This window comes from Triturus cristatus, chromosome 7 (genome assembly GCF_964204655.1).
Source record: "Triturus cristatus chromosome 7, aTriCri1.1, whole genome shotgun sequence".
NCBI lineage: Eukaryota > Metazoa > Chordata > Amphibia > Caudata > Salamandridae > Triturus > Triturus cristatus.
In genome coordinates this window covers 609,412,847-609,484,935 of record NC_140590.1, presented here as the reverse complement: position 1 = coordinate 609,484,935, position 72,089 = coordinate 609,412,847, and positions in this window count along the sequence as shown.

Genomic DNA, 72,089 nt, shown 5'->3' with positions numbered 1-72,089 from the left:
AAACTGAAACTGAAATGAGCCTCTTGGCTCATTTCAGTTTCGGTTTCACTGAAATGACGTAAGCACGACGTGCACGCCGATCGTCATTTCAGGAAAACCAGGGGGGCCTCGGGAGCTGGGGAAGCTCTTCCCCAGCTCCCGAGGCTCTTTTAGCATAAAGGGAATCCCTCTGGTGCCCGCACCAGAGGGTTTTCCCACGCAATGTTTCATGACGAGCTGGACTCGTCATGAGCACACGACCACTGTGTGCCATGACGAGTCCAGCTCGTCATGAGCCTTGAAGGGGCTAAACTTTGAACCACCAAGTCACAGGTTGAAGAAATTCAGGGCGCAATCATGCACTGCACAGAATACAATGTATGAGTGCCATGGTGTCAGAGCATGAAGGCCCATATGAACAAAAAACATTCATAATCAATTGGGCAAACAAACTAAAGTACATGATCTGAAAAAGGTATGTATAACATTACAACCCATGTCCATGCAGAGCAAACCAAAAAGACGCATCACATAAAGTTAATGTGCCGCAAGTCGTTAGATGACAACATGTCCCTGTAATCACACAATCTGTACATGGCACATGGTTTCTATTTACATGTCACACAATGGACAAGTAATGTAAGTACCTCAACATCATGTCATGATGCTCAGTATCTTGCAAGCAATACCAAGTGATTGCAGTGTGAAGTGTGTGGATGTATCACATGTAACATCCAAACGTCTAACACCAAGCTTGTGGAGTGCACTTCAACCACCACCACTGCTGCCTGCAACACTCTACCTGCCTCAGTGGTTACCAACACAACCACACAATCAGAGGAGGCCAGGGAGAGGTTACGAGTGCGTCGAGTGCCAACGCCACAGGTCCGGGTCAGCAGAGCAGGTGGGAGGACAACTGGGAGATAAATACAGGAGGACACTTGGACCGAAGCCCTGGCCACCATCGCCAGAGTCCTTGGGGCTTAGGAGCAGACCCAGGGACAGATGGGCCAGGTTGTGGAAGAAGTGCGTGATATCTGCCTGCTGCTGAAGTCCATGGACACACATATGGGCCAACTTGTGGACCTCATGGGCCAGGTGGGTGTTCTGAGGGACAGACATGCGGCCCAAATGACAGCTCAACCCCCCTCCAGTGGCCCACATGCTGATACTCCCACCACCTCAGCTGTGGCCACAGAGAGGGGTGAGCTGCAACAAAATGACTCCTTAGACACCTCTGAGCCCACAGCAGAGGGCCCCTGCCAAACGCACAAGGGGCCATCTGAGAAACACCAGGGGAGGATCATGTTGCAATGCACCATCCTAACGCTAGTCGCCGAGCCAGCCTAGATCGCACCTCTGTTTCCCTTGACATTGACTTTTTTGACTATCCCTACCCACATTGCCATGTTGATGGTAGGGGTCTGTTGGACTGTGTGACTACATCAATGTGGTGACTACTCTATTTGTCTCATTTACCATCACTGACAACTCATAAATTCACTTAGCACCATTTTGTAAATAATCACTTCTGTGTCACAAATACGTATTGTAAATAAACACTCTTTACACACATATGTCTCTGTGTCACCTCCATGTTTATCACAGTATGTACAATGTTAACTCAGAATCCACTGTACCAAAAGCTCTGATTGTGACTAGGCATTGAGAGGGTGAAGGGACCTGGAAAGACACAAGAGGATGACATTTACTTGTCAGGTGATGCCATTACAGGTAGAACACACCACTAGTCATCAACGTACACAAACCAGCACACATAACAATGAGCAACAACATCAACATAGACATGAGGTACCTGGATAAAAATAGCCTGTGCCACACACATCAGCCATTATCACAGAGCCAACAACAGCCAGCAGTCAAAAAGGTCTTCTATGCCTTGCCACTACCATCAAAGACAACAGACAATGTCACTGTTGTACAATGTCACTCACACTCAAGGGAAGTAGTTTATGATGAGCTGTTGATGCAGGTCAACCCTTTCCTCTTCTACACTATCGTCATCACTGGGCATGTGTGGGTTTGCAGGGGGTCATCTGCTACTCATCATCATCTGGGAGCCGGGGGATCTCTGTGTGCAAGGCCAGGTTGTGCAGCAGGCAACTATGATCTGACACACCTTTTGGGGAGAGTGGAGTAGTGCACCTCCGCTCTTGTCCAGACACCGGTATCTAGACTGCAGAAGCCCAGAGTCACCTAGGTGTGAGATTCAGAGAGCAATTTAGTAATATAAACAGTAGCTGAGGACAGCATGTCACACACGCAGCACACTGCTTGACTCTTTGTACTCACCAACAAGCCACGCCTGCTCCGGATGCAGATTTGCCATCAATTGTGGGATGATGCAGTTACGCAGTATGTAGGAGTCATGTGCAGACCTGGAGAATGTTGCACAGACATGGGAGATAATCATATCCGCTTGGCATACCACTTGCACATTTATGGAATGGAAATGTTTCCCGTTCAGGTAGATGTGCTCACGTGCCTGTGGTGGAACTAGGCCAACATGTGTGCAGTCAATGGCGCCAACAACATTAGGTATGTGTCCAAGGTCTTTGAACTCTCCCTTCACACCTGCCAATTCATGTCTCCTTGGGAAGTGGATGTAGCAGTCCTTGTATGTCATCATAGTGGAGAGGACATCACGTAGCACCATGTTGAACATAGCTTGAGACATCCCACTGGCGATGGCTACGGTGTACTGAAACGAACCAGTTGCAAAGAAATGCAGGGCGCCATCACCATAACTGGTGGAGTCAAAGCAGTCAGATTGGTTCTTTGAGGCCTCAGATGGGGCTCCAACTGACCACATAGGTCTTGAAGGGTAAGGCGATCCAGACAGAATTTCCTTATGATGTTCTCATCCTCCATGTTCGCCAGCACTGGGAAAGGATGATGCACATTTGGTCGTCTACTACATATTATGAAAGGGGACATGTCAATTTAATTCCCCTATGAGATGTGTCAAACATCTTACATCTTGACTGACGCAGCGCCAACAATGACTGGACTGTAACAACAGCTTAATGCACAAGTCACATGCAGAGGCACCTTGATCTCATGTAGTTGTACATGTGATCAGTATGTATATACTAACTACTTCTAAAACAGATTTTGACTATTTGAAAGTAAATGGTCCACTCATACATCTTGTGTCACCAGCCCTGGGTGTAAGAGACACAGCACATGTTGGAAACAGCCACACTGCTGACTTCTAAGTAGTTGCTGTACCTGCCACACCTTCTTGCATAAGTCACACAGAGCACCACTTTTCTACGCAATGAGCACAGTGTGTGTAAGCTGATCAACTATCAAAATGAACAAAGCAATGTACACAGTGAAATAGGCACATTATGTGGTCAGGCCATCATTACTGTGTTGATTAGCCATCTCACACATTGACATGTGCACAAATATGAGACTCCATTACACACCAAATATGTGTACATGCACACAAATATCATAGATGAAATGTGAGTAAGTACATGCCAAAGCATGTAATCATGTGCACTGATATGGCATGTGTAGGCATCAGTGAGTTGCATATCACACTAGCATTTCATTTTGCAAACAGGTGCTATGATACATTGTGAAGGTCTAGTGTTCAATGATGAAAATTGGCTATTGCCATTGCTAGAGCATAATGTGTCCTTTGGTGTGGTATGCGTGCTCCACTACTGTGGGCCTAGTCATTGGGTACAATTGTAAGATGCAGGATTGCGGTAGCGACCGACTGGCCCCGTGGTGTGCCACCGCTAATGCCCATGCCATTGCACCCAATGGGATCCGCGATGGCGGTACTGAATTACACATTTGAAACCCACGGTTGACATGCTCCGCTACCGCAGGCCAGTTCATTGGTTACAATTATAAGATGCAGGATTGCGGTAGAGACCGCCTGGACCCCACGGTGTGACACCGCCTGTGCAAATGCCATTGCAGCCAATGGGAACCACGATCGCGGTGGTGAATTACACATTTGAAACCTGCGGTAGGTGTGCTCTGCTACTGCAGAGTCTTTCATTGGTTACAATTGAAAGATGCCAAATAGCGGTAGCAACCACCTGGCCCCCACGGTGTGCCACTGCCAATGCCCATGCCATTGCAGCCAATGGGTACCGCAATCGCGGTAGTGAATTAGAAATTTGAAACTCGTGGTATGCGTGCACCGCCACTGCGGTCCCAGTTATTGGTTACAATTGAAAAATGCTAAGCAGGAACACCAATTGCAGCAGCTGAGTACCACTGTAGCAACCCCAGGGGCCTCTATATGTATGTGAGAGAGCCACACATTTCAATTGCATTCAGACACTGCTGCCTGCCATTCTTCACCACCAACTGCTGCTGTTCCTACACTCTGGACCCAGTGATGGCAAGTACTAAATAACAACAACCTAGGAAGGAGCACAGTGTCGCCTACCTAATAATAAATGTGAGCACACAGCATCTCTAAGTAGTCTGAGATGGGTCTCTCAGCTGGGGAACACAAAATAACACGGCATGTAACATGGTCAATGAAACATTTTTGTGCATACAGGCAAGAGTGGGTACACAATGGGTAGAAAACAATACTTTATTAAAGCCAATAAATCTTTTTTATATCTAGGGTCCAATATCAAAGGGATAGGACTCTGTTTTATTTTTAATATGAATTAAATTTGAACAGTACCTAGAGACATTTATACAGATTCAAACCAAAGCAATGATCAAGAAGTGTATACAAATATATAATTGTCATGCTGTAGGGTCTCTGCTCAACATTTATATATTGGTGTGCTATGTTTTTTCATGCTCCTGTACTGACACACAGTGGTACATAAAACAGTGGCACTGAAACTTCCTCTTCTTGTCTCCCATGCCTGCAGCTTAAGGTCCACCAGCGTAAGGCCATATGGAGGGCCATTGCACGCAAGGTGCGGGCTCTGGGTGTCTCCAACCAATGGCACACACACTGTCACAAGAGGTGGGATGACATCTGCTGGCTGAGCAAAAACATGGCAGAGATGACGCTGGGGGTGCTCCCTCGGAGAGGCAGGTTGGCATGCAGGAGCATGACACCACTAATGGCCCGCATCTTGGCAGTGACACAGCCAGACCTGGACGGACGCTTGAGGGCCCATCAGCAGCAAGTTGGGGGTGAGTATTCAGCTAAGTGTGACTTTGGGTGTGAGTGACTGCATGAATCCCAACAGTGAGCCAGTGGGAAGCTCTGTGATGCCTCTAGTGTGATGCAATGGCTTCTAAGTGGCTTCTGTGTTTAGTGCAGCTGTTATGCATTTGTACAACATGTGGTTTCTCATGTTTTTAAAACCTTGGCCCTTGTCATGGACAAATGAGCTGTGGCCTTGCGACATATGCTGCAGTATGAGTGTCATAGACATCCCCTGGCAGTGAGCAGCAGTGAGCATCATTTTAGTGTGCATCATTTTAGTGTGCATTTATAGATGTGTGCTTTGCACAACATAAAATTGGTGAGAACTACACAGATGAAACCAATGTGCAACTGTAGTTGTGCTTCAAAGCACAATATGGTGGATATCAGGAGCTTGTGGCCATTGCAAAATGACATTTGGGAGTTTGTATCTGTGGTGTTCCCTTAAAGTGACTCCATATGTAACAGAGACAACATGTTTAGATGTATATCTATCTCACCTACAGGCACGTAGGTACGCTTACAGAGAATAGTATGTTAGGGTACAAGGAGGCACGGGCCATCTATTTGGCTGTGTCAACGCCACATTGGGCATTACTATCAACTCTGCATGTTTATGTTTACATGCATCTTCTGATGATTGTAAAAATGTTGCATATGCTGACTGTACATGGAGGAGGCCAACATGGGAGTATAATTTTCAAGTTTTGTGCTTTGCTTGCATATGATGTTTGTGAGTATGGCACTATACGAAACCTATGTTTCTGTCTTTTGCAGCATCTACCGAGGGCATGGAAGGATGGGGTACTGACACCAGTGGGGAGGCTTCTGGCACGACTGCTACACATGAGCTCACTGATGTGAGCAGCGCCTGGAAGGGGGACAGGAGTGCCCTGCATGATTCCAGCCCGGAAACACCAACCTCCACATCTTCAGACTCCAGCGGCGACTTTTCAATGTTGGCGGACATAGAAAGTTCTAAAACTGCCTCTTCTTCCACCACAAACCATCCAGCGCCCACCCTCCTAGATAGTCCCCCAAGTGCTGTCAGTACCCGCAGCCCTAGGAAGGGTAGAGTTTCCTTCCCCCAGGCACCGCTGCCCCTGCCCCTGCCCCTGTATCTCCTGCTGCTCTCAGTGTGGAGGCAGTGGAACTTTTGCGCCAGCTGTGTGTGGCTCAGACTGCTCTCCTAAGTGCCTTCCAGGATCATAACAAGAAGTTGGCACAGGTAGTTGCCTTCATGGAGGGGATTCATTCTGACGTGGGTGGCCTACACCAAACTGTCCAGTCTTTGTCCTCCACAGTGACGGCAACCATTCAGCAGTCACAGGCCCCCAGTCCAGCTCCTGTCCCTACAGCAACCTCCCTGCCAGTAGAACCACCTGACGATAGTGCCCACACAACAGAGCCCTCAGGCACCAAGTCCTCCACACGTAGCACACAACAGCAGCACTCCTAGTGGACCAGACCACAGACACAATCCCCACAACACAAAACAGACACACAGGAGTGAAAAGCCAAAAGCCCATCATGTGACACTCATGGGCATCAGGCCAAAAAGTAGGCATCAACATCACATTCATCAAAATCACCCCCATCCAAGGGCACTCCCATCCCCACACCTGCTCCCAAAGACAAACAAACACTTGCCCTGTCTGCTGTGAACCTGGTGCCTGCAACGACTAAGCACAAACACATTTCTAAGGCAGATTCACCCACAATGTCAACTTCCACCCACAGAGCAAAGTGGGGGGTTCACCTGGACAACCTAGACAACAGGGGATGCAGGGGAAGAGGCAAGGCCACCCCAAGCGTACACCCAGATCCAGCAAATCCCCAAAGGGAGAGCCACCTGCACCTGATACACATTTGGTGGAGATTTAGGCTGTTGTGCCCACCCCACGTCCTACTCCGGCAAAGATACTTGTGGGCTATCGAAACCCAAAGAAGTTAAGACCCAGCCCTCAACATCCACCCTCACACTCTGTGTCTCCTGGCAGCATGTCTCCATGTGCAACCACTCCACCCGATCCAGGCAGCCCTCAGGCTCCCACAGCCACTGATGCCTCTACCTCAGCCGGTTCTCTCTCTCCCATGTCCAGTCCTCCAACTGACGCCGACAATCAGCCACATCCCAGCTCAACTTCAAGCCAAAGTTCAAGCCAAGTGCCCCTCCCCACTCCATTTATCACACAGCGGTGCCTGAACTGCCCATTTGTAACCCTTGAGCTGTGGTGATTCCCATGGCATTGGACGGTGTTACCCATTTCCTGTTTGTTACATTTGATGCCCAATCGCTGTGCAGTTTCTCATGCACACATGTGCATACTTTTAATTTGATCTGGCCAATAGCCTTGCTGTTTTGTATTCTTGATGCCCATTACCTTTGCAGTTTCTCATGCACACATGTGTGAACTGGAACTATGGACTGGCCAGTGGCCTTGCTGTTTTGTACCTTTGATGCCCATTTCCTGTACAGTTTTTCATGCACACATGTGCATACTTTTAATTTGTACTGGCAATGGCCTTGCTGTTTGTTCCATTTGATGCCCATTTCCTGTGCAGTTTCTCATGCACACATGTGCATGCGTTTAATTTGTACTGGCCAATTGCCTCGCTGTTTTGTACTTTTGATGCCCATTTCCTGTGCAGTTTCTCATGCACACATGTGCATACTTTTAATTTGTACTGGCCAATGGCCTTGCTGTTTTGTACTTTTGATGCCTATCTGGGTATTATGTAATAAAGACAGTTATTCCTGTTGTCTGTGTTGTCAATGCCCTTGCTAAATAAAAGTTTTTATGAATGGGTATCAGTTCCTGTGACACATGCCCTGTATGCCACTTTCACATTGGCATTTACTTGTTTTACTTTTTCCAGAGGTAACATGCACTTTTTTTCTTCTTCAGTCTGAAACTTGAGGGTGCAATGATGGTTGTTTTTGATGATCTACTCTTCTCCTAATCATTCTGTGCTCAGGTTTGCTAAATTATACACATGTCATGTTAGGATGCAACACCAGAACAGAGGTGAATGTTATCCACAGGATTACTTGGGGGATGGCCTGGGTCCGTCATATCTGGGGTCTCTTTCTTGATGTGTGCACAGCAGTGTTGATGTGTAGTCATCTTGTGTGGACCTGTCTTCATAGTCACATGGGTACATTTGAATGTGTGCACTTGAGTAGTCATATTGTGTGATTGGCCTGTCATTGCCAGTAGTGTTGATGTGTATGTGCCCCTACACATGCCAACTACACACATGTATAACCCAGGTAATGTGTGCCTGCCAGATTATGATAATGTGAGCCTTAGAGGTTTGCTTTGTGTTCTACCACTTTGCTGTTTTGCACATTGCTCGCACTGCCTCTTTTAAAATTGCTCGCACTGCTGCTTTTAAAAAATTGTTTGCACTGCTGCTTTTAAATATTGCTCGCACTGCTGTTTTTAACAAAAATTGCCTTTTAAAGATCTGATGCATTGAAAATGACTCGGTGACTGATTATTAGGCCTGGGCAAAAATTTAGTTCCATTCGCGGAAATTGCGATAATTTGACATTTTCGCGTTCCGCGGAGGTCGCGAAAATGTCAAAATTTTCGCTTTCCGCAGCTTGGCGATAATTTGTTTCTTGCTCGCACTGTAAAATAATACATTCTCGCGCGCTCGCGATCGCCTTACCTGAATCCCTGCGTTCGCCAACAAGTTTTCTTGATCCGGTCGCGTTCTCCATGAGATGTTGGATTGTTTTAGCCATTTGCGCTGTCTCGCGACAGTTCGCTCCCGCAGTGACGTCATGCGTCGCGCGATCATGTCTTTCTTCTCGCGATCATGCACCACGAGACAACTCAAAACAAGATAGCCGCGCCCGCGAGCAACCACATTGGTAAGTTGGTGATCCGCAACCATGCAGAAAATCTCGCGAACATGCGGGGAAAAATATTCCGCATCTTCGCGATATTTCCGCTTGTTTGCAATAATTTTAAACATTTTCGCGATAATTGGATTTCGCAAATTCCGCCCACCCCTACTGATTATTAATAGATGTTTTGTTGTTAGGATTTTTGATGTGTGTGCTCCCCTCACCTCATTCTGCTGGTCCTGCCCCGATACTGCGAGTGTGTGTCAGTATCATTAGGGCTTCTGGACACCTAGAGGCACCATTTTGGAAGTGCGCGCTCTAGTTGTCAGGCCTGTAGGCGCATAAATATGCACACTGCGCAGATGAGCAGTGGAGATGCGCAGTGGGTGCGCTGCTGGCGCGCCGAAGGCACGCCTAAGGCAAGCCCGTCTGCGCCTGTCAGCGTCCCGGAAGCGGCCAGCGCTAGGCATGCTGCCCGTTTTACCTTTCCACATGAGGGCCCGCTATGTTACAGTTGTATCGAGCTGCAGCTGCTTAGGCTTGGCCTCTGTAAACCAGATACTAGATGGGATGTGTGCCTTCATCAGCTGATAGGTTGTCAGGGGTGCAAGTTCCACCTTGGCCCAGACCTGGGGGGTAGGGCAATCAAGTGGCGCTCCCTCTGCTGTTAAAGTGGGGCCTACCATCAGAGCTGGGCTGATAAACAGCCGCTCGCTGGTGAAACACCACCAGGATATATTTGACCTTATCCTGCACAAGCACTTTGACCTTCTGTTCATCACAGAGACCTGGCTGAATGGATCCTCCAATCCAATAGTTCAGATGGCCATCCCAGAAGCATTTAAAATCTCCTGGACTGACCGCCATAATGGCAAAGGGGGTGGTGTTGCCATTGTGTACAGGGATACTTGGGAGTTCATTCGGGGAGAGAATATAATGCTGGGGGAGGGTGAATTTTTGGACTTCACCATTGTCTTTTCGGCTCAATCCACGCTGGGGGGGGACGCTAGTTTACAGGCCCCCTGGCTCTGCAGCGCCCTTTCTTAGTGGATTTGAAGACGTTATTGTCCCCCGTGCCCTGCGTTTTTAGCAATATCTCTTTCTGGGGGATCTTAACATCCACCTGGACCAAACGGAATTGGGGAATACCCGCGACTTATTGGACTCTTGGAACTTGGCACAGTTCACCCAGTGGGTTAGCTTACCCACCCATAGTGGTGGCCATATCTTAGACCCCATTTGTTCCAATTTTCCTATCACTATCGAAGACCCGCTCCCGGTCCCTTGGTCAGACCATTGTTTATCCTGTTTTACGTGGGCTGGGGCTGTGGAAGGATGGTTAAGGGATCACCCGTCCAGACTTAGCCCTGCCACTGCAAAAATCGATCCGGAAGCCTTTTGCCTCATCTTGAAATAATCAAGACCCGCCCTCCCCGCTGACTTGAGAGGGGCTTTGGCCAGCTTCACTGATTGGATCTTGCAGGCAGTGGACAGTCTCTCACCACCCTCGCGCCGCATCCGATGCAGGGATTCTCTCTCTAAACCCTGGTTCTCAACTGACTTGAAAGCACTTAAGCAACACTATAAAAAGCTGGAACGCTGCTGGTGTATGGACTACTGTCCAGGGAATAAGAAGACACTCAGGGAAGCACAGAAAATATACTACACGGCCATTAGAGAGGCCAAAGGCCTATAATATGCCGAGCGGATTGAGTCAACCAGCAACAATTCAAGGGAAATCTTTTCCATTGTCCAGAGCTTCATGGTCCCTAAGGCAGAGACCACTAAACTTCCTACATCAGATGCCTGGTGTGAAAAGCTTTCTAATTTCTTTATCAACAAGATTCGGGCCATCCAGGCAACGTTCACAAGCCAGAGTTCGCCTAGACTGGACGTTGTTTCCTCAGATGAGGCACTAGTTCCTGCTTCTACGCTGAAAGCCTTCTTCTCCGTCAACTTGTCAGAGTCACTTAAAATTTTGAAATCCATGAAATCCGGGTCACCATCGGACCCGTGCGCGGCTAGGCTCCTGGCCTCCATCGCAGAATCAGTCAACCTTGAGGTTAATACACTCGTAAATCTCTCCCTCCAAGAGGCAGTTGCTCCGTCGGAGTGGAAACAGGCGAAGATCCTCCTGCTTCTAAAAAAAAACATTGCTTGACCCTGGGGACCCAGGGAATTATCGCCCTATTTCTCTGCTGCCCTGTGTGGTGAAAATCTGTGAGAAGGCAGTTAACAAACAGCTCACTGATTTTGTGGAAGGTGCTAGCCTACTCCATCCAGCGCAATCTGGTTTTACAGCTGCCTACAGTACTGAGTCCGCCTTAGTCGAAGTGTCTGAAGCAATTCGAGACTGTTTGGACTCTGGTGGAAGTGCAGCCCTCATAATGCTGGACGTGTCGGCGGCATTTGATATCGTTACCCAGTCGCTGCTTTTGGCCAGGTTGGCGGACATAGGTATCTCTGGCCTGGCTTGGAGGTGGCTGCAATCCTTCCTCGAGGGGCGTTTGCAACAGGTCTGGCTCCCACCTTTCTCATCTCCACCTCAATCTGTGACCACTGGAGTGCCACAGGGGTCCTCTCTGAGCCCCCTGCTAATATCTATGTCACTCCTCTGTTCCAGTTAGCGGAAGAGCAGGGTACCAATATCGTTGCTTACGCCAATGATACCCAACTTCTGTTCACCTGGGGTAAATCGGGGTTCTCCACTTTGAAGGCGAAAGAGTGTGTGACAGCTGTTTTCCAATGGCTCTGTGCTGCTCAGCTCAAGTGTAATGGGGATAAGTCTGAAATCCTTCTTTACAGAAAGTTTCCCCCACAGTTCAGGGAATCTCTCTGGCCGTCCGACTATCCTATGCCATCTTCATCTGGATTACCAGTAAAATATCTGGGTCTTTGGTTCAACGAGCAGTTGTCCTTCTCGGCCCACATTAAAAAATTGGCTGGGAGCTGCTTTGGGATATTAAAGTCACTTAAGAAAATTCTTCCACTGTTGCTAAGGACAGCTAAGGAAACAGTGACCAGGGCACTGATCCTTTCTCGAGTAGACTATGCCAATGGTTTGTATGTGGGCCATCCTGATTACACTCTTAAAAAGCTGCAGGTGGTCCAGAATGCAGCAGCTAGGCTGGTGCTCAATATTCCCATTATTAAGAGCGTCAAGCAACATCTGCGTATGCTGCACTGGCTACCTGTTATGAAACGCTTTAAGTTCAAGGCCCTGGTCATAGCGCATCGTGCTTTGTATGCTGTAGGACCTGTATACCTCAGGAAACATTTTGCTTTCTACACGCCTGCCAGACACCTGAGGTCGGCATCTCAGCTGCTTGCTCAGATACCCCGTGTGGGCCTTCAAAGAATGGGGGGCAAATCTCTTGCCGTTAGGGCAGCCACGGCTTGGAATTCCTTGCCTTTTTCTTTACGCAGCATCTAGGATCTGGGACAATTTAAGAAACAGCTCAAAACTTTTCTGTTTTAATCGCTTTTCCACAAGCACCTCATAGGCTCGCGCCAGGATACTCCCAGGAGTAGCTGCAAGCATTACAAAAATCCAATAACATAACATTACATTGTCAGACTTGTGCTTCAGATTGTGGGCACATGTAGGAGTTGTAGGTTGAGCACTGTGTCGGTGTGTCCTTGCACTCCTGGGGGACACCTACTTGTTGTCGCTGTCAGTTGTGAGTATGCAGTGTGTCACTGCAAAGTCTGTGTTGGTTTTTGTTGATCTGCTATGTGTCTTGTTTAAGTTTGTGCTCACTATGCTGACCTGCTCAGCCACACTGACATTATTTGTGAGTTTTCTCATGCATTGCTGTCACTTGAGACATTTTTCGGTCGAGTATAGTATGTGGTATGAGGAGTCATACCATCCCCTATGGGTGCTTCTGATGCGTACACATTGTGAGTTACTCCTCTATGTGTTTGTGGACTGTACACTCCTCACCTGTCCAATACTGATGTACACACCACTTCAATTTCATGTCTTCCACCCCATGCCTTGCCAGTGTGTGACCTTCCCTACCACTTCATAGTGTGACACTGTACTGTGGGAGGACGATCTGTGTACAGGACCAATGTGCCACTCAGCACAGTTTAACAATTAGTTATGTGTTATTTTCTTCTACTTGTTTGCAGTCATGGTTGCTTGTGTGCAGTGCATATGTTTGAGCAGCATAGTCCTCTAGTCATGTTGTTATCTGGATTTCCCTGAGTTGTGCATCTGTGGGTGATGGCTAAGCTGTATGTCTGTTTGCGGAGGAACTGCTACCCTTCCTGAGTGTGATCTGTGTGCTGTGATGATGTGTGTTGTGGGAGTTCATGGTGGGGAACTCAGATATGTGTGCTACTGGTTTGGTTGGTGTGCACACACTGCTTAGTGTGCATGCAGTGCTGTCAGTGTATGTTGCCTTGTACTTGCCTGGTGTACATCCTCCTGATGTCCAGCTGAGATTGCTATGTGATGGATTGGTATGTGCATCTGTTGTGTTTTTGTTGTAGATGGTTGCAGTGTTTGGCCTGTGTTGGCTCTTTCTGCTGACAGGTGTAAAGTGTGTGTGATGCTCTATTTGCATGACATTGTGTGTGAGTAGTTTGTGCATTGTGATACATTCAGATTTGTGTTGTGTTTGTAGTGTGCATTTCTTGTGTGTATGTCACATGCAGCAATGTGGATTCTTGTTCATGAGCTTGTTTTGAGTACACAATAGTGGTATGTCCTCCTACATTTGACCTGTCACTTGTCAGGATTGTGCATGTGCATGCTTGTGGTATACTATGACAGCATGCTCACTTGATAGCTGGTGTGGTGTATATGTCTGTGGTAGCTGATTTGTCCCATTGATCCCAGTTATTGTTCAGGATTGGGATTTGATGATGCAATTCTTGTGTGTGTTGGGGTATGGTGTCTGTGTATTTGTCCAGAGTGACAATGTTGTGTGTTCCTGTTCAGTCTAGGGTCACATTGCATATCCACATGGCTGGGCTTTTTGGACTTCTGTGGATGTTGTTTGTGAGATTTGTGTTTGGCTATTGGTTTTGGGTCAGCATTGGTTCAGACATCCCTGAGTGTGAGTCTGACATTTGTAGATGCATACCAGTGTGTGATTGGTTGTCTGGAACCTCACAGGACCGTATTTGCACCTTTATGTGTGTTTCTCACAGGTGTTGAGTGTTGCAGGTGTGAGATGGGTAGATGAGGTGTATGTGTGAAGGTCCTACTTGGGTTTGACAGTCAGGGAGTGTGCCAATGAGCCTTGTGTCTTGTGCTGGTGGCATACACATGTCAAGTAAGTTGACACAGATGTGTGGCTGGTCACTGTATGGCTTTTGACACTTCCTATCATTCCTGTGCCTATGCATAGCTTGCATTGCTGTATCCCAGAGATATTGCACAGTTGTCACTTTATTTTCATTGCAATCACTGTGCCACCCATGTCTGATTTGAGGGCCTAAGGGTAGTGTGATATGTTCCTCCTCTTGCATGTGATGCACAAATGCTATGTGGCTTGCTTCATGGTTTTCCAGCACTGTGCACTCCACTTTGGCCTAGCGCATTTATTGCCCTACATTTCTGCTGACCTATGGTATGTGTATGTGGCAGAGTGCCAGTGTGGGATCTCTCTGAGGGACTTGACATGCAGTGTGAACAGTTCAGTGTTTGTTAATATGCAGTGTGAGGGTTCATTTCTTAATTATACTCAGTTTGATTCACATGAGTGGAAGGCAGGTGTGAGGAGGAGGGTTGTCCAGCCCCTGACCTTCTGTGCAGGGTGTTTATCTTCACCCCCACCTTCCCAGTCAATCTACGTTGCCCTTTGATGTGTGAGGTATGAGGTCAAGCCACACCTGGATGATAAATTGTGCACGGGGGGCACAGGAGGGGCACACGGGAATGTGCAGAAATGGGTGTGGGTAGTGCGCAGTGGGCTGTGGCCAACTGATGCAGCCCACCATGTGGGTAGAGTGAAGGTGGGGCCCTGGGAAGCTGCCCAGATTGCCCATGCCTGGCGCCGGCAATGCCTACTACATTTTGCGCAGGTTTTCCCATGTCTTTACATCTGCGTTGACTTGCCTGGGACATTGCAGTGATTTTGCAGTTGATGGGTGACTCGGATGGGGAGGTGTGGAATTCTAGCAGGCAGGACATGTGTGAGTACACTGGGGGATATGTTCCTGTTTCCATCAGAGTGTCTCATGTGGACAGGAACTGTATTTCAGCACAGGAATTGTGTGTTGTGGTTGTATGCGGAGATGTGTTTTTATGTACCTGTGGTGTTGACCACGACAACGTCTTATTTGCTGGTAGTGGATGAGGTACAGCAGCAGAAGGGCTTGAAGAGCTGGATCCATAGCGGTCAGGAACACGTGGAGGTGCCCGGTATTCGAGTTTCGAACTCCACAGTAGTGCTTCTGCCTTCTCCGGGTGGCTGGTTTTCCACTGCGTTCTGATGGGCTGTTTGAGGCATCTTGATTTGTCCGGCGGTTGGGACCTCATTCCACACGGCGGTCTTTCTCTATTGCGGAAATTACTTACAGATCCCGAAAGGCCACAGAGAACGGAAATGGACTATCTTTGCCCATTGTAATATGGTGGACGCGAGGTCCAGCGCTGGAGTGCGGAAAAGGATGTTTTCCGCCAACGCCAGCACCTCGGATGTGCCTACGACCGCCATCCTATTGAGCCCTTTAATAAAAAAAGCTGTTTTCCACTTATCTCACTCTTTGACCCTCACTAGATGGTATGCCCCTCGCAAATCCAACTTAGTAAAGATTGTGGGATGTTTAACCTGATCTAATAAAGAATGAATTAAGGGTAACTAATGGGTACCTAATTTTTATGGTTACCTCGTTGAGGGCTCTATAGTCAATACAACAATGAAGATGCCCTTCCAAGTATAAAAAAACAAAGTTGAAGAGGCAGGTGACCAGGAAGGATGAATAAATCCAGTTCGCAACCTCTCATCTAGGTACTCACGAAGATATGCATTTTCTTTATCAGTTAGTGCATAAATTCTACTGCTTGGTATACGAGCTCCTGCTATTAAATCTATCCTACAATCATATGCTCTATGTGGTGGGAGTGTGAGAGCCTTTTCTTTATCAAAATCGCTTGTTAAGTCTCGATAGTAAAAAGGCAAGTCAGGCATTGCAGTGACATTGATTACCACCCCTTTACTGGTAAGCTCTTAGAGTTGTTGACAAAACTTAGTACAATATGCTGATGTGAAAGATACTGATATGTTAGTCCAATCAATAAAACGGTTATTCTGACGGAGAAAGGAAGGCCTAGCAAGAAAGGAAATTAAGGTGAATGAATTAGGTCAAAAGAGATTTTTTCAAAATGGGAATTTTGTATAACAAGAGTAAAATCAATAGTGGCATACTTTATAGAGGTTGATTTAAGATTGCTGCCATCAATAGTTTTCACATGCTCCCAAGAAGATGTATAGATGAAAGGGATGTTCTTGCTCTTAGCCCTGGTAAAACCCATTAATTTACCAGTGGCATCTTAGTCTAGCATATACAAAAAAGGCAATGCTGCACACCCCAAACGTAACCTTCACCCCTTGAGACAGTCTGTTTCCTGGGTGTAGTCAAAATATGTTAAATGTTCATATGAAAAACACGATAAATTTCCGATCTTTATGTAACAGGATATGTTATGTTTATTCTTTCATAATCATATGAGTATCCAGTTTTCACAACGCAGCCGACGCGCGTTTCGCCCAACGTTGTTGACGAACGCCCAGGGACATGCGGGAGAATCTATAATGTGAAGGAGAGGGGACGGATCCTGGTCCTTGACTACATGTGACTGACCACAAATACGAAGAAATATTGACAGTGCTCGACTTGGGTCACGTTTTACTGGATCCTTTGGTGGGAATTAGGTATAAGTTTGGAAATTTCCCATACACCTAACAGGAACAATAATATTGAAACGTACAAGCCTTGAGAAAGCCCGTTGGGCGAAACGCGCGTCGGCTGCGTTGTGAAAACTGGATACTCATATGATTATGAAAGAATAAACATAACATATCCTGTTACATCAAGATCGGAAATTTATTGTGTTTTTCATATGAACATTTAACATATTTTGACTACACCCAGGAAACAGACTGTCTCAAGGGGTGAAGGTTACGTTTGGGGTGTGCAGCATTGCCTTTTTTGTATATGTTTAACATCTTGGGAATTTAATATTCTTTGAGATGAATATTACTCTTGGTGGATGAGTATGTGGCGTCGTGCTAGCACCCAATACTACTGCGAATAACAATTGATTGCATTACGGCTTGAACTACACGATGTGCAGGTCCATTTAGCATATCCACTGCATAATCTATACATATATCTTAGTCTAGCATCACCTGTGCATCTAAAGACATCTGCTCCCACTTCAATTCTGAAGCCAGGAAAAAATGATGAGGTGAGGTATAGTTTTGAGCTGCATGTTGTGAGACAATCAAGAACGAATCACCCGAAGTCTCTGTCAGACTTCGGGTTTAGGAGTTTACCGGCCCTCCATTTTTCTTTGGCTTCACTGGACAAAGTCTAAGGAAATGTCCTTGCTTCCCGCAATATAATCATAATTTTTTCTCATGCCTACTCTTTTATTTTCTTCACTAAGGGGACTTCTTATGCTACCTATTTGCATAGGTTTTGGGTCTACTGTTCTCTCCATCTTCTGTCTTCTCTCTTCGTAAATTACTGTACACATTTCTGGATGACACTTCTCTCTTTTTCTCTCACTAATTCGATCAACTAACTTCACTACAAGTCGATGAGAGCATTACAGGACTCAGGAAGGTCTACAACCTGAGCTAGAAGGTCTTTTAATTAATCTTTGAGTCCCTTATAGAATAGGGCACTGCGTTTTGCTACTGCTACTGGTCTATTGAAAGTGGCAATATACATCATCGGGTTTTTTGTTCCTTGATTTAGGTTTAGTAATTCTGTGTCCACAGAGGGCATTAAAGAATTTTTATCAAACAATTTCCTTAATGCTTCTTTAAATGCTGTGTAATTATATATTAGCGGGTTATTTCTTTCTATTAATGGGATGGACCAACTCACCACAGTAACCCCAAGATAAGACAATACATACGCCACCTTTGCCCGCTCAGAAGGAAAACAAGAGGGTTTACACATAAAATGTGACTGACATTGACTGATAAAGGTGGAAAACTTGGAAGGGTCTCCCATGAACCGTTCCGGAAGGGCCAATGGAACAGTGGGTGGAACTGCTACCTGTATTAATGGGGTACTGGTATTAGAAAAGAGGGAGGAGACAAGAATTGATTTTTAGTAGTATTGGCCATGCCCCCCAAAATGGATTCAGGACTCATTTCCTGCTATAACTAATCTGCTCTTAAGGCCAGTTTCTTTCTGCAGGTTTCCAATCATGTGTGCTACATCAGTAAGTAAAACTTGGGATTCATCCACATCGCTGGGGCAGAAAAGAAAATGTGGGTTTCGCGTTTTGTCAAGATTACTTAGAGTTCCGCAGGAGCGATATGATAGATGATAGGTCCCTACACCCCACCCATCGCTCACTGCACCCAACAATGTCAAATTGTCAGTAGTAGACTAGGAGGAGAAGGGAAGAAAATGAAGGGGAAGTGTTGACCAACATTCGCAGTTCAAGCACAGGACTCAGTGGTCCAAGGATACTCTAAAAAGAAAGAAAGAATAATGTAAGTATCTGACAAACAGCGTTATAGGAGGAGTATGTATGAAAAGATGAATATCATATTCCTCACTAAAAGACCTATTTTTTTCCCTTGTTCTGTTTAGTCCTTGCTCAACTGGGTGACTGATGTGTCAAGTATGTCTGTGGATAAGGATAAATAGTATTGTGGTGTTTAGAGACCGACAACAAAACAAAACTATAGTGAAAGAAGTTAACACTGTAATTAAAGAAACCCACCTACATCTGTCTTGTGGATATTCTCTGGAAGACTCTTCAGCAAAAGGTTAAACTGTCCTTATTGTATTCACCTAAACTGACTAGGACTGAAAAGTAGCACAAAAACTATACATGGTCTTTCTTAAGCTGTATACAAAAAAAAGTATTGACGTTCCTTTTATTTGCAGAAGTATAAACTAAAGGGCAACAAAAAGGAAACTGATATTCATAGAGAAGTGCAACTCTGCATATAAGTATAATCTCTTCCAGCTGCGGTCTGTGCAGGTAAGAGCGGCGGGGCAGTGGGGCCCAGTGGGGGGGGATTTCAACATACGACCACGATGGAAAATTAATTATTTAATCAATTTTCCCTTGCATTCGTATGATGGAATACCCCCACACCCGGTCCCACCGCTCTTACCTGCACGGGTCGCGTTTGCTTTGAAAATAAATGAAGTGAAGGATGCTGTCAGAATATGGAGGTATTTCAGATAGAAAAATATGTTGGAAAGAAATGTGTTTGTCTGGTAGAAAGAGTTTCAGAAAATATTCCATATCTAGCAGTGCCACAACAATTATTAAATATCTTAGTTGCACAATCGAATAATATCTGCGTTGAAGAAAAATAATAAAAGGACTACAAGACCATCCATCATAATAGGACATTATGTGGACCCAGCTGCGGCCCATGCAGGTAAAAGGGATGGGGCCGGGTGGGGGGGTATTTCATCATACGACTGCGAGGGAAAATTAAATAAATAATTTATTTTCCCTTGTGATCGTATGTCGTAATCCGCCCCACCGGGCCCCACCGCCCTGTCGCTCTTACCTGCATGGACCACGGCTGATCTCTTCATGTATCTTAAGGGAACATTAGTAGTCATTTATATGTGCCTGTTATAAGGCAGGGAACTAGTTTTATATTTCTTTTAGTTCTAGGGAAATTAGCCAATGTTGTCCCGAACACTGCCACTTCCCAGGATCACCATAGGGGCAACAGGAACTCACCACCTCACCTGGGGTTGTCAGAATTCTCTACCGCCGTTGAGATTGCTGAGAGGGTCACCGCCACAGCCAGGAGTGTAAAGTAGTCACTGCCGCCACCAGAATCCTGAGGAGAATCCCCGCCATGACCAGGGATCATCAGATTCAACACCACAACTGGGGTCATCAAAAGTCACCGCAGCAGCCACAGGGATGATCAGGTACATGTTGAAGAGGTAAAAACAAAGACCGAAGAACGCCAAGGAGCTGCAGGGTTCTGGCGTCAAAACTGGATGCGGATAGCTTGTTGACAGTAAACAGACACAGCCATCCTCCAGAAACACTCAAACGCAAAGCGTTCTGCGTTGGAATCACAAACTTTTATACCTTGCTGCCATCTGAGCTGCCGAACACAAAGCGACAGGCACGACACCTGAGACATGTTTAAAGTGCTACTTAATTGGGTGTCTCAATCAGTGCTGCAAGCCCACTAGCAACAGTCAATGTACAGGCCCTGGGCACAGGTAGTGCCACTTTTACTAGGTACTTACAAGTAAATGTAATATGCAATTGGATATAAGCCAATGTTACCATGAGGAGAAGTGTGGCTCAATGAGAGGAGAAGTGTGGCTCAATGATTAGAGTGGCAGACCCTGATGCAGAGGTCTAGCCCAGGACCAGGGTTCAATTCCCCGCCTTGGGGGGTCTTGGGCTAAAAAATTCCATGGACCTGATAATTCTTGCCTCTGTGCCTATTCCAATCATGGAGTCCCACTCTGCAACTCTGGGCAATAGCTTGCTTAATCTCCACAACGGCCCCCACAACGCTAAGGTTGCCTGGCCTCCACCTTGGGGGTGCCCAGGAGTGGACGCCTCATAGGGAAAGCCAGGATGGGTTCCACAGCGGTATTCGTACAAGTGCCTTGAGACCCTTGCGGGTGAGTAGTGCACTTTACAAGTATCAAATTTACATTTACCATGTTTTAAGGAGTGAGCACATTCACTTTAGCACTGGTTAGCAGTCATAAAGTGCCCAGTGTGCCAAGGCCAGCAAAAACGAAATCAACAAAAATAAGAGGAGGAAGACAAAATGTTTGGGGGAAGATGACCCTAAAGCTAACTGGTCTAATACATATATTTATACCGCAATATCTATTCTCAGAAGCAACTTACAGTACCAGTTATGTTTGGCATAAAAGTTTCAGCATCAGCTCAGTGATGATTGTTTTCACTGGAGTGGAGTTTTTTTCTTGCTTGCTCTCGCCAATATTAAGTTGGCGAGGAAGTAACGAAAATCCAATGCTAGACCATGCTCCAGCGAGATTTCTCAACACGGGCGCACGTTGATGGTCATGACCACTTGCGTTGAGAAAGCTTCCATTCACGTTAAGGAACATCTACTCGAGCGGCAGAAAAAAGCAGCTCCCTCTTTCACTGTGCATGGTGCCGTTCGCGCTGATTTCCTTGTGCGGGTCATACTCCCAGTGCTAAAAATCAGTGCGAACAGTTCAACCTAATGCACTTCCCCACTTGCAGTGCTCTACGTAGCACAGCAAAGTGTTTGGGTCGCTTCGCAGAGTTCCCGGACCTAATATTATCAACATGAAATCTTGAAGCTATGAGAAACAATGGTTTGGAAAGGCTGCTTGGAAGAACTTATCTGATTACATTGTATTATCAACCTTGCAAATTTTTATATAGTCATGTTTTCATCATGTATTAAAAACTTGTGGCCACATGTAACACATTTTACATTCCTTAAATAGCGAATTTCTGGTAATTGCTATTTAAGGAATGGAAAATGGTATGTAAGAAAATAATGATTACCTAATAGCGATTCCTCAAGTTTCGCAAATACAGTTAGGTAATCGCTATTAGATAATACTACTCCATTCGTTCCTATGAGACTAAAGGCCTATAGGTGCGAATTGTAGGAGGCTGGCTTAGTATATTGTGCTCACTTATGAAAGTGTAGCATCCTGCACTAATAAAGACAACCCTTATGGGGATTGTAGTGGTCTTAGACAACCTTAGAAAGCTCTCTAAGTGGTAGCTGTGGAGAGCCGCCTTCAAGCTTAGTCCAAGAGTTGGAAAAACATTGACCACCTTGCCTTAGGTAATCTTTTACAGGGCTCACCGACGTAGATGAAGCCTCAATTACTTATCCAGATTGGGTGGACTCGGCCTGCAGGAAGCTAGTGCCAGGTAAACGGTGTATTGTTAAGCAGGCACGGCCAACTGCCCCGTGGTACACTGAAAGTTTAAAAAAAACAAAAATTAGAGTGTAAAAAGCTGGAAAGAGCATGGAGGAGAGAGTATAGTAACACTGGCAGGGAGGCTTACAGGACTGGCCTGGCTAAATATAAAAAATTTCTATGTGAAACAAAAAAGCTCTATTTTGGGGGACAGATTAGAGGTGCTAGCTCCTCATCCAAAGAGCTGTTTAGAACTATCTCCCTGTTAACCTCCCCCACTAGCCCCAAGATTGAAAGTAATGTAGAACTTTGCGAATCTTTGGCTGCCTTTTTTTAACAAAAGGTCGAAAATATTTTTTCTTCCTTTATATTTACGCCCACACCTACCAATGAGGCAGTGTCAATAGAGCGTCTAGAGCATAGTGGACTTTCCTCTGCTTTTGATCACTTTACACCTCTAGATCAGCTTGGAGTCACCAAGCTTCTCTCTGAGATTCGTTCTGGCTCCCCGCTGGACCCATGCCCAGCCTCAGTATTGAGGATGGTCCCGGATATCATTGGGGAAGCCCTTACCCCACTGTTCTGTTCTATTTTCAAAACTGGTCGTTTCCCTGCACCCTGGAAGATTGCCTCCATTCTCCCATTGCTCAAAAAACCTAACTTAGATTTAAAAGATCAGAGCAACTATAGGCCCATCTCTTGTCTTCCCTTTCCAGGTAAGATGATTTAGAGGGCCATGAATGTTCAACTCAGCCTATTCCTGCAGTCTAATTCATCTTTAGATACCACGCAGTTCGGATTTCGTGCAGAACATAGCACCGAATTGGCACTAATAAAATCCACGGATGAGATTAGGGAGGTCTTAGATCAGGGTGGCACTGCCATACTTGTCCTGTTGGATCTCTCGGCCGCATTTGACCCGGTCCATCATGAAGTGCTGATGGACCGTTTAACAGAGGTCGGGGTTAAAGGCAGGGCCTGGGACCTCCTGAATTCGTTCCTAGCTAACAGATCGCAAACGGTGGACCTCGGCAGAAACAACTCTAAGCCCTTTTCTCTTCCTTGTGGAGTCCCACAGGGGTCCTCACTCAGCCCGACACTATTTAATGTATATGTCACCCCGCTGGCAACCTTGGTTAAGTCTTTTGGATTCCAGTTGTCTTCTTATGCCGATGACACGCAAATTGTGTTGTCAATCAAAAAGGGGTCAGAGGCTGAGACTGCCTCAAAGTGTCACAACTGTATGCAGGCAATTGCTGCCTGGATGGCATCAAATTGCCTCAAACTTAATGCTGAAAAGACCGAGGTCATACTCTTTGGGAATACGGCCAACCTTGGTACACCGGACTGGTGGCCGACTACAATGGGAAGGCCCCCTGTTCCAGTGGCAAAGGCAAAAATTCTCGGAGTGCTCATAAGACTCAAAACTGCCTTTCGATGACCAGGTCAGCAGGGTTGTTTCATCCTGCTTTTTTATGCTTAAAATCTTATGTAAAGTCAAATTTCTCCTCGTAGAAGACTGCCGTTACTGCACTCATTCTGTCGTGGCTGGACTATTAAAATAGTCTTTATATTAATATCCATAAAAAGCACCTGTCCAGCCCGTGCAGAATGCTGCAGCTAGAATGCTTACTGGCACACCCAGGTTCACTTCAGTAAGAGTAGGACTTAGATCCCTACACTGGCTACCTGTGGCATCACGGATTCAGTTCAAAGCCTTGTGTAAAGTTTTAAAAACTCTCAATTGCATGGGCCATGATTTTTTTTAAATATTCAATTTAGTGGTATGTGCCTGGGAGAGCCTTGCGCTCCCTGCAATCCAAACTCGCTGTCCTCCCCCGCTACTACAAAACCAGCTGCGGCGGCAGGAGCTTTTGCTATTGCGCCTTCAAGGCTTGGAACAGCCTTCCTTTTCATCTTAGGAATTCTACAGAACTATTTCCTTTTAGGAAGGGATTAAAAACTTGGTTATTTTCCTAGACGATCTCTTTGGCCCATTGTCTCAATTGTCTTCTCAGGCAGGTAGTGCATAGTGCCAGGACACCTCAGGGTAGCCGCGCGCTTTAAAAATCTTGATAACATAACATAACATAAAGCGGCTTGTTTTACCAGAACATAATCTTATTGGTATAGATTAAGTGAAAAAGAACCATACAATCTATTCATAAAAATATGTATTTATTATGAGACACTCACTAACACATACAAATATCTCCTACCCAGAGATATACACAATGCACATAATACTTTGCAAATAAAACAGGTAAGTAGCACGAATACACAGTGGTCACCAGGGAGAGACCAAACCATATACTATCACAACTCGAGTTGAGACTGTACCCAGAGGACGTAGAAATAGTGGGGACCCAAGGTACCACCTGAGGTCAGTAACCAGGAACCCCGCGGAGGCCATGTGCAGAGTGGGAACACGACCACAGGCTCAATTCAAGTCAAAGGGTAAGTCCCATTTGCAATTTTAAAGAAGATGGACCCTTTCCAGTGGACCCTGAGGAAACCCTTTGGAAGAAAGAAGATTGGAGAGCCACTCCACCCGTGGATATGCTAGGAACAAGGATACATACACCAGGGAAACCGGTTGCATAGGTGCGAGATGGCGTCGGAAACCACAGTCAAACACAATGGAGGACTTCAGGAAGATGCAGCTGACGAAGAACGGGAAGTGTCTGATGGAACCCAAAGGTGGAGTCAAGATGAGAAGGACCTGCGAGAAGACGGGACAGAGTCTATTCCACTCAGAAGTGACCAGGAGTCATGGAAGACGAATGCCCACCAACTTCGGGTGTTGCAGGAGAGATGATGGTGACCTAGGAGCTGCAACTGTGTGGACCAGGCGATGCTGTCTAGGACCAGGAGCCATTCACAAGTTGTCCCACGTTGGATGTCGAGAGTTGAGGGGTTGGTGTCTGTCGGGAGCACCAATAAGCCTTGGCAACTGCAAACAACATGGAAAGCAAAAAAGGTGCAGTTTCGGGACCAGCAAGGTCCAAGTGACTCACCAAAAACAGAGGAGTCAGAGTAGGCCCTGAGCAATCATGGGATCCCACTGGAATCAAACAAGAGCCTCAAGAGGACCCACAGGCTGGAGGCACTAAAGTTGACCTCAAGCAATTCACCAAAGATGCAGGCCCACGGTGCAAGAGATGTGGTGAGGAGGAAGATCTTGGTCACAGGAGATGCTTGAGGTGGAGGCTATTTGGAAGCCAAAGACCTTTGAGGAAGTCAACGTGGTGTACAGGGGTTGGGTTCCTGTGGCTCCGACTAGGGATACTGGCCTCAAACACGGGGAGAAGACAGTGCAGGCCTCGAGAAAAGTGAAGAACTAGCACCTGTGTTGCTGAGCCATTCGGTGTATGTGGGAACCCAGGATCAGTAGACTTGTCAGCGTTGTTGCAGTGCCTGCAGATGCAGGGCAGCGACTCCTTCATTTCAAGGATGATTCCGTCAGGAGTCTTGGATGCCCACAGGCCTTAGGAGGATCCTTTATGGAGCATAGGAACAAACATTGGAGCAGACTTGCAGGACAACAAGACTAGGAGCAGCATGAGTCTTCCTGGTTGCATTCCCAGTGCTCAGAGCAAAGTCCAGTAAAGTCCAGAGTGCCCAGATGGTCGAAGAAGAAGTGGTGTCTTGATATGAATCTTGTCCCACGACAAATCTGGGGACTCACCCACAGGTAAGCCCTTAAATACCCTAAGGAAAGGGTTGGTGCGATTCAGGGGTCCCTCCCAGAGAGGGACTGGACAGTGGGAGTATACTCACATGTCCTCTGCCCAGTTTCACACGAGAATGGGGGAGGGGGAGGAGTGTGCAAGGAGGGCACCAAATGTGCCCTTCAAGCCGTCTCAGTGGTGCTGGCAAGGGCCCTCACCCTACCCCAATACACTAAACCCTGTCTGGGAGGTGGTCACACCTCCCTGTGACAGGATATCTATTTTTCGGCCTTCTCCTCCTCAAGCTTGGCTCAGCAGCAGGGGGACAGAAAATTGTCTCTGGTCAGCAGCAGCCCTATCTTGCTTTCCGGTTCTGGAAAACTGATACGGGGAACGCTGAGGGCCTCCTGGAGGAGCTCTGCAGTGCCTGGAATCATACCTCCCAAGCCGAAAGAAAGCAGGACCAAGCACACATCACTTCCACTGTTACGTGCACAAACATATTACTAATATTCAGGCACAAATTGCACATATACTTTTTTCCGATGGATTGATTTCAATACAGATATACTTTGGTGCCCTTATGCCTCTAACTTACTTGCTGTGTGATTTTTTGAAGACCTCCTAGCTACTTTGTTTATTACTCTTGTCATCTTTTTATCATGGCCACTGCTACTTCAGTCACAGGGAGGTAAGGTTATATAGACCACTTCTGCACTGACGTATATTTATTTCTGACCTGAGTCTGACATTCGGCTAGTCACCAGTCAAATTTGGCAAAGTGTTTCCCCTCTGTAAACTACCATCCTTTTTACCATGACTATTCCTCTTTCATCTTGGATGTTTCACTTCTATAATCCAGTCTTTCTACAGCACATACTAAGCATTTATTTAGTTGTTACTTTTCCTTACCTCAATCCCTGTTGTACATATGAGGACTGACCCACAAACTGAACTTTGAAGAAGATGTTCTAGTCCTACAATACTACACCAAAACTAAGTACAAAGTGCTCTTCATAAATAGCTCTTTTACAGTAATTTACACTTTTGACTACGTTTATTACAGTTTGGTAATCCCAAACTGCACTTTTGTAGTAATGTACACTTTTGTAGTAAGACCCTGTCACCATTATTTTATATGGTAGGGAGTTGCAGTACCGGTGGTTGGCCATGTGTTGTTCTGGACTTACTACATCGTGTAAGTAACTACAAAAGCACAGTTTGCGAATTCCAAAAAGTGGCAAATTTACTCAAAAGTGTAAATTACCAATGTGAATCAGGCCCATGATGTCATTTCTTTCGAGCCACTGCTACTAGAATTGAACTGCTATCTACATCTTACTCGTTTCTTTATTGCCATATCCATTGAACCTACTTACTATTTTTTCCGCGAGTTAGTTTACAGTGGCCTATGCCTCATTCTTTCTTTTCATTTCTTTTTTACACCCACCATTCATGATTTTTACTTGAGATTGTATTTTATTGTAAGAAATTGGGTTACTAGTTGTGAGGGGTGACACCCTACTCAAGCAGCAATCACAATCCTTGTCAGGGTGAAGTCACAAGCAAACCCTAAATTATCCTGTACGTAACCCACTGCCAGCTTGGCATAAAACAGGCATGCTTATTTTAGGGGCAATGTGTAAAGTATTTATGCAGGATTTCAAACAGTATTAAAGTGAAACACAACACAAGAAAAATCCCACACCAAGTAAATAAAATAGAGCAAAATATGATAAATAATTTAAGGTCAAAATAACAAAAAATACAATCAGTAGAACCAGAGATATGTACATCTCAAAGATGTATGTGAAAATTACACCAAAATGCACAAAGAGCCACTCATGGCCATCTGGTCGTGTGAGACCGGGATAAGTCACACATTCAGACTTACAGTGATAAAACGTGGGCCAGATGCAGGGACCAGGTTAGTCCAGCTGAAAGAGTTACCTTCACAGTAGGCCTGGGCAGTAAATTTCACTCCGCTCCTGGAATGTGCAGAATTTGGGTAATTTCGCGTTCTGCGGAGAATGCGGAATTGCCCAAAATTCTGCGTTCCGTGGGTTAGTGGAATTTTTTGCTTGTTCGCGTTCTCAAAATGCGCGTTCGCAAGATATTTCCCCCTGAGCACGCAAACAGAACTCGCGAACAAGAAACAGCATCACGAACAAGCAATTCTGGGGGGTAGGGGTTACGATGAGCAGGGAGAACGTAGCGGATAGCCATTCAAGTAGTAGGAAGAGAAGCCTAGGCATCGCAGACACTCGTTGCTGGAGCTTTGTGTTGGCAGTCACCATGAGCTGTAGATGCTGTAGAGCAAAGTGCCGACCACCCCCCGTTCTGCCAGTTGATGGCTCATCCAGGCACACATAAACTCTCAATTGTGTGGCTGTCTGGGACATATAATCAAAGTCCAACTGTCAGCTATACCCAGTCATGTGACCTAGGACAGGGTTGAGGCACCAAATAGCAACGACAGGAAAATGCTAACTTTCTAAAAGTGGCACTTTACCACCATAGAGGATTTTTAATTACAATTTCATAGATACTAAATATGAAATGCTTACCTGTTCCCAATCAAATTTTGGCACTTAATATATGTAATAAGGCAACCCAATATTATCCTATGGGACAGATAGGCCTCACAGTAGTGAAAAACTAATTTAGAAGCCTTTTGCTGTCAGGCCATGTAAAACATAAAAGTACATTTCTAACCAATAAATAGGGAGTTTAAGGCTTGGCAAGGTGGTTATATTGCCAAGTTGAATTGGCAGTTTAAAACTGCACACACAGTCTGCAATGGCAGGCCTGGTACATGTTTTACGGGGCTAATTAAGTGAAGGGCGCAATGAATGCAGTAGGCCCACCAGTAGCATTTAATTTACAGGCCCTAGGTACATGGGGTATCACTTTGCCAGAGACTTATAAGTAAATTAAATGTGCCAATTGGGTATAAGCAAATTCTACAATTCTACCATGTTTAGGGGAGAGATCACAAGCACTTTAGCACTAGGTAGCAGTGGCAAAGAACAGAGTCTGAAGGCCAAAAAAACGAATTGAAAAAAGGCAAAAGGTTTGGGGGCGACCCTGCAGCGAGGGCCAGGTCCAACATTCAGTTTTCGAGATGTCAGTTCTGTTATCTTACAAAACTCTCACCTTTATTCCATTCTTATTCTTTTGCCATATTTCCAGTACTTACATTAAATGTACTTACCCATACCTAGTTACTAATATTTATTAATTATTTTATATCTTTTACATGTTACATTCATTATTTGTACCATTTTCATTGGAGTTACACAAACCCAAGATACAATTTCTATATTTCAACTATCCTTAAAATCTACCATTGTCACTTCTTAAAGAGTTTCCCTCATGGTCGCCTTGGATGCAATGTTTAGGTAAAACATTTCACCTAATATCACCCTGTATGTCTCACTTCACCTACTTGAAACTTGTTACTCAATGTTTCTTAGTTCATGCTTAGGCCTACATATCCTCAGTTCATCTACATTTGAAACCAAGACTTGCCATTTTGTTCTTTTACTTAGCAGACATGTTTCTTCTGTATTAACCCATGGAATGACTACCTTTGCCCCTTTTTACCTTGTGATATCTGTACTTTGAGCTTTAGTCTCTTATACAGATTGAACATTTAGTATTTATATCATGCACTTTTCTGCTAGTTCCATGCCTCAAACTTTATGGGCTGCCAAGCCCCTCTACATGGCCTCTGACCAGTTCCTGCACCCCGAACACAGTGAGAAGATGCCCAACACCTGTGTCCAATCTTTTTTAATTTTCTGGATTTGTAGTTTCTAAATTGGAATTGCAGTTCTCAGTGAGGCCCTGGGCAAGCTTCACTGGATTTTCTCCCAACACAGGACAAGCTACTGTGCTAATCTGCAGTTCTAGAAAATAATCCTATGATCCAACAGGAGACCAATATAACTGTGCGGAGGTGTCCCTAGTTTTGGGGCACCACAGATTTGAAACTTACCGGCAGCACAGTCCCTAGGCTGGATCTACAGCACCCAGTGGGTTGTGCTGGAATCTGTAGAGGGTCGGTAGATTAGGTGACAAAATCTGAATTAATAAAAGTACTACAATGGAGTCCCTCTGAGGCCCCATCTTGCCCCAAATAGGCCTCGGGGTCAGAGTTTGTTTACCCTACATTCTCATGTGTCCTTTCTTACTAACCTTCAAGACGTAAAGACCAAGGATGTTTCTGCTAACACAGATATGTCTTTAGATCTCCTGGACCAATATGGCTGACAATAAGAAAGCTTCCGTGGCTAATCATATCCGAATTTCGGTACCACAGATTCTCTGCAAATGAATGGTACAGATATCTCGAACATGCTAACTGTTCATGCCCAACCAGCACACCAGAACTGAACGTGTGTAGTTTTATTTATGGAAAAGTGTGCTATTTAAATGTCAATATTATTTGATTCATTTCACCTTATTTCCTACGGGGTTTTTATTTTAATTCCCTTTCTCCATTGATTTTTATGGGAGTGTGTTGTAGTTCAGATTGTTTCTGTGTCTAGCGCTATTACTTAGCACCGAAATACCCCCTCATGTCCAAAACAGGAAGCGTGCGTGTGAGCAGCCACGTGAGCTCGTTTAATGTGCTCCCACACATTGCATTACATGCATTGCCGTTTTATTGTAGTACATGCAGTCTGAAGTCTGTACTCGAAATGCAGTTTAACCATGTCAGGTAAGTATGGGGAGCATGCTATACTTGCTCTTGGCGACGACATGCTTTTCTACCGTTTTGGAAATGCACCAGAACTGTGTGAGAGTGTTGTGCATCCGTTTCATATGTGTATGTCTGCGTCTTGCCATTGAGTACAGGGGAACCCGATTGTTGGAGCAGGTTACATAGTTTTGCAAGCAGAGCATTGGAGCCCTGCGCCAGTGAAAAAGTACAGCATAAGATGCCAAATTTAATTAAAATAAATAATCAGAGCCCTTCTGGATGTGGAATTTTGGAGCTCTGCCTAGCTCTAATAATAACCCTTGCTCTGTCTGGTATGTCTTAGTCCTTAGATGACAAACAGAACTATTTGGTACAATCTAAGGGCCTCATTTATGAAAAGTGACGCATCACTGCGTGAAAACAGTGATGCGCCACTTTTCACTGCGCCCTCCCTGCAACTCCAGTGATGCGTCATATTTACAGTATGACGCATCATGTCGCAAGGAGTCACAGATACGTCAGTATTTCTGACGTATCTGTAGGCGCAAAAGTGACGCATCGCTGGAGTGTGTCACAAAAGTGACGCAACTCCAGCAATGTGTCCTTTCACATGGGGCAAGCCCCATGTGAAAGGGCCTGCATCAGTCTTACGCCTGCTGTGAGGCAGGCGCAAGAAATTGACGCATTTGCACACTAGAAGTGGCGCAGTGAAATCTCGTAGATTTCACTGCGTCACTTCTACGACCCTTTTTTGCATCAAAACGCCCCCCTTGCATACATTATACCTGGCGCAGGTATAATGTGGCGCAGGGGTTTACAAAGTGACGCATCTACCTAGATGCGTCACTTTGTAAACATGGCGCAACATGGCGCATGTTTTATGCCACTGGTGCGTCACAAAAAGTGACGCACCGGCGGCGCAAAAGTGACGCAGGGGCTCATAAATGAGCCCCTAAGTTTTTCATAGCTTGCCAGACACCGAAAGGTTTGAGGTAGCTCCTGCCACTAACTGCCTGTACCGTGTTTATAAAAAGCCACATTAAGAATTTCTGTATTCAATAAAAAAAAATCTAATACAGCCAAAGGTATTTGCACACAGGAATTAACCATGTAAGAGGGTTAGAGTGTTAAACGTCTTGTTATATTTTTACTTTTACCTCAAGGAATCTTTTTATGCCTTCTATTGATATTAGGGGCTGCTCAGCCCCCTTGCGTTTTTTAATTATTACATATTTCATATATTAGTTTCATTCTCACCTTTAGTACATACCAGTAAATAGAAAAGTTAAAGTTTCCTCCCCATATCCTTGTTTGTCTCTCTCATGCTGAGCGTATTATAATAAATCACAACACTGAACTGTTATTCATAGTGCACTAATCGCTTCTTCCTATTTTTAAATGAGATTATAATATGGTCAGCTCAGGGGCCTGGTACTGCTTGACTGCGATATGCAGCAACACTTACCCCAGTTCCAAAAAAATCTGAACAAACAACTTTATACAAGGTTTCATTATTAACTTGATACATTAAATGACCTCTCTGCTTATAGAGTTCTCATCAAACTTTAGGCACACAATGAATATTATAAAAACCGGTGTAAGCCTGCGCAAAACACTTTCAAGTGAAAAACCAAAGGTTAGTATTGGAGACTGTTGTACACGGCACGGTTTTGGTACAAACAATGAAGGCATTTCATCTCTGAGCCGGCGGTTCAAATCAACTCTTTTCAACAGAAAACAGGCGCGATGTTTTTTTCTTTCCGATGAAGCAAGCGTTGTCAATGCGAATAGGTCTGGCTGTTTGCTAGGAGAAGGGTTTGGTAATAGTATGGTAACTTTGTGTGTTTTGTCCCCAGCTGTCCTAGAAAGAGAATCCCATAATGAAGCAACATTTTGTTCGAAAACAAGATGGAAGCTGTGAGTAAGGATCATTTGCTTAACAGCCTGCAGAAGCAGACATTGAGCCTAATTTTAAATATGGCAAGCTGTACTCCGTTCTACTCGGTCAGCTAAATAATGCACCCCAGTGCCCTGTTGGAGTGCTGCCTTCTGTTACAAATGGGTTTCTCTAGTTGGCAGTAGCCTTGCACCCTGTCCAAGTATGGACCCTTACTTCTAGTCAGGATAAGAGAGTTACATACCTAAAAGAACCCCTGCTAACCCCATTGGTAGCTTGGCACGAGCAGTCAGGCTTATTTCGGAGGCAATGTGTAAACTATTTGCACATAACACACAGTAACACAGTGAAAACACTGCAAATGGACACCACACCACTTTAGAAAAACAAGACCAAACCAAAAATCCAACATACAGATACAAAACATGACTTTTAAAAGGTAAAAATAGTTCTGTCCATATAACACTATGGTTGGATCTCTTTCGTTGCAAAGTACTTGGGATGCATCGAAAATTACAAGCAAAACAGGCAAAGGGGAGGTGATGCATTGGTTCCTTACTGCCACACAGGGGAGGTGATGCGTTGGTTTCTCATTGGTTTGGAGGTGATGCATCAGTTTCTTACTGTACGGGGAGGTGATGCGTTGGTTTCTTACTGCAGGTCAATGGGGTGGCGGTCACATAGGCACTGCATCTTTTTTTATTTTTTATTTCTTCAGCAGCAGTCCAACAATGCATTATTTCTATTAGCCGCACAGCAGGGCCTGTGTCGGTGTCAGTGCGGGGACTTCGAACTTCGGAAATCAATGTACAGAACGTGGCGTACGCCAGTTCTTCAGGTGGCTGACATGCATTGCGTTGATTCTGCAAGTTGCACGGCCCGCGCATCAGAATTGTCTACCGCACGATGGTGCAGAATCTAATAAAACAGCCACAAGAAGTGTGGAGCATGATTTTAATGATTTCTTCAGCTCTTCACAGCTTTCTGCTGCAGTAACAACCTGCAGGGGCCCAGAAATGGACTTGGAACCACCTAGCAGGTCAGAACACCCAGCAGTGGAGTTCAAGAAACCTGTTGCAGAGGTTTTTGTGTTCCTGAGACTTCAGAACAGGGAGCAAGCACATACATACCCTTGGAGATATTTCTCAAGCAGGTTTCACAGCAAAGTCCAGTCTTTGCCCTCTCCTTGGCAAAAGCAGCAACTGCAGACCAACCCAGCAAAGCAGCACACAGAAAAGAGGAAATATTCTGCCTCACAGCTGTTGAGCTCTTCTTCCTTGGCAGAGGTTCATCTTGATTACAGAAGTAATCTAAAGTTCTGGGGTTTTAGGTCTAATACTTATGCCCCTTTTTTCTCTTTGAAGTCTTTGTGAGAAAGTCTCTCTTGCTCAGTATAAAACAGTTCTGTCCTCCCTCATCCAGACACACTCTAGGGCAGAGGTCTTCAAACTGTGGGTCATGCCCCCCCTGGGGATCCGTGACTGCATTCCCAGGTGAGCACAAATGCTTCAGAAAAATGAAGTCTAAATGAAGATGGCTATGGAAGAGTGGCCTTCTTTATTTGGCGCATTTCCAGGCCATTTTCATTTACAGACTTGGTGTAAAGTATAGAAACCATGCTATGGGGGCAGGGGTCATTGAGTGTTGTAGCAGGGTCAAAGTGGTGGCTTTGAAGAAAAATCTATTCTGTAAGGATTTTGTTATATTATATGCAGATACAGAAGTTTAAAAAAGTAACACACACACACAATGAAATAAGAAATAAATTCAAGTTAAACATCCTGTTATTTTGGGGAATCACCTAGTCTCCCCTGCCTACAAATGAATGTGACCTTGTGTAATGTAATTTGTGCTCATGTAGAGTGCTGCGATATCGCGGGTCAAATTTGAGCTATATAAAACTGCCCAAAAACATAATAATATTATTGCTCCAAATTTGACATCTCAGTTGGTTAATGCGATCACTGTACATGTATGTGTGTGTTTGTGTGCGTGCGTGTGTGCGTGCGTGTGTGTGTGTGTGAGAAACCAGGCAGGCACATAATGGTATCTTAGTTGGCACAGTGTGAAATATATATATATTTTTTTTAATTGAGTTTTAATAACCTGTAATCAAAGGCACAGTGTGAAATATTGACTTATTTATTTATAGTGCTACAAACTCGCAGCCTGTGACAGAAAGCCCTGTGGATATGTATGTCATTATTTATTTGTAATGGCAGAGGAGAAACACAAAAGGACCAAGATTCATTGGTAGTGTCAAAGATATGGACCAGAAGAGGGGGCACTAGGCGGAGACTCATTTTTTCAGTTACAAACAAACAGAGACAACTTACTCAGAGGAATGCCTCCTAAGAAGGGTGTGGTATATAGGACTTTTATTTATAAGGGCCATCACAATCATTAGTGTAACAGGTACTGAGACAAGGGTGTAAGTGACCATTGTCCCACAATGATGTCTTGCTTACTATGAAAAAGGTGCTGTGGGAGCCCATGGTCCTTGGTAGCATAAGAACCTGGGTCACCGTGGCAGTTTTTTTTATATCATTGGTGCTGCCGGTAGTGTGGCACAGGGCCCCAAGGCATGAGGAGCCAAGTTAAACCCCAATCATGGCAGTTTTACCACCCTCTTTGGCTTGCATTAAGGCCCAATGCACACTTGCTATGTCAATGTTGCTTTCTGCCTCGGCGCAATGGCTAATGGGAGTGGAAAATGGAAACTGGGGAGGGACCTTAGTTTACCCTCAGAGAGGGAGTTTGACGTGGCAAGATGGCAGCCCTGTTTATAACACCAAATGACAGAGGAGATATCCCAATTTGCATGGCAGAAGCTATCATTAGTGAAGTAGGTGCAGCAGTCCTCCGGGTTCTGAGAGGCACACTGCATCACAGTTATGACTTTCACTTTAAAAAGGGGTCATGGGGACTTATTTTCATAAGTAGCATTAGGGCACCCTTGAAGAAAAAAGAGGTATCTCATGTGAGAGCTTCTGGGTTTTTTTAAGGGACAGAAGGCCTCAGCCTATCCAGGTGTTCAGTGACAACTCCTCCCACCATTCTAACCCAGGAAGACTCATCAGGATATGCGGGGTACACATCAGCTCCCTTTGTGTGAGTATCTGGCGTGAATGCACAAAAAGTCCCGGTCAATGTAAACCCAGACGTTGATTCCACAGGCAAGAAGAGGCACACAGAATGGTAAAGCAAGAAAATGCCCATTTTCTAAAAGTGATATTTTCAAACACATAATTTAAAATCCATCTTCACCAAAACATGTATTTTTAAATCCTGAGTTCAGATTTCTCTCTCCCCAATTGAAAGTTATACTAATAGGAGGAGGGTGGGCCCACACCGCCTCACATCCCAGCACTCAGTTTGCCCCACTGCATCATAGTAAATGCAGTGCATGATAACACTTTTTTTTAAACTTCTTTTTTTATTAGTTTTTCAAACCATATCATAAACAATAATCGTGTCATATATTTCTCAGATAGCATTCCCAACAGGATTATGTATACAGAGTTTACAGTTATACATCAAAGCATTACATTGTTCTTGGCGTCTGTCATACTTCAAAGCCAATGGATGTTAAATTCAGAGAGTTTGCCTTCGCATGTGATCCCCCCTCCCACCGCCCTCCCCAGGGCATTTTCACCTTCCAGCAGACGGCAGCCCTGTTATGTAACCTCTCCCCAACCCTATCGCCCTGCAATCTCCCTCCCAGTCAGCCCACAGCTATTGACAATTTGCATTGCCCATGTAGCCTATTCCCTCAGTGCATGATAACACTTACTTCGGTGTCAGGCTTTAGTTTTTCACCCTTGATGATGCAGCCAGTGCTGTGTATCTCTAGACACGTGTTTCAGGATAGTTGTCCTCCTTCAGTAGAGAGCAACAGATTCTTTTTGGGGGTGCTGAAAAATGCTGCCCAAAGTCTTCTCAGGTGTCTGTACCACTCGCTGGGAGCAGGTGCATCAACCACAGGTTGTCAGCTCATTAGCCCAAGGGAGCCTTTTCCAACAGGAGGAGTGTGCTCCCACCCCTTTCTTTTTGAAAAGGCTCCCTTGAGCCAATGAGCTGACGAGCTTGTGGAGATGCACCTGTGCACCTGTGAGAGGTACTGAGACCTGAAAGGATTGTGGCAGCCTGCTCAGTAACCCCAGAATAAATTTGTTTTTATCTCTATTGATGACGGATGATATCCAGAAACACATGTCTAGAGAATCACAGCACTAACCTGCACCAACTTTGGGGGAATACTCCAGTAAATATTCAAGTAAGCATGTACCATGAACTGCATTTAATACAATGCTAAGGGTTGAACTGTGCTGGGAGGTGAAGCAGTGTGCTCCCACCCCTTTCTGTTTGAAAAGGCTCCCTTGAGCAATTGAGCTGCCGAGTTTGTGGAGATGCACCTGTGTGCCTGTGAGAGGTACTGAGACCTGAAAGGATTGTGGCAGCCTGCTCAGCAACCCCAGATTACATTTGTTTTTATCTCTACCGATGATGGATGATATCCAGAAAATCGTGTCTAGAGATTTACAGCACTAACCTGCACCACCTTTGGTGGAATACTCCATTAAATATTCAAGTAAGCATATATCATGAACTCCATTTACCATAATGCTAAGGGGCGAACTGTGTTGGGAAGTGAAACAGTGTGCTCCCATCCCTTTCTGTTTGAAAAGGCTCCCTTGAGCCATTGAGCTGACGAGCTTGTGGAGATACAGCTGTGCATCCGTGAGAGGTACTGAGACCTGAAAGGATTGTGGCAGCCTGTTCTGCAAACCCTGATTAAATTAGTTTTTATCTCTACTGATGATGGATGATATACAGAAACACATGTCTAGAGATTTACAGCACTAACCTTCACCAACTTTGGTGGAATACTCCAGTAAATATTCAAGCAAGCATGTACCATGAACTACATTTACCATAATGCTAAAGGCAAAGTGTGCTGGGAGGTGAAGCAGTGTGCTCCCATCCCTTTCTGTTTGAAAAGGCTCCCTTGAGCCATTGAGCAGACATGCTTGTGGAGATGCACCTTTGACCCTGTGAGAGGTACTGAGACCTGAAAGGATTGTGGCAGCCTGCTCATCAACCCCAGATTAAATCTGTTTTCATCTCTACTGATGACGGATGATATACAGAAACACGTGTCTAGAGCTTTACAGCAGTAACCCGCACCAACTTTGGTGGAATACTCCAGTAAATATTCAATTAAGCATGTAACATGAACTGCATTTACCATAATGCCGAGGGGCGAACTGTGCTTGGAGGTGAAACAGTGTGCTCCCACCCCTTTCTGTTTACACTTATAAAATGTTACAAGGTATCTCCAATGATGACCTATGGGAGAGACAGCCTTTCAATAGTAAAAAACAAATAGTCAGTATTTCACTATTAGGACATGTAAAACACACTACTACATGTCCTACCTTGTACATACTCTGCAGCCTGCCCAAGAGGCTACTTTGTGCCTACCTTAGGGGCTACATACTTTTAAGAAAAGGGAAAGTTAGGGCCTTGCAAGTGGGTGCACTTGCCAGGTCCACATGGCAGTTAGAAACTACTACTAAAGCCAGATACTTCCCTGGTTAGTAGCATGTTTAAAGCTATGCTCCTAGATCTAGATGAGGAAGGCTTTATGTATAAATTTGGTGCTCCTAAATTCTTCAAAAAGGTCAGATTGAAGACTTTATATATCTGGTGCCCAAGGTAATGGTCGGAGTGCCAGGTATGTTTGGGACTGTCCTACTTTAGTGAATGGGCTCCAGTGTGGGGCTCCCCAGGAACACCAGAATGCGTTTTGGACTCTTTAGCTCAGTCACTAAAGAAGGCTGGAGTCACACATTGGAAGGACAATAAAGAATGGTATCAAATGTTATCCTTGGGATTTCTGGAGGAACCTCACTAGTGGAACCCTCTCCAGATTTAAGTATTACCAATTTTCTTCATGGTGTAAGAGTCAACATTGGTCTGTTCCTCAGGATAACTCCACGGAAGATGAACTACAAGACCCAACTGTAAAAGAAAAGGAAGTAGGACAGTGGTATCTTGCTGCAGTGGACAGAAAGATGGAGCATCCATATCTGGTCTAAGAGAGGTGCTTGCCGAGTGAAGATCTGAAAATGTTATGGCAAGTATCCTTAGATATTTTATACCCGTTGATTAAATCTGCTGCACTTAGGAAGAATCATGTTTTCACACTACACAGGATATACTGGTCACCCCAGAAGCTTTCCAAAATAAAGGGTAATGAAGAAGGAAAGTATCTAAGATGCGGAGTCCCGAAAGCGGGACGTACACATATTTGCAGCTTGCCCTGTGATTCAAGAATTCTGGGGTAGCATTGGTAAGACCTTGTCTGATGTCCTGGGTTTGGAAGTCGAGGTAAGCCCTTCTCTCATTCTTTTTGGTATTGTATCGAGTTTTGGAGCTTTCAGTGATACAAAGTAAATTGGTATTTTACTTGGTCCTTTTGGCAAGAAGGGAGATCTGTAAGCTATGGCGCCAAGCAGTACCCCCAACGTGGAGAGCCTGGTGGAATGCAGTAAGATATTTTAGAGACTTGGACCAAAAGGTTAATCTAAAAAGAGATAGATCAGATATTGGGTTATTTTGGAATTTGTTAGATGGTTTAGAAGTTGTCTAAATTATTTTATACTATCCGATGATTACACCTCTTGGTCAGCTCAGGATGTGTGGTGCGGCTGAGTTCCACAAGAATACCATCAGCTGAGTCGCATTCCCTCAGATAAGAGCAACAGGGGTGGCACATATTGAGAGGTTTCTTCTTCTACGGAGGTCATATGAGGATTAAAAAAAAAAAGGGACTACGCACACAGACACTGCAGTGGCAGGCCTGAGACACATTTCAAAGGTTACTTGTGTGGGTGGCACAACCAGTGCTACAGGCCCACTAGTAGCATTTGATATACAGGTTCTTAGCACACCTGTGCACAATACTGTGGATTTACTAGTAAATCAAATACACCAATCAATAACACCCTTTACATGGCGAGCATTTGCACTTTAGCACTCACCGTGGCAAAGTGCACAGAGTCCTAAAGTTGACAAAAAATGGGTCAAAACCAAGAGGTCAAAAAGCAAAAAATCTGGGGATAAACCTGCCAAAAATGCCAGTCTAACACCTGCCATGTTCAGAGATTTCCACCTGGCAGCTGGAGATGTCTGTGCCTTTGGCAGAGCCCCTACCATAGTGGCTCTGATGTAGGCACCAAAGGTGTTCTATGTGTGTGTCATGTACAATGTGCCAGCATTGTGTAGGAGTTTGTTTTTGAAAAATATACAAATGATGGTCCTGTCATGCTGAGAGTTTTTTCTTCATGCGGGGGTTTGTTAATCCTATTCCATGTTCAGGAAGGTGAGGCTTTCAATGTGTCAAGGAACTCTATTGCGCACCCACTTCAAATTCCAGAAGTCGCGGGAGCGGAATGTTGAGAATTTCCCAATTCTCCCAGCAGGCCTTCCAACGAACCCCAATTACACTGGAGGTTGCGAGAACCCTGCCGGGGAAAGGGGTAGGGGACAAAGAAGAGACTGCCTCGCTATCTTCGGTTCTCCACTCTCTCTCTCTCTCTCACAACTCCTTCTCGCCTTTTTTCCTGTCTCTCGCTTTTCTCTCTACTATCCTCTTTCGTGGTGAACTGGAAAACAAATAATAACATTAACTACATCCAAAAGACTCCCTTCTAAACTCTCTCTTGTGAATGTTTTCAGAGTACTAAACTTCTTACCCTTTTAGCGTTAGGCAATAGCTTCTCTTCTGATAATAATAGATAGTAGCCTTCAGAATTGACACTAATATCTTTTTCTCTTTTTTCTTTTTTATTATGATTCCAGAATGGACTCTTGGATAACGTGACCCGGCAATGAATAGTAATGGGTAGTGATCTCCAAAATGTAATTTGTTGGCCAGACAGAGGAGATGGCTTTCATTAGGTTTCCATCAAAGAGATCGTACATGGAATGGTCTATGGGGCAGGGCAGTCAGGATGTAACTGAAAAAGACAGGTTTTCGACCAGTAAACCACCAGAAACAAGACCGTCTCAGAGGTACCCAGAATTTGTGCTATGAGGTCCACACAATCTCATATGCCTCTTACATAAATTAGGATATCATCAGCATTTGAGATACTGTGTGAGATTCGTCCCACAGAAATTCATTCCAGTTTCTTCCGGATTGGCTTAGGTGCTGCGCCAACGGCTCCATGGGCAAATACAATAGTGATAAGAAACACCCCTGGCATGTACCATGGCCTGTTGGGCCCGGGGTGGAAGTCAGCTGGTCAAGTTTTACTCTGGCCATCACTTCTGGCTCACTGGTTAGAGGCGGCAGATCCGTAAGCAGAGAATCGGCCAGGGACCAGGGTTCAATTCCCGACGCGGCAGGGTCGTGGACCAGGGTCAAAACGGACTCGATAATTCTCGCCTCGGTACCTACTCTAACCAGGAACACACTCGGCAACTCTGGGCATTAGCTTGCCTCATCTCTAAAAAGGCTTGCGGTAAGTATACAATTCTATAATGTCGTCTCTTTAGATACTATTTCTTATTCTTTAGAAAGAAAATATGTTAAGCACACTCATTTATAATTTTTCTCAGGCAGGAGAATACTTGTGGTTTCCTGCAGACCACAGTCTAGGGAAATGACGGGCCTTCAGGGATTCAATGGAACCCGCTGAGGACAAGACCAGCCTCCGGTATGCCTCTCAAAAGATACCTCAGTAAGGAAGGGGCAGATACGTAGATAATTTCAGGACTACTGTACCCTAACTGACTATCCGACGAACTGGCATAACGGAACTACCCTACGCCTAAGACTGGCAATTCCACTAAGAACTAACTCTGACTAACTAGCACAAAAAGGGCTCAGGTCTTGTCATGAAGAAGACGTTGGTGAAGTGCGCGGCTTAGAACGCTGCCAACGCACAGCTGTGTCTGCTATCAGGCTCGCGACCAAACGAGAGAGACTAGACCAGCGATTGTACTGCCGAGCCCCCATTTTAGGCGTGCCCGTCCAATCGCTCAGCATCTAGTGACAATCACCCGTGGTCTCCAGTCTGTAGACACGGATCCCGTAATTCATTCTACGCTAATGCTGGGAAGCACATGGGCTTGTGCAACCTGAGCCCTGACAGTCTGAGAGTTTTGAACAGGAACAAATTACTTTGGATTGTCCGTACTCAATAGGGCAGACAGTCTAACGTCCAATGATCCAACGTCCACTGTCAGTTGGGATATCAGTCAACGTGTTCTGCCTGCCAGCCAGCAGTTCCATGAACTCTAAATAGAGTATGGGACTTTGCAGACTCTTGAGGGCAGTGGGCAGCCTACTCTGCCACAGTTTTGGCAGAGAGTGACTATGCACCAAGCTCCAAAAAAGACCCGTAAGCTTATCCTCATTAAAGAGCATAATGAAAAGATGTAAGTAACATATAATGTAATGTAAGTAACATTTGAGTTACGAGTGGGCAATATAAAAGGCACACATAGCACAATATTACTTAGTATATGCTTTGGATAAAGGGCCAATATTTGAATTTAATCTTTAAGAAAGACTTTGAACACCAAAAATATTGTAAACCAATTATATGATATCATGACAGCAAAGTAAAAAAATGATTGTGCAAGGGATATTAGTAAAGAGGACTGTGAATTTATGAAAGGTCTTGTCTTAAACAAACAAGAACTGACAAAGTCAATACATCTGGTTGCAAACTCAACCAAAACTAATTTCTATATACAATGCATCTATTAGATAAATAATTTAATGTTTGATTATTCAGGGTAATTTTAAGATGTAACATAGTGCCTCATGGATTACACTGCATGTACTCTACAGTAAGTGAAATACTACACTTAACTGCCAAAATCATTAATTGAGAGAGATGTACTCCTCTGGACAGAGCCAAAACCACTGTATGTACATTTTAACAGATTATCGAGACATTTGTGCTATCATGCTGTCAGTCAAACCTAAAAGTCTATAAATACGTGCCTGACACAGATCATAATCTTGCTCCCTGTCCTTGTGTCTATTTTATGTTTTGAAGCAGGATTACTTTAAAGGAAATATAACTGTTGCCTGACCGCACAACTTCACAGTACGAAAGAGCAGTCCAACTGATCACCGATGACACTTGGAGGTTCCTTGTGTCATCAGTGTTACATCACTGAAAGGCACGCTCTATAGAACATATGCAAAATAAAGAACATAACTCAAGTAAAGAATACAACACATCTTCTCCCTTTAACAACACTAATAAAAACGGAAAAAAAGCAATTATGAATAATAATCAAATAAGCAATTATGAACAACATCTTCTCTCTTAACAATGTTATAAATTACACACAAAAAAATAAAAAAACTAATGTTCAGTAACATAATCACTAAGGTAATCCGGTTGTTTTATAATTCTACCAAACTTGTTCACTACAATGTCTTTACCTGTAGGTGCAGAACCAGATGCAGCATCTGCTTCTTGTGCAACCTGGTCTAAAGAAACAAAATCAGAAACATACTCATGAACATAATCCGGTAATTTCTCAGAATCATCCTCCTGAACAGAATAAGATAACTCTCAGCTTGCTCAGAATCTGAAGAATTCTCATTATCAATTTGCACAGAATTTGGAGAACTCTCAACTTGTACCAAACCTGAAGAATGAGAATTTCCAGCTTGCTCACATTCAGAATCCAGCCAATGAAAATTCCTTACTTTTTTCACCTGCTTGTTCAATTTTCCTCTGAATTTAACAATTCTACCAAGGTGCCAAACTTTACCATCAGACAACCTGACAGAATTTTTATAAATTTCAACAACACTAATCGGATTAGAAAATTAGCTTCGACCTTTTCTCTGAATGGTAATTTAACACGTACTAAATCACCAACTTCTTTAGCAATCTGTTTGGCATTATACTTCACATCCGAATATTTCTTGTATTTACTTTGATGCAACAAAATATTGTTCTTGACTTGATCAGGGGACCACTCCAATAATTTGGAATGCTTTAACCAACATTGGTTATCTTTAGTAAAAGGAACATGCCCCTTCATAATAGTAAAAGGACTATACCCTGTAACAGTCGGAGTCACTCGATACATCCAAACCATTTTTTTAAGTCCTACAACCCAATCCTGACCTCTAAGATTGGCTAATTGAATGGAATCTTTAATTACTCGATTAAACCTTTCCACTTCGCCATTCCCACTTGGATGATATATAGAGGTGACTTTATGTTCAATGCCATTCCGTTCCAAAAATTCTTCAGTACGATGACACTTAAACTGGCCCCATTGTCCGTTATGATAACCTTAGGAAGTCCTTCTCTCTGAAACAACTCATCCATAAATTCAAGAACACTCGCAGAATCAGCACGTTCTACCACTTTAATTTCCGGCCATTTTGAAAAGTAATCTATGGCTACCAATATGTATAAACTTTGTTCATTTCTAATAATGGGCCCAGTGATGTCTAAATCCAAAGTCTCCCAAGGCATTTCTGGACACAGAACAGGACACGTGGGAGGAGTTACAAGCTTTTGGAATTTGTCCGAATTAAGACATGAAGAGCATTCTCTTACTACTCTCTCTACTTGAGCATCTATTCCAGGAAACCAGTACAACTCCTGATACATATTTTTGTTTTTACAATACCAAGGTGTCCTTCATGACACAATAGAATAACTTTAAGTCTCAATTCATTAGGTGGAATTACTTTTTCAGGCCGTAAAATATTGCAATCTACTAATGACAATTCATCACGCACTTCCCAGAATTGCTTCATTTCTTCACACAATAACTTTTTACTAGGCCAGCCTTGAATAATACATGTCTTAACTTTAGCCAGAAGTTCATCCTCGATCATAGACTCTTTCCATTCCTGAGGTCTTAAGGTGATATTATCTTTTCTTAAATCTATTCCAGCTACTTGTAAATCGTCCCAACTCTCAGTTGAAGATTCTAATGGTAGGGGTAACCTGCTTAAACAATCCGCAACATGGTTCTTTGCCCCCAGAATGTAACATACAGAGTATCTATAGTCCAAAAGACGAACAGACATTCTAGCTATCCTGGGTGTTGCCTTAAGTAACCAATCAGGAGAAAAAACGTTCACTAAGAGTTTATGATCACACCTAATTTCAACATGAAAACCCCAAATAAAATTCCTAAAATGCTCAATACCCCACACCACGGCTAAGGTTTCTCTCTCAATTACAGAATACCTTTCTTCAGCTGGAGAAAGAGCGCTGGAGGCATAAGCAATAGCTCTTTCTTTTCCATTTTCCTCCTTTTGTGACAACACAGCACCTAACCCTTTTTTGCTTGCATCTGTAGTAAGAATACAAGGTATACTGGGGTGTTGGACTTGGCCCTTTTTGCAGGGTCATCCTTGACATTTGTGCCTTCCTCCTATATTTTATCTGACCTGTTGTTGGCTGTTTTATGACTCTGGGCACTTTACCACTGCTGATCAGTGCTAAAGTGCATATGCTCTCCCTATTGTAAATTGATGTATGAATTAGTGATTCTATGATTGGTTGGTTTGGTTTGCCTGTCAGACCCTAGTACAGTGCACCAGGAGTGCCCAGGGCTTGTAAATCCAAATGCTGCTGGTGGGCTTGCAGCACGTGATGTGCCACCCACAGAAGTAGCCTGTAAAAGTGTGTCTAAGGCGTGCCATTGCAGAGCCTGCAGGCCGTCTGGTACTGTCATGCTGACTGGGCAAGTGCACCCACTTGCCAGTCCCTAAACCTTCCCTTTTCTTCATATCAGATACCCCTATGGTAGGCCCAAGGGCAGGGTGCATTGTAAGTATAAGGTAGGACATGCCCTGATGTGTGTGGCATGTCCTGATAGTGAATTACAGCCATTTTCGTTTTTCACTATTGCCAGGCAACCTGTTCTCCATAGGCCAGAATGGGCTGTTAGATTATTACATGTTTATAATCTTAACTGACTCAGAGAACATGGTAGAAATTCGAATTGAGTATGCCTGAACTCCGAATGATAAAATACATCTTTTAGTGAAGTTGGTTTTAACATTCTGTGTTTGAAAATACCACTTTTAGAAAGTAGGTATTTTCTTGTCTAACCATTCAAACCTGCCTCTGCTAGGCTGTGTATTCCTTGTCTGGAGTTTGAGTGACAGGGGCTGGGAAATTCTAGAGGGCTGGGAAATTCCTGGAGACAGGGTGAGTCCGCCCAGTGGTGAATAGAGAGATCTGCATCTAGATGGGAGGGAGGAGTTGCACCTGGGACCTGAATAGGACTGTGCCTGCCCCCCAGAGTGCTGGCTCCACCCCCTGTGGTGCGTCTGATGTCTCTGCCCTGCAGTGTGAAAGGAGAGAAGGAATCATGTCAACAAAGTGTTCCAGGGCTGGGCTTTCCCTCCACAATGCTGGCTCCACCTCATGTGGGGTGTCTGATGTTTCTGCCCTGCACTGTGAAAGGAAAGAAGGAGTCATGTAAACAGAGTGTTCCAGAACTGGTTTGGACTGGGCAAAGGCCCCTCTCCCCTCAGAGAACAAAGGATTTTGGGGTATAAGTAGTGGGACCCTGATCCCAAGAACTTAGATAACTTTTGGAACAAGAAGAAACCTTTACTGAGGAGCGGAACCTGAAGAAACTGAGGAGAGACTATCCCTAAGCTGAAGTGCTGCTTGGGGGATTGGCCTGCAGTGGTTTGCCTGACTGCCAAAGGAAGGAGAAGAGACTTTGTGTGCTTATTTCAACTTGTAAGGATCTCCAAGGGCTTGGAACAGAGCTTGCCTCCTGCTGAAGTCTCAGGGACAACAGACTTCAACCCCCAGCTTCCCAGAGTTCTTTGGAAGTGCCTGCTGCTGTTTTGGGCCTTCTGAGGGACTGCGTGTCGCAAGGAGCTGGAAACGCGACTCAACGAAGCCGAAGCGTGTCGCTGTCGCTGCTGCTGCCATCGCACTTCTGAACAAGGGTGTCGCCGCTGGAGTTGTCACACTGCACCGCATCGAGAGAAGCGTCTCGCAACGAAGAGGAAGCGTGTCGCCGTCAATGCTGCCTGCCGTCGCACTTCTGAACAAGGGTGTCGCCGCTGGAGTTGTCACACTGCACCGCTTCGAGAAAAGGGTCTCGCAACGAGAAAGACGCTTGTTGCCGTTGCTGTTGCTGCCGTCGCACTTCTGAACAAGGGTGTCGCCGATGGAACTGTCGCATTGCACCGCATCGGAGAAAGCGCCTCGCATCCCCGAGAAGCGTGCCGCCGTCGGAGCTGCTGCCGTGGCATTTCTGAACAAGGATGTCGCCGCTGTAGTTATCGCATCGTGCGGAAGCTTCACGCATCGTGGGAGAAGAGTGTCGCAGTTGGAGCTGTTGCCGTCGCATTTCTGAACAAGGGTGTCACCGCTGCAGACCACGCATCGAACCGAGAACTTATCGCATCCCTGGAGAAGCGTGCCGCATCTGGAAGATCTTCACGTCTTTATTTCTTTGCACCAGACCTTTGCCGCATTTCTATTGCTGCAACATTACTTGTCGTGGAAGCGCAACGCATCGTAAGGTACATTGACGCAAAGTGCCGCATCTTAAGAACTGAACTGAACTAAGCTAAAAATTACCATCTTAAAGTTATAGTATTGTGTATTTTTGTTGTTTATGGTCTTGTGGTAAATCTATATAAAGTATACTTATTTTTTATATAAAACCTGTGTGGTGTCCATTTGTAGTGTTGTCACTGGATTACTGTATGTGGTCACAAATGCTTTACACACTGCCTCTGAGATAAGCCTGTCTGCTCGTGCCAAGCTAGCAAGGGGGCGAGCAGGGGTTATTTTGGGAGTGTACCCCCTTACCCTGAGTAGAGGCAAGGGTCCCTATTTGTCACAAGTACCTACCTGTGCCAACTAGAGACCCCCAAATCTAACATGGGGTCAAAACGAACCAATTCTTTAGCATCACACAGTTAATTTTTTAATTTGAAAAAGTAATGTTGAATCAAGTAAACAATCTGTTCAACGATTATCAGGCAGTTAATGAAAGCTGAACAATCACTAAAGGTGTGCCTGTCACCGTGAACACAGGCTAGAAAACAGATAAAATATTGTGCCTGTCACTGTAAAGAAGTTGCACAAATAATAGCAAAATTAATGCACTAATAATGCACGCGTGGGTTCGAATCCCATCCTCGTCACCAAAATTGTTGTGATCTAGTAACACGGGAGTCTTGGAAAGTATGCAGGTCTTTATTCAAGTTTCCAGTAATAAGGCCAGTACAGTTCTCACAACTTCACAGTAGGAAAGAGCAGCCCAACTGATCACCGATGACACTTGGAGGTTCCAAGTGTCATCAGTGTTACATCACTGAAAGGCACGCTCTATAGAACATATGCAAAATAAAGAATATAACTCAAGTAAAAAACACAACAACGAGTCTTAGTCCAGCATTAAGATAGTCACACAAGCCCCTTGCTAGACTCTAGGTTCAATGGCAGGAAATCACGTCACTTTAAAATGTCATACACAAGAATACAATTAACTATACAATTACAGATGGTTAACAGGAAATTATGGGGAGGTTTTTCATGTAGGTTTTCTGAGTGGCATGAAATAGACAAATAGACATTAAGAGTGAAGATCAAGTTGTCTACGATATCACTCAGAACTCTGAGGTGAAAAACATCCCTATAATTACCTTTTTGCTCATCTATAATTTTATGATATGTATGCCCCACCCCAAATCATATGCCTCCGCTTCCAAATTGCAATGCCAGGGTCGAGGAGCAATGGAGGGAGCCGTACATCACATGACCTCTCCCCCTGTCCCAAATAAAATAAAATACCTGACCTCCTGTCACCCACCCCCACCACTCTGACAGAGCCCAACCAGAGCAGTCTGGAATTCTTTTATGACGTTGCAACAGTGAGTTAAGAGATCTGTAACCCAATGTTGCCATGTCACATCTGTGAATCATTGAATTTAGAATCTGACAAGCATTCTATTGGCTCTCACTGAGAGCAGTAGATAACAACATGATCACTTGACACACGCACAGAAGTCCATCTTGGGCTACAAAGTGAGGACCAAGTTTTAATCAGTGGTGTTAGCAGTTCACATTGTGCAACACATTTCAAGGGTTATGCAGTTTTGGAGTGCTCAAGGAAGGCATACCTTGCTGCTTATTGACATGGAGTGCTAATGTGTTACACTTGGAGGATTCAGTTTTGGAAGAGGAGCTTCCTAAAACCATACTGAAGATTGGAAGAGTGTAGCAGGGTTGAAATTTCTGTTAGGAATCTGTTTCGTCATATGAAAAGTCTCAGCAGAGTTTCCTAAATTCTTAGAGGTATGAGACTTACCACATAGGAAATATCGTTTTGGTGATCCAGAAGGAAGCAAGTCAGCAAAGGATAACCAATTGAATAGCAACATATGCTTGAAATTGAGGCATTGTATTATGACCAGAATGAGTGACTATATGGTTCAAATATCTAATTTGGATGATGACACAGATGCAGCATGTAGTATGGAGTCAGGGAACACGAGCTAAATTTTGAGAAAACTGGACACTTCTTCATATTGAGAGTTTGTTATGTATGATGTGTTTCTGTTGAACCTTCGCCATAGGGTTGAGTTCAGAGTGAATTCTAGCTATTTGACTGATACCCATATAAATCTGACACAGTAACATGAGTAACTCAGGGCTAGATGAACAAAATATAGAAATTGTGATTTGGCAATCTCAATTAGTAATGTAAGATACCCTAGCACTCTTAACTAGCGATTCCTAGTGGGTTGCAAATCGACCAACGTCACGACTACTAATGAGGTAGGTCACAGTTTGAAACAAATTAGGAATAATAACCATCACGGGGATTGTAGCCTGCTCAGGTTAGACGACCACCAGGTTTGTGGTTGCTTTGAAATAAAGGAAAATGGAAAATGTTTCATAATCAAAAAATGAAATTTTTAAGTTTCATTTTTTAATAGTAGGCAGTGGTCCATAGGGCTGCTGCCTGGTCTTAAAAAATATTTTGTGAAACATTCTCAAAGAGCAAAATTTCCCATGGGGACCCATTCTCATTTCCAAATGATTACAACTACCTTTCAGTAGTAGGTAAATGAATGTTTTGCAACCATAATTCAGTTGCAAAGCATTAACAAATACCACTGCAATTCGATATAGGGTGCCCACAAAACGCACCTTCCAAATACCGAATGGCAAACCCAAATTGTGATTTGACTACAAGTTACAGAATCGCAATTTGGCTTTTGTAGATTTAAAATGTGTTTTTGATGTCGCAAATGGCCTTATTGTGCGAATTGGGCCGTTTGCGGCCTCCAAAAAAAGATATGCACATATGGCCCTCAGTTCAAAGATAAGTTGAAGACTTAAGAATGAACATGGATTTATGGAGTTTGAAACAGATATCTTGTTTTAGAAGTTGTTGCTCGGATATGAATTTACCTTAAATAAATGAAAAGACAAGAGGCATTTGGCAAAACAGGAACATGCTAATTTAATTAAACACTGTGGCCGGGAGAGCCTGGGCAGAGTGCATCTGCTCAAAATCTCACAATGTACAAAGTTTTGGCCATCAATTTACACAGGTCATGAGGTACAATAAAAATGTTCTCAGCATTCCTAAAGAGCATCTTAGCCATAAATCAATCAAATGTGCGCATCTGATAAGGACACAGATGGCTCTCAACCTCGGAGAGAGCGAATGTGGGCCAGTGTATATGTGTCCAGATGTCCGGCATGAGGAGCATGTGGTCACTAAGTGTGTTGTGCATTTTGTGATTGGTTGAGTGTACCTATCTACATGTGGTAGCTAGCTTTGTGGTATTTCTGGGGAACGCAAACCTTTGGCCAAACGTGTTTTATCAGTGCCAATTATCTCTGACTTGTTGTGGTGCATGTGTAATTAATCAGGGTTTTCCCTAGGTGCGTGTTTGCCTTTAGTTTTTGGGGGACGCCTCCTGTGTCCTGCTACTTGAGAGGTGTAGGCGTGGGTCACAGGACCTGCCTGACCATGTATCTCTGACTCAGGGTTGATGGGGAGGTCACCTTGGGTAAAACCAAAAGCAATGATGTTAGTTCATTGAAACTCCTAAGAACAATATGGCACCCACTGGTATCATTTTTATTGACATTATCAACATTGTGCATACAGTTGTCATCTTGTAAATTGACTTCGTTCTTACTGGTATTGACAAAGTTATGTCTGCTTTGATCTGAACATGCATTGACATTTTTCTTATTGGCAACAATAATATTAGTGTACAAGCATGGATAATAACATACATTGATATCATTATTGCTGATGTCGGCCATGCTGTGCAGGCACAAGTTATGGTATACATTGACAATACATTGACTGGCATTGACGTGGTCATATAGGTACAGGCTATGGCATATGTTCACATTGCATTTACTGATATTGTCATTGTCGGGCCTGAACACGTCACTACATTCATTTACATTGTATTCACCCATTTCAACATTCCCCCCTCTAGTTGAGTCATCAACTGCTCTATCCTTCTCATATGTCATGTCAGTTATGTTATCTGAAAGTGTGTTTGTGGTGTTGGTTGCTTTTCCCTAGCTAAGAGCATACTATCTAATTTGAGGACTGCTTTTTTACAACATGTAATCCCCACTTGTAGGAAACCACATAACAGAAGTACAGCAAGGAGAATCGGCCTCACAGATGTCATTAACATAGGCACCCATAAGGGGATCCATGAAAAGATGCTATGCAACCAGTCCTGCTCCAGAGCACCTCCCTCCTTCTTCATATTGTGTTTAGAGGATGCCACAGGTTAATGTTCCATTGTTCATGTCATTTCCGGGAACAAAAGTACAACATAAAGCACCAGTCTTTGCTCGCACCCCACCCTCCATCATGGTCATCAAGTACAACACGTACCTATGTTGCATCACCCTAAGTTGTATGGCTCGCAGCTCTTTCTTGATAGTGCTTAGGCTGAGCTCAGTATTGTTACTCATTTGCATCAGGTCCCATATGCTTATTTGTAACCAGCGGGCGGTTGCTTTTGTTTTGTATTGACCCTCCACGTTTACTTGAGCTTCTGTGAACAGTCTGAATTCTTCTGGAATGTCCTTGTACTAAGCCTAGACAAAATAATCAGCAGTTCTTCTCCTTCGAGACTGATGCAACAGAGTTGTTCTCTTCTGTAACCGATGTTAAGACAACTTAGACTGATCTGTTCCACAGATGATCAGGGTTGTGGTGTGTATGGTCACGAGGGCGCATAGGCCCCACCATCCAGGGATGAGCTGGGTGTAGGCAAGGTCACCGCAATGCCAGTAGAAATCCATCAGCTTGGAGATGCCCTATTGCAAATCCTGTACATGCAGTATCGTGCCACAATTCTCGTTACTGCCCAACGGTATTGGTTCATTGGCCTCTGACACATAAAGATTACAGCGTAAGTTTCTGTACAAGTAGGGTCAGTCCCTTTCCTTCCAACAATGTGCACCTATGGATCTCACTATTCCAGATTTCCTGGCACGGGTGTCTATGCTGGCGCTAGACCCCCTCCCATGGGACTCATTTCCCCCGGCATGATTGAGATGAGCAGCCCTGCACTGGAATTCCATGTCCAGGGTCAATTGACCATTAAAGAAGGTGGCCCGAAAGATGTTTAAGGGCAGCCCTGTGACCGTAGATAGATGCAGAAGGGAACTTATTTGTGAACTGGTGTGGTTGACATGCTACCTCCAAGAACCTTTTTTGTGCGAAATCCCATTACCAAACAGTGTCTTCCTCTATAGCACTCTTTCTGCACATTTTGGCTACCTCAGATTGGATGTCAATCGACACAGTGAAAAGATCTCGTGCTGTGCTTTGGTCTCATCCCGGGTGATGTTTACTAGTGTCTAATGGGGTTCTACTCTATTGGGTTGGATTTTTGCACTGATCCAACATAGGTACAGATGGACGAGGCATTTTTCTTTTTAAGGGCCTATCTCCTGCACTAAATAAAGTCTGTCTGAACAGATGTAACATGATTTGTTCGTAGTTTGTGCACCTACATCGGACATATGTTGGTACCATGGGTTGTGTAGGAGTGCACTGTGTACTGCGTGAGGAATACTAACATTTGTTTTAGTGTTGGTGAATGTGAGGTTAGAGAGGTCTCTGTGCATGGGTAGCAAGAATGTAGAAGTAGAGCTTATATGATCATGTACATTTTTGGTTCTGGATGGGCTCAAAAGCCCCCCAGCTAAGAAGAGAGTGTACAAAAATATAAGGGTACGTAACGTAGAAAAGCATTTGTAGAATGTAGGATTGTCTTCTGGAGAAATGTTTGTCCAGTGTTTGGTGGTTGTTGTCTGGACGCCCAGGTTTTTTTTTTGTCTTAGTGTGGTGCAGCAAGAATAACTCTTAAAATTGAAGTTACAAAAAGTCAGTTGAATTCTGAAGTATTTGAGTGATTGGTTTTTTTAAAGTCTTTTGAGTCCTGATTAAAGGAACAGCAGGGCTGCAGCAACGTTGGTGCACTTACAGTTCGATCCCTGACCTGTAGTGTAAGAGCTATGGGTCGTAGGTTAACTTGGAAAAACACACTTGTTATCTTTTTTGTTGGAACTTTCCTGTTTCATCTGTAAAATGATCCTGCAATATGGTTTTACTGGGAGCTATATGGTTTTATTGGGAAGCAAATTTTTCTATCCGGATTGGATGGAGGTGATAGACTTTTTATTGGGATTGGTAAGGTTTTTAAACTAATTTCAGCGTGCCTTCGAATTTTGGGCACAACTGGGGATTTTTAACTAATTTTAATGCGATTTCTACTATGGGGTTTTTACCCCTCTCCTTGCTACAGCATGGGCAGTATTTTCTCTGCAGGTTTTTCTGTTCAGAGCATGATGTTTTAATAGGTGCTGAGGAGTCTTTTTGACCTAAATGGGCTGCTTGCAATTGTGAGGAGAGGCGGATGTTTAATTTTTAGGTTTAAGTTTCCGTTAACACGTGCATGCCCCTTGGCTCTTTGCACGAGTCATGGAATGACGTTTCTCTAATTTAGGCTGAAATTCCAGGTGCCGCTGATGCAGCAAGGCAATTATAAAAACCTTCCTTATGACACCAACCCAGAAAAAACCCTTACACCATTTGCTTGTCGGTCGGGCCCATAAGACCGAAAACACACATTTACGCAGTTTTCTGGATCAGTGATAAGTAGACGAGCTGCAAGACATACGGGGTACCTTGTTAATATTTTTATCTAAATAATAATTATATGTACATTATATAGTTTTGATTTTGAAATTGTCGGTTCTAAACATCAAGGTACTCCGCAATTTCGGTCAATGGACCAACTAGTAGTTGATGGCGATTAAGTCCAGCTCAATCACAATTTAAAACCTTTTAACAATTATTGATCATATCTTTAATTCTAATAACCACAGACTCAGGTTTTTGAGTTAACATGACATTTTATCTAGATTCATTGAGTACATTGAATAAGTAAAGTTTTAATAGATAAATATTCTAGACATTATTACATAAGCATTTAAGTAAAGATTTGAATAGAAACGGAAAATACTCATTATCCTTGGCCTTAGAGCGATGACGAGAACAGTTCACCAGATCATGAACCGAAGATCACAGGATTGGTTCCCAATACTGACTGACTGTCCCTCTAACCTCCTTGGACGTAATCCCTCCTGAGATAGAATCCCGCGACGGTCTCGTTCCTTTTCCCCATCAACGTTTGAAGTCCAAAATTGACAAAGTCTTTTTCAGCATCAGGAAGAAAATCGTCTCTACAGACAGCGTGTTGTGTTGAATAGATCAATGTAGAATAAGCGCGCACAAACACATCATTGTAAGCACAAGCTCTTTTATATCATTTACACTAACTTGCTATACCCAAAATTGAAACCTTTTAGGGGCTACATTCATTCTGATTGGTTCATTGGAGGGGTGGTAATGGTCACCCCATCGTCCTCCTTGCTCGAACCGGTTCGCAAACCATCAATGCAGACAATAGTTTTCGTGATTCATCAAGTCCAAATGTACTTTAACTTTGTTAATATATTTGCAACAATATTCGACAGTCATGAATTAGTTCATCTTCTGGAGTTCGAGTCTCCCATCCGTTCCCATGCATTCATGCTGAAGTCTTGGCACAACTCTTGTTTTAGGTCAGACTGGCCTTGACATCTCTCACTCCGGTCATAGGCCACACACTTGTGACTGGAACTTCTACTCTGCAAATGCGCGGGGGCCATCTTTATTCTGCACACACAATCACGGCTCTCTGCAGCAGCCATTTCCAGGCGAGGCCTAGCAGGCCCGAACGGAACTAATATAAAAACAACATAGCAGAAATTAGATATAGGAAATACTCCTTTCTGTTTACCACCCACCATTCTGACCCGTATTAGGTGTTACCTAGCATAAGCGACATTTAAAGTCATTTTACTTACCATCTGCATTCTTTGCCACAATAAAATTTTACTACAAATGAAATACATGCAATTTACTTCTACTTTCTACACGAATCACAAACCTATGTTAATTTAATTTCACATTATAAATAAATTAGATTTTTGCAATGCCAGTTAGTTTCCCGCGTGTCGTGTCTAATTAAAGGTGAATTTGTTGATTAATACATGCATTCAAACAGTTAGTATTTTAAGGTTATGAGGTCTTTAATTTCAAGGGGGTACAAAACGTTTTGTATTTCCCTTGCTCCATCAATTCCCGCCTTTGGTTATTTTTAATATCGCCACAAAAACCATCTCTATCAATTTATCTTGTCCTTTTTCATTTGTTAACTCAAACAATTGTATTATTCAAATTCTGTCTTCTAGACTTGTTGTACATTTTCTCTTTAAATTCTTCTAATTCAATCTCTCCCCTTTCTCGTTCTCTTTGTATATTTTTCCCATTTTGTCTTTTTACTTTATTTTCTCCTTTTCTGTTTCTAATACATACACATGCTAATCTCAACATCAATGTCATTAATATTACTATTGTCACTGGTATTAGCATTTTCCCAACTAATGAACTACCTATTTCTGCAAACCATTTCTTTACTGAGGAAAAACTCTTACCAAGTTTCTCCAAAGCACCATCAACCTCCAGTGGGATAAATTCTTTATGCAATTTAGTAATATTCTTTATATACCTTTGTATATGCTGACTTTTATCAGGAATGTAATCTACTATTGATGACAATTTCCAAATCTTATATGCATTTAAAGATATACCCACTGCTGGTGTCACAAATGTCACCGATTATCTCTGAGAAACTTCTCCTTCTTCTACGTGTTAGTGGTTTACCTATCTTGAGAGTTCCTTTAGTTCCCCTATCTACATGAAATATCTTTACCAATAGTCCGGCAACCTATAATAAGCTTTGTTCCCACAAATAAAATAGATTCCTGGGAATACTGTATCTTTTCCTCCTTTGAATACCCATCCCCCTATAACTCTATATGTATCTCGACATTCACTAACACCCACGAAATAGTTGTCATACGTAGTGTTATCTCTACGAATGCACAATTTCCCTTGTTGTTGCAAATCTAACTCTATTGCTACATTAGTTTCATTTTTATCATAACTTCCTTCCTCAAAACCCCAAAGTGGTGTTTTCATCTTTTCTCTTGTTGCTTTCCTTTGAAACTTAACCCTTCTATCTTCTACCATGTCTAAAAATAATTTTTCTTCTTTCCTTAATCTACAAGTAAGATTGTGTCTAGATGCATAGTCTAATGTTAATTCTTTTATTTCTAAGAAAAATTCCCCAAAACCATTACCAGGCTTCACCTTGTTTAGTCCATGAACCACAGAAACTTTACCAAAACAGCATCCATATCTGTATAATAATATTCTAATTTGCCTGTCTTCTAAAATAAGCTAGCCAACACACTATAAATTAATCCATATGTCAAAGGAGGGTGATGATATGTTACACCCTCTGTCACAGACGCAGGTAACTGCACGCAGACATGAAAATCCCTAACATCCATTGTCTCTACATATTCATATAAAAGCTTTGTAAAAACGTTCTTAGAAAAATCATTTATTGACCTGTCTCTATGAGGCTCAGCATTATCTATCAGTGTTGCAGTATCCTTTGTGTCATGTGCCTTATCACTATTGGTTTTATTGTTTATCCCAGACGTATTTTCTGCAGTTAATCTAAGTGGAATAATTATTGCTAAAATGAACCAAATAGGCATCAGTAAACCTGTACAGTAAAAACACAGTCTACACAATCTGTGTAGAAACCTACACCTAGATCTTCTATTTTCATTCTCTGCCGTGGTAAACTATAATCTAAGATATGTACAGAAAAATGTATCCCTCCACACTCGAAAGTATGGCCTTCGAACCAACTGCCCTTAGCGTACTGTTTGGTCCTTCAAAATTTCCTTTGATTTTGTCAGTTTGTCTTTATTCTGGTTTCTTCAGTCTATTCAGGATGGGCACAGTTCACTCTCGCCCTCCTGCTTACAATTTTCGTTTGGGTTCTCTTGAATGCTATCCACCTCTTCAATATTAGTCAGTGCTCTGTAAGTCCATTCACGTGATTTGTATTTCAGATTAGGTCTTTTTACTCTTTTCGGTCTTTGCAATTGTCCTTTATTCAAATGTATTTGATTTCTTTGACTCGTTATTTCATTCACTTGTTCTTCCTCGTCTTTGTTCAAATTTATTATTCTATATCTGGCCAATTGTCTCCATTTCTTGGCCTTTTCCGTTCAGTCTCTGTTTCTTCCAGTTCCACTTTCCAAGCTCTCTTTCTTGGTCCTCTCCTTTGTCTTATTTCTTCTTCACTTTCTTCCGATTCTGTTCAGATCTCACTTCACTTTCTTTAACTAAAAAAAGTGGGAAAAAACGGGGAAAAGGAAACAAGAGTTGACTCTGTCTACTTTGGACCTTTTTTGTGCACAGATAATACTACGCAATGTAGTGGTGAGATTTTTGGCTCTACAGTTTTGTATTTGTTGACAAAATGGTTGTCTAAAGGTGGTCTCTTTAAGCAGTGGGAAAGATTCTTTCATATGGATTACAACAAATTCCTTTTCCCCATTTTTTTCCACTTTTTTTAGAGTGGGGCCTCTGATACCTGAGTTGTTTCCAGGCGAGGTGAGGTGAGGCCTATTCCACGTATCTCACGGGTGAGCAAGACATTGATTGTGATGTTCTACCATTGTTTAATTTAGTCCAAATGAGTGAATTACGACTCACAATTCTCTTCTAGGTGCAATAATCTCCTGGTGATACGGAGGATATACATTTGGAAAGTGAGGTTGTATTGATTCCAATTCTCTTTAAACTTTTCATATAATTTGCTTTTTTAGACTAGCTGCACCTTTTATGCACAATATATATGCAGTTGCAAATGTACAAACAGGTCCTGATGAAAGCTAGGGACTAATTGACCCCAGAGCTGAAACATGTCGACCACATAAACAGGCAGTGATTTATGAAACTGCCTTAATGCACTGTTTTTAATCTAGGAGTATATCAGACACCAGAATAAAAATACTTTGTTCTGCTATACATCCTGTTTTATATTCACTCACTCACATTGCACTGCACTTTTTTTCCCACTTTACACTACTAGATAGGACTTCTTTGAGTCTATATACATCTGTAATTTTTCCTAGGTCTCATTTCTAGACCCCCTTCCTGACAAATTCCACTGATTGATCCCTCTATGATCAAGAGGGCATGTGGATGGAAGGATGGAAACACAGATGATAAGTCTGATCAAGTTCCTGTGTTTGATGGGATTCCAACCACTCAGAAGGGTTCTCTCATTCTTTTTCTAGTAATCCTCTGATAGTAGCTGGTGATTTGTAGTCTCTTTATTTTTGACTTCTTTAAGACGCGTAGTAGTTGTACAGACCTTTGGGTTTTTTGTTTAATATAATGGTATTTCAATGAAATCTAGTTGCATTCTGGTAAAAGGACCTCCTTCACGTCCTATTGTTCCCAAACTCACTACTGTCTTCCTTCCAGGATTCAACTGTTGACATATAAGACATCTTTGACAAAGGCTTTCAGGTGTTGCCCTAAATTTTGGGTTGTACCAAGTCTGTTTAAAAAGTCTGATCATTGCTTCTCTACCTATGTGTACCTGTCCATGGTACATCTGTGCCATTGTTAGAGATCATGCTATCAGGCATAACTGGTCTTTCATCCCTCTAAACCCAAACTTCATCTTCCTCTCTTCGTCTACAGCCTGATTTTATCCATATATCTTTTTCCTCATCAATTGCTTCTTCCTGCAATTGTCTCACCTCTTCCCACGTTTCAATTGTGTTAGTAAACATCAAAGGACATGAAACATGTTCTTTTTCCCTCCTCCGATTCTTTGAGGTCGTATGTCTGGCACAATATTGAGCTATTTCATCAGCAAATGTGTTGCCCTCTGTAATGTAGTCATCTCCAATATTGTGTGCAGCACATTTTACTACCGCAATCTGTTTGGGCAGCTGTATTGCCTCAAGCAACATTTTCACAAACTCACCATTCCTAATTGGAGATCCTAAAGAAGTCATGAATCCCCTCTGGGACCAGTTCTTTCCGAAATCATGTACCACTCCGAAGCCATACTGGCTCTCCATGATCACAGAGATTCTGAAATTTCTTCCGAGTTTGGAAGCTTGAATCAGAGCAATCAGCTCAGCAACTTGGGCTGAACCTATTCCTCTCAAACAAGACGCTTCCATTATGTCTGCCACCATGCATACAGTATACGCAGCACTTAAAATTCCTTCTTTCGTTCTCAAACATGATCCATCCACAAACATCACATAATCTGACTCTTCCAGAGGTTCATCTCTGATGTCAGGGCGGGGCTTTGTGCAGAATTCAAGTACATCCAAGCAATTGTGATTAACGTCTTCTTTGACCTCTGCATTTACTGCATCAGGCAATAAATTTGAAGAATTCACACTTATGCATCTCACAATCGTTAAATTGTCTGCACCCAAAATCACCTACTCATATCTGGTTAATCAGCTATGTGTCATGAACTGGGTTTTTGTTCTGGTCAGAACGATTTAAACTGAATGTGGGACATATACCTTTAAAGGATATCCCATCACAATGCCTTCACTCTGTTCCAGACTCACACAAGTAGCTGCTACTGCTTTTAGACATCCAGGCAAGGCTTTTGCTACTAGGTCCAAAACAGCTGAAAAATATGCTATCAGCCATCTCATTCTTCCATGCCTTTGTACTAGTACCGAAAGTGCACATTTGTCTCTTTCACGACAGTACAACTCAAATTCTTTCTCATAACCTGGCATTCCCAAAGCCGGGGCTTCACACAACCTGTTTCTCAGTTGCTCAAAAGCTTTCATCTTTTCCTCATTCAACGGAATTGGATCTTTTACATCACTTTTTGTTAATCGCTGTAAAGGTTTTGCAATCAATGAAAATCCATTTATCCACTGTCGGCAATAACCAACCATTCTAAGAAACATTCTCACCTCTCTCTGTGTCATTGGGGCTCTCATTCCTTTAATAATCCTGATTCTTTCTGTTGTTACTTTTCTCAACCCTTTTTCAATCTTATGACCTGAATACTGTACTTCTTGTTGACAGAACTGCAGCTTAGATGGGAACACCTTATGTCCTCCTTCTGCCAAATGATTCAACAATGTGGTTGTGTCAATAATACATGCCTCTTTGGTCCTTGATGCCACCAATAGGCCATCAATGTACTGGACCATAACAGATTTCTCAGGCATTTTCAAACTTTCTAGAGATTTCTTCAGAATCTGATTAAAAATGGAAGGACCATCAGTATATCCTTGAGGAATTTGGCAGCATGTCAAAATGAGCTCGCCAAACCGGAAGGCAAATAATGGCTGGCTGTCAGGGTGTAATGGAATTGAGAAAAATGCATGGCACAAATCAATAACTGTGTACCATTCTGCATCATGAGGAATTTGATACAATATCACAGCATAGTTTGGTTCAATTGGACAACAGGGAACAACCATTTTGTTCACCTCTCTCAAATCCTGTACTATCCTAGAGGTTCCATTAGGCTTTTTCAATCCCATTATAAGTGAATTACATGGGCTACTCAATATTTCTCTCAGAATCCCTTGTTCACTCATTTTGTCAATCACTGGTGTTATTCCTTCAATAATGTCTGGCGTTAATTTGTACTGTGGGGTATTCGGGTAAATAAATTGCTTCTTATTTTACAGTAATTTTTACAGGATCAGTTCCTTTCATTAGACCTATACCTTCACCTGTAAAATCCCATACATAAGTCTTCACTATTCTTTTCAATTCAGTAGGGATTTTCCCTGCATCAAACACAGGGAATGTATCACATTTTTCTGGTTCAAGTGCTGACATAGTCATTTTATACAGAATGTCATCATCTGAAGTCTGAAAAGCAATACCATCTGGGGTACAGTAGATGGTGCAGTTCATTTTACCAAGTATATCGCGTCCAAGTAAATTTGCGGGACGGCTATCGCACATTACAAAACGGTGCATATCTTTAAAGGGACCAATTTCCACCTCTACTGGTTTTGTAAGAGGGGTTTTAATTTGTCTGTTAGAGACACCTACGACTTGGATGAATTCACCTGGGTGAGGAAGGTTTGGAAGGTTTGGAATTTCAACTGATCTTACAGTAGAACGGGTAGCGCCAGTGACCACAAGGAAAGTAACATTTACACCATTCACCTTTCCATCCACGAACGGACCTGACTGATCTAACTCTAGAGTTGTACCAAGCACGCACTCCTGTTCCTCTCCGAGGCACCGTCATAACCTCTCATCTGATTTATTTCCATCCGGTCAATACTGTGAAACAGCAGCTGTGTGCGGCAATTTCTTTACCTGCTCTCCACCGTAGAATCCTGCCTCTGCACTGTATATTTGAAGATTTACTCTCTTTGGGAGAGGTGGCTGCGGGACCTGACTCTGTTGAGTAACTACCTGTTGCTGTGGCGGTTGTTGATAACCCACCTCATTCTGCACCTGTGGATTTAATGATTTATTCTTGTTTTTCCAATGCCCTAATTTTCCGCAATTATGACATGGCCATTTCTTTTTGGCTTCTTCTATATTTATCTGACCTTATCCTTTACCAATGTTTGGTTTCATTTTGGTCTGCCCTGCTTCATTAATCTGGGTAATTATCTGGGCTTCTTGCTGTTCTGCAACCTTCATCTGTGCCCACATTGCCTTTTCTTTGAGCTTACGTTGTCTTGCCTCAATGTCATCACTACAATATTTTGCATACCTTAGTACCTCATCCACTGTACTTGACTGCCAACACAACATATGCTGCTTAATCATTTCACTCATCTCAGGTCTCAGACCATACACAAATCGATATACAAAGTGACTCAGGTCTTTTTCACTCAGATTCTAATATCCACTATACTGTCTAAAAACTAGAAGCAACCTTTCATAATAAGCGTGTACAGACTCCTTAGGTACCTAAGTTGTTCTATCGATCTTTACCCAATCTGTTTCTTTCCGAGGAGTCTTATTTTTCAAAAATGTGATTGCCTCCTCATATTTTTTAATTACTTCTGGACCTGGAGTGGTACATGTGTGAGTAACTACATATCTGAAAGGCGGTATATATGTGTGTTGGAGTATATAAATGGCTATACGTGAGAGTGTGTGATTGTGAGAGTGGCTGTATGGATGAGTGTGTGCTTGTATCAGTGATTGTATAAGAGCGTAAGAATGTGCTAGTATTTGTATGAGTGATTGAGCTGGTGTGTGTATAACTGTATAGGTGAGTAAATGGCAGTGTGATTAATTATCTCCATGACTGACTAGGTGTGTGAGTACCTCTATGGATGAGTGGCAGTGTATGAGTGTCTATATAGGTGTATGAATGCATATGATAGTCCTGTCCTGAGTGACCATACGTATGAGTGACTCTACGGGTGAGTGAGTGGATGTGTGTGTAAACCTAAGAATCAGTGAGTGTGTATGTAGGGATTGCTTTTGGTACAGAGCCTATTGGTCAAACTCTTACACCTTCGGAAAACACAAGCACTCAAGCATTCCCATCGGCAAAGGGGCACATCCCACAAGTAGATTCCATCTTCTTAATTTGCTCCTGGAACATCAGCGGTCTTCAATAGAAAGTTAGGAACTCAGAAACTTATTCTTTTATTTGTAAGCATGCTGTAATAGCTCTGCAGGAAACTTGGGCTTCACAAGGCCACCCCGTCACTGGTTATATCGATCTAGGGAAACCAGCACTGAGGGACAGCAGGTATGGTCACTCAAAAGGTGGCATGTCAATATATATATCAATTAACCTAAAAGGCCCAATAACACAATTAAAATTGGATGAAGACTGGCTGCTTGGGGTTAAAATCAATTCTTGGCGGGAACAACGCTCACTCATTCTTCTAAACGTGTATATCAACCCAAATACACGCACAAAAAAAATCACATCTGGTACGACTAACGGAAATTATGAGCGACTTAGCCGTGGAGCACCCACACTCGGACTGTATTGTTACTGGGGATTTCAATACCAATCTATTTCAGGGGCAACTAACAGAAATTGAGGGGCCCTTTCTATTCTCCTTGAATGAGGCAGAGGCACAAACTAAACCGGCGAATCAAGCCTACAGTGCTCTGGGACACCTCTGTGCAATGCGTTTTTATAGCGCAGGCTACTTGGTCATAAATGGAAGATCGGAGAGTGATACGCCCCCCAATTGGACTTGGACAAATGGAAACAAATGTTCCTATCTGGTCTATTCCATCTGTAATTCAGCTCTGCTCCAATGCTTGGTCAGCTTTTGCATTCACCCACGAACAGAAAGTGATCATCGGCCTCAGGTCATAGCTTTCAAAACAAACCCGGTGAAGCATAAACCTGCACCTTCAACCAGTAGGGGAATATACTCCGAAAACCTCAAACGCCTCAGATGGAGCGATGACATTAGTCCGCAGATCCTTCAAGTAAGCATGGAGCTGATAAGAGGTGGCTTTGACCAGGAGGCTTCCCCGATAGTGACATGGACGATGCTCTGCGCTCACCTGATTAACCTTTTTCCAAAAAAACACCAACCCTCAAGTACATCTCTCCCGCGCCAGTTCACGCTTTCACACCAGTCGAAGCAACTTAAGAAAGCTAGAAACAATGCCTTACGACTGCTGGTAAAAACTCCAGGGAACAGCGAATGCTTAAAACGGTACCAAGTAGCCCAAAAGTCATTCAGGTTGGCAACCACTAAAGATAAACGGACACATGATAACCAATTTTGGTGTAAGTTAGTGTGTGAGAGTAAGAGCCGAAACTCACGAAAATTCTGGGCCCTAATCAATCAGTCAAATTCAAGCACACTGAGCCTTGGATCTGCTAACATCCAAGAAACAGACTGGGTCACCTTCCTTACTGACCATTTTAGTCACTCGGAATGCTTGGGAGCAACAGGAGAGAATCCCGTAAGTGAGAAAGTATCAGATCATAACAACAAGCAGAACAATCTTATAGAGTGCTCATACACCGATAACGACGATCTCCAGATGTCACAAGAAAGGGTCGCCACGGCTGTGTCAAAAGCTAGATCAGATGGAGCTCCGGGTCCAAATGGCCTCCCACAGAACTTGTTTAAATCTGACGTGGCCCTCTGGTCAGGCCCATTGTCAAATCTCTTTAACTTTGCTCTGAGAACTGCAACAATCCCAGACTCATGGCGGGGTGCAATAATTCAACCTATCTATAAATCTGGTTCCCGTGCCTCCCCCAAAAATTATAGACTTATTGCACTCCTGGACATTGAGGCGAAACATTATGCGGGTCTCCTGCTGGAGGAGTTGAGGGCATGGGCAAAGGCACACAAATTGATACCAATTAACCAAACAGGTTTCATTGCAAATTCCGGGACAATGACCAATCTATTAGCATTGTCAACTATCGTCGATAAAGCACTCTCTACATCCAGATCGGTGTTTTGTTGCTTTGTTGACTTCAAAGCAGCGTTTGATAGGGTTCCGAGGGCCGCTCTATGGGAAAAGCTGATGAAATGGGGGATCCCTGACAAACTTTTGGAGGCAATTGTACAACTCTACTCCAGAACTTGGGTTAGGGTGAAGTTGGGGTCCGGCACGCATCTCTCCCGGAAAATTTCGACATCAAGAGGTGTGAAGCAGGGATGCGTGCTGGCCCCCATGCTTTTCAATCTGTTTATAGCGGATTTGTCAACCTCATTGGACGATACTAATAGTCACGCCCCAAAGGTAGGAGGAATGGCTTTAAGCAACCTCTTATATGCCGACGACCTGGTTCTTTTTAGCCTCACTAGGGTCGGGCTGCAAAGGCTTCTTGATAAACTGTACACCTACACGTCCATGAACCAACTAGAGGTTAATTTAAAGAAAACACAAGTAGTCCCATTTGGTCGGAAACGGCGCATTGTTGGAGGTTGGTCATATAATAACACAAGCCTCGTTGTAGGTCACTCGTACAAGTACCTAGGTGTCCATTTGGACTCTAGAGGTAACCTTACTAAACATCGTAACGAGCTCACAGTCAAAGCCATAACCCTTGCTGTATCACTAGCTAAAGTCTCGAAAAATATCTCTGGCCCAACTCTTTTACCACTCTTAGAAGTTCTGAGAGCAAAAATCGGCCCTTCTCTATCATATGGTATAGAGATATTCAGGGGCAAGCTGAATACTGCCTGAAACCAACATACAAGCAAAATCTATAAAAAGGTACTCCACTTGCCAAACTCCGCATCTCCAGCTCAGGTAAGACTTGAGCTGGGGATATTGAATTATGATGCTTCTAACATTGGTACATATCTGAATCTCTGCCACAAACTGCGACAAGCAGACTTAGGCACACTAGAATCTTTGGTCTGGTTGGAAATTACCCAGAAAAACCCTGGCGGTACGTTTGGTTGTCTTTTCAAGGATTACATTTGTCAAATGTCGGCGAGCGAGCTATGGGTCCTCAACCCCAGCCGGGCAGCATTCAAAACTGCCATCAAAAAATGTGTGAGAATGAGTTCTCTCATAATGGATAAGGCCCTCTTCACCAAACGTAGTCATGCTTGGGCTCTTGTAAATTCTTACAGACGGCTAGCCCCTGCATCTTATCTGTCTTGCACATATTCACTGTACTTAAAACGCAGCTTTATGGCAATCAGGATGGGTGACTGGCGCTTTTTGCAAGATCTGCCCCCCTGGCGACGTATGGCGGAAAACGTTATCTGCAGAGGGTGCGGCAAGACAGCCGAAACCCTGCTACATGTAGTTTGTCTCTGCCCAGCTTTTAACTCGCAACGCAGGTGTAAACTTAAAGTAGAGTGGAATAGGATGGGTGTTCGGACATGCAGGCAAGCCATTATTGTGGCTCTGAACCCTGAAAACAAAGACTTAAACCTGGGTTTAATAACTTTTATTCAACAAGTATATCGTAACTTTACGCAAAACAGGATTTGTTAACAAAAATTTTAGAGAAGAAGAAATGAAACGTTTATCATGCTCTGCAAAGTGATAGATCAATACATCTAATCCTATTCCACAGAACACTGCCTTGTTTTAATACTTATGTTGTATTTTTATAGCCAGTGTAACATATAACAGTGTATTGTATTTTAAAACAGTTGGTTTCTTTTTAACTGTGAATCTTGTAAACTCTTTTAAAGATATGTGTTATATCTAAATAAAGATTATTATTATTATTATTAGTTATTGCTTTTGGAGTGTCTATGGTCTTGAGAATGTCAGTCTGTAATTTAGAGTGGGTGTATCAAAAGTTATATTAGGGTGTGAGAAGATACAAGAAATTATCACATGGATGATGTCATCAGTGATGTTATCAGTGATGTCATTTGATATGTCATCAGTGATGTCATCAGTGATGTCACTGACCATGTCATGGGTGATGTAATATGTGACGTCAGCAGCAGTGCATTGCGGGGGTGCGAGTTATAGTTAGCTGAACTAACTATAACGGGGAATTTCACTGGTTTTGTACTAGTGAAATGTTCATCTAACTATAAATTTCCTTAAAACCTATGGTTTTTTCAGTGAATTTCTAAGCTTTTTTAAATGCAAATTTTTAACTATAATAGTAGTTTTTTGTACTGAATTTGAATATTTTTTTTAACTGTTAATTTATAAATATAAATATATTATTTATTAAATAATATGATATACTTTTCTGCTAATTGTAACTTAAATATACTATGATTTTTATTTTGTATTTTTTTATTTTAATATATTTATATTATTTTCTTTTTTCTTTTAAATCTGGAGTCGCGCACCCAAAGCGTACCTAACACGACGGGTGCTCGTATTGAAGCCGCCATGTTGGAAAAGTCGTGAAGCAGCCGCGTACGGTGTGCGACGGGTGCATGTTTTCTAGTATTGTGATATACGTATAATATTACGTGGTGTGCGCGATAGGTATGCGACCGATGCGTGACTCCTGCTCCCGCGTATTCGCGACACATGCCCATTATGGTACGCGACGCTTGCGCGGTGGCGGGCTCCACGTGATGTCATATGTGGGGCACGCTGGGTGCGCAGTTCCCGCGAAAGTTTTTATATATTAAAATTATATTTATGTGTCTTTATAAACATATTAGGGCAAGAGATTATCTAAGGTATTCATAAAAATAATATATTTCTACTTGTAATAAACTAATATTATTTTAAAATATATTCTCGCAGAGTCGCGTCGGGTGCGTTCTTCGTGAGCGTGACTTCCACGGTTCATAACATTTCCCACTCTAACTATTGAAGGAACCCACCCATTTTAATAATTCTTCTTGGACCATCTTCAGAGAAGCATCTCTTCTCCAACTTGAACCTGTTTAGCTTTTTTGGGTGTTTTCTGTCAACTCTTAACAAAAATGGCATCTGGAGAGGAGCAGCAGGTGCAACTACTTTCAGAAGAAGAAGTGTTGGACGAAGACCCACCCAAAAAGAGACCCGAGTCTGTTGTCTGGAAGTTCTTCACTTTTCCAGACGGACAAAACAAGATGAATGCTACAAAGGTGACATGCTTGCTGTGTGGCAGGGTCCTGTCGCGAGGCAGGGAGAAGAAATACTCCTGTGGAACAGCAAGTATGTATAAGCATTTGTGCACCATTCACCCACGGAATCTTGCTCAGGAGGAAATGAGGCGAGCTGCGGAAAATCCACCAACAGCAGTTGCTAGCACCTCAGGAGCATCACAACCAACACCTCCTATGGAAATAAGGGAAGAATTTGCGTTTTTGGAACAGCACTGTGTGAAGTGCAAAAAAATCATCTGCTACGGCGAGCAGTCGGTGGATGCAGTTTGGGATGCCCAACGCAACCACCGCTGTTAATTTTTGTTTTTTTGTTGTTATTTTTGGAATGATAACTAATTCCAAAAGATACCTGTTTACTTTGTTCCTTTTTTGTTCAGTTTTTGAAAAAACACCAATAAAAATACAAAATTGTTCAAAAAATACAAAAGAAAAAAGACGATAAAAAAAGTTCTTGTCAGAACTACCTTATCTGGTTAAAAAAAAGAACTATAATTGCATGGTAATGTCTGAAAGTTTGGTTGAATATACGTGTAGAGCATGATTGACTGAAAGAATACATTAGTAATGTATGGTGAATTTATAGCGGCATTTGTATGAGGAAGTGCTGTAGTGTGGCACTGCAAACCCTTTTGCTGCACTGCGCCACTGCACTTCTGAAGCACAGGGATGCGACATATTTACATGAAAATGCCACATCTCTGTGCTTCCCTCTGCACGAGCGCTCAAACTGTAGCCATGTGCTAGCACTGGCACCCTTGCACCATGGTGCAAGGATGCCTGCATAGTAGGCAGATTGTTTTTGTGCATGAAGGAAGACCTTCCTGTACAAAAACAATCACTAAAGGCATTGCCTAATAAACTGCACCTTAAATAAACATTTTTGAAAATACACATTCTTCATGCATATTTAACAAATTAATAATAAATAAGAAGCATCATTCAACTATACCTTTCAAGACACTTAATAATATATATATTAGTGCACATACTATTTTTAAAACAAAGTTCAAATACAATAGAAATTATTCCAATATATATTTGTACATTTAATAAATTAATTTAACCAGCAGTATTTCAAATCTATATTACATAAATCTCTTACAAATATAACTCACCTTTTAAATAAATCTGTTGCATGAAAAATCTCACACACTCAGTCAGGATTTTCTTTTTCACACAGAGAATGTAGAAGAGCACACTCTCCAATGTAAAGCCAGTAATGACAAACCTTCCCTCTAATTTTCAATACATATACACATAACCCACAAATGACATTGCTTCCCAGTGTTTTTCAAATTGAAAAACGATTTCCATTGGTCATAGAGAATAATACTTTTCAACTGACATCTTCATCCCTTGTACTTAATGTCAGTTTCCATAGCAACAGGTCATGCAACATTTAACTTAGCTGCCAGGTCAGAAGTTCACCACACAATGTTGCAAATGACAACAGCAGGTGTGGTTGACTTTGCAAAGCATGCCCTTATCCTTGCTGCTGTACCTTTCAAACATTTCTTAAAAACCAATAACAAGCATGCTTTCTAAACACAGTAAAATGCACCCTATATTTGAATGTAGAGTGTTCTTAAACAGCCAATCAAATCTCTACTTTCTTAAAAAACAACATATTGTCCACCCCTGCCTGCCTCACCTACAGACATCTTTTGATTACCTTCAGAGATCCCTTCAAGATGCTTTCAGTGTGGATTGTTGGGCACAGCTATGTTTTCTTGTGCAAAGGTATGCTGAAAGCAGAGGTATTGACAAAGACCTAGCTTTGCAAAATGTAGATATTAAATGGATTGGACAGAGAGGATTAAAGTGGCACTAATTGATGCCATTGGTTAAAACCTTTATGCACCTCCAACCCCCTGACCTCATGATTGTGCACTGTGGTGGCAATGACCTAGGCACATTGACTAGGGTAGGTCTGGACATGCTAATGAAGCACACCTTTGCAGAATTGATGTTGATTTTCCCCCAAACTGCCTTTGTCTACTCTAACATATGCTAAAGACAAAAATGGAAGTGGTCCAATCAATTTTGTCCACAGATTGAGAATGCCAGAAAAAATGTAAATAAAGCTGTTTCTGCTTATCTCAGAGACCATGGTATGGAGTCCATTTACAACAACAATCTGTGTTTTGATATAGATGGGATCTACAGGAGTGATGGTGTACACTTCACAGATAAGGGAAACAGACTACTTCTCAACAACTCTGCATCAGCACTTACATGTAGCTACAAAAATCTCCCAATAAACACAAGGGCTCTTTTTAGAGCCACCCAAGATGCTAACTTATAATATAGGTTTTTAATGAAAAAATCTAAAATTTTTCTGTTAGGAGTCACGCACCCAGCGCGATTAGGAGTCGCGCACCCCTCGTGTGCACTGGGCGTCATGCAACCCTCACGTGCACACCAGGGGGCCAGAGCTGGGAGTCGCGCACCCCTCTCATTCACACCTGGGGGACACGACTCCAATTAAAAAAAAAAAAAAACAGTCTCCTACCACAAATTTTTATTCACCCCTGGGACCCCATCCCCTGGGGCCTACTTACTTCGTTGGGGACCGCGAGGGGAGCCCTAGTGCCCCCACGGTCCCACCGGCTCCCCGCATCCTGCGAGAGCTGGCATTGCTTTTCCACACGGGGAGCTACTGACATGCAGCTCCCCGTGTGGAAAAGCAATTCTGCTTTGGATTTTGGAAGAGAGAGCAGGTTTCCCTGCTCTCTCTTCCAGAATCCAAACCAGAGTTTCCTACGGTAGGGTGGGAGATGTGCTCCCGCCCTACCATAGCAAACAGCAGTGTCCCGGGGTGGGCACCCCGAGACACTGCAGGAGCCGGCCCAGGGGGGTGGCGGTCCCCAGCGCCATTGAAGGCTCCAGGAGGGGGCCCCACAGCCCCCCTCACATCTTTTGCAAAGCCCCGGGGAGGTGGTGGTCGCCAGGGCTCGGGGGTCCAAAATGGACCCCCGCATTTTAACAGTTAGTGGTGGTGGTGGTGGTCCCCGGGGCATGTGGTGAGGATGGAGCCCCATCACACATTTTTAAAAAAAATTGTATTTAAAAAATAGAGCCCCGGGGAGGTGGCGATCCCCGGGGCTGTGGGGGCCTCCACGGGTCCCCGCTTTACATTATATAAATCCCCCTGGGACCTGGCCAACCCATGGGGTTAAAAATACCAAAGCAAGAAAACCCTTGCTTCGTTTGTTTTTTATTTCTCACCCGGATCCGTGCACCCAGCCGCATTCTGCTGTTTTTTTTAAACACAAATTTTTCTTGGGGCCCTGGCCCACCCAGGGGGTTAAAAATACCAAAGCATGAAAACCCTTGCTTCGGTTGTTTTTTATTTCTCACCCGGATCTGTGCACACAGCGCGCATTCTGCTGTTTTTTTTAAACACAATTTTTTTGGGGGGCCCTGGAGGTCCTTGTGGGACCCCCTGAGCAGGCCTAAAGAGTCAGGGTGTTTCTACCCTGCCCCCTTTTCTTCTTTGCCACCTTTGTTTCCCTGTTTACTTCGAGTCACAAAATGACTGCCAACACTTCCTGCTTAGGAGTGTTGACAGCCAATTAGAATAAAGCTCGAGGTCGGGAGGGTCCGCGGATCCACCGCAGCCATAAATAATGAAACTTTTATTTTTTGATTTTCTCAGCAACTACTAAATGGATTTACACCATTTAAAATAAGGGCACTTTCTGATCCAAGCACTACCTTTTTGCCAAGTTTGGTGTAAATCCGTTCAGCAGTTTTGGCTGTAACCGTGTCTAAAATTTCCTATGGGAAATTGATTTTTTTACCTCTATTTTTTTATTTTCTCCCCAACTAGTGAACAGATTTTCCCCATTTTAAAAAGGGGCGCTTTTTGAACCAAGCACTACCTTTTTGCCAAATTTGGTATAATTCCGTTCAACAGTTCGGGCTGCAGCCGTGTCTAAAGTTTCCTATGGGAATTAACATGGAGAAAACACGTTTTTGGACACTGCTTGTTTCTCGGCCCCCGCTTGCCGAATCAACCAATTCAAGACAGGAGCTGACCGGAGCGCCCCACTAGTTTTGAAACTTTCACGATGATTCATCATCCGGCGCCAAAGTTATTGGGAAAACAAAAAACGCTTTTCCTATGGAAACTAGGTCCTGACTACAAATACCTAATATGGAAGAGAGCCTGTCTTCTATTTTCTTGTGTCAGTAAGAGAGAAGATTTATCGGATTTAGGTTCTCTGTGAGAAAGAGTATTGATTGTGGTAGGTGTTAATAAATGGAGGGCTTCTTGAAATTAATTATTTTTTACCAGGCTTGCAGGCTTGCAGTGCAAGAGTTCAAGGTATTCCCTCTGGTCTGTGCATGCATCATCTTTAGTTTTTTCTCCTTTTAGGTCATGTGGAGTTTTATACTTCTGGTCTAGTCAGAAGCTTGCATGCCAATGATCAGCCACTATATGCCAATGTAAAATTGTGTTTTATTTAATTTTAATCCATCCTGTGTGAAAATGGTACTGACTGGCAAAAGATTGCTTTAGGGCACTAATCCTTTTTTTTAAACTTGTTTTTATTAGCAACATTGCATCGCATTACATTTTTGACATGTAGCATATACATTTTACATTGAACACTGTCCTACTTTTGTGTTAATAATGTCCATGCTAACTGTCATCAGCTCCACACT